The sequence below is a fragment of the Callithrix jacchus genome, chromosome 2, assembly GCF_049354715.1.
Source record: "Callithrix jacchus isolate 240 chromosome 2, calJac240_pri, whole genome shotgun sequence".
Taxonomy (NCBI): Eukaryota; Metazoa; Chordata; class Mammalia; order Primates; family Cebidae; genus Callithrix; species Callithrix jacchus.
The window spans coordinates 47,597,484-47,667,398 of NC_133503.1; the positions used below are offsets into that span (position 1 = coordinate 47,597,484).

A 69,915-nucleotide genomic window follows, 5' to 3' on the forward strand; every position below is an offset into this window, starting at 1 on the left:
ATGATTTCCTAATCCAGAGAAAAGGCTTCTGCAATACAGAGAGAAAAGGGATTGAGATCCCAGGGGGAAGTTACTAGAACAACCAGAAAGGAAGGATTTCTATTGGAAGCAAGGATTTCTGGACAGAAGACTTTCGGTTCTGAAATCAAGGAAAGTCTTGCGTAAATTGGCATCATTGGAAGGGACCTTAGAGATCATTGCCAAACCCCCTCTTTCATAAATACAGTCCTGGAGAGGGCTCACGTTCACACAGCGCCTGTGGTAAGGCTACACCTGGAGCCCAGGCCGCCACCTCCACCTGCAGGGCCCTTTCCCCTGGTGGTGCTTTCTTTCAGTACTGTCAGGATGTTTGCCTTCTTCATTTCCATAACTACAACTACTTTCTTGGTACTACCCAAAACAGGAAGGTTTCCAACATCGAAGTGCTAGATGGGCAGGATGGCAATGTCCCCCACAGTCCTGTTTCCAGGGACAGGAGAGGAGTCCAGATGAGAAGAGCGCTAAGGGAGCCATCACTCACCCCACAAGTCCCTGCTGCCCTGCGCGAGGTAGGCTGTACCTCCCAACTCGTTGACTTGCTCTCTGGCAGCCTCCACAGTCTCTTTTCTGAGTAACAGAAGGCTCTCACCCAAGCCTGAGCCAGTGAGTTTGCCTCTCTCTTTCCCTTGGGCCACAAATAGATACAAAGACCCAAAATGAATAAAATTATTTTTCTGTGCCACCCTTAGCACAACAGGGTGAGAGGGGAGAGAGCAAATACTTAAGTGGAAAAACTCAGAGACAAATCGTCCGGAGCTCCTCCATCCACCTGCAGATGGCACCTCTAGTTTTCCTTTCATCTCACTCCTTAGAGGACCGAGTAGTGAAGTCAGCAAGAGATTTCTGACCCAGCCCTCCTGGAATCAGTGGTCGGAGAGTGCGAGGTCCTGGCATCAGGAGTCCACAGGCGTCTGGGGTGCGTGCTTCCCAAAGGACGATAAGAGCAGGGTGATGGACGGACAGCTACACCTTCACAGACTTAGAATCCAAGAGCACAGAAAATGAGCAACTTCTCCTGCCTCTCCTAAGCCCCAGGCTATCTGTTTACAAAGCTTCTCTCCTCTCTCTTCTCATGCCTGAATCTGTTCAGGAATGTCACATTCCAGCCTTTCTGGGACGACTACATGTCACAGTGGCGGCCATTGTAATGCCTCACATCCCGGAATGTGGCATCCCTGAATGAGTCAGGAAGGAGTGCCAGCTGTGAGAGACGAAAATCTGCCTCGTGCTGCTTCATCCTGGGATCATGGGGCTCAGGCCATTAGGTGGTGCATTTTAAGATTCCTGAAGCAACATGCAAGGTACTGTCCAGTTAGGTAGAGAAAAACAGAGAAGCGGGACTGCAACAATAACAATTTCACTCTCATCACCTTTGATTTATAAAGTCCTTTCATAGCTAGGGTCTCAACTGATTGGTACAATAAGTATCCTTGTGTGGAAAGCAAGGCTGGTAGAGCTGAGGCTGGAAATGCCTCAGGCCTTGTGCCTGGAAAAGAGCAGACAGGACCAGCAGCTGAGACGTTGGCGTCATACAGACTTCAGGGCTCTTCCCACTGCACTGTCCATGTCCCTCCTTCAGAAGCAGGCATGCTGCTTAGTCTGTAATGTAGACAGGCAAATACACAGGGGCTTTTCCAAAAGGCTGAGATAGAGACATTGCACACAGCAGTCAGAGGCACCGGGGTGGGGGTCGAGTAGCCCCCAGCTGAGTCCTGGCTCGGCCCTCATTGACTTTGACCAAATGATGCTACTTAAACTCTGAGCCTCAATATCTAGTTTTAAAATGGATACAGTCATGCCTACATCATAGATTTTTACATTAAGCAAAATATGGTCTTGGAGACAGTAGAGCATTGTGGCTAAGAGCTATAGCGCTGGTGTGAGTAGACCTGGATTCAAACCCCAGGTTTGCCTCTTGCTAGCAATAAGTCACATCACCTTTCTGAGTTTCAGTTTCCTCATCTGTAACATGGAGATAAAACCTCTACCTGTTTCACAGGATTGTGAGGACTAAGGGTGAGAGTTTATGCAAAATAGCTTATCTCAGTGCTTGGCACAAAATAGGCACTTGATAAATATTTGCTGAATGATGAACTGAAATGACTGGCAAGGCTGGGATATAAAACAAAGACTGAATAACTCCAGAGCTGGGGCTCTTAACTTTTATGGAATGCTGATTCTCAAACATGCCAAGCACCTCCCACCAGATAATTGGGGTGAGAAGCATTCTTGCAATAGCTGGGTAATTATCCTCAAAGACCCTTCCAATCCTCAAGCATCCATGAGCTCACCTACTCTCTTGGATACATCCCAAAGGGCTTCAGAGAAGAGGAACTTGGGGAAGGAATGTACCTTCCATAAGAGCTATGTCACCACACAAGGGGAAAATTGGGCCAGCACACACACTCACACACACACAAGGTAGATGTGGCCCCATTCTACAATTAAGATGAGAGGTTTCTGTCTTCGAGACCATAGAGAGGTGCTGCCCTATGAGAACACCAAGGCCCTGAGAGGCGAAGCCATTTGCTTAAAGCTGCACAGCCAGAGAATGGCAAAGCCAGAACTGGAATTCAAACCTCCTGACTTCCATCCCCAGTTTCCCTGCCACCGCCTCCTTATTTACACAGGCTTTCAAAATCATTAGGGCACAGAATTAGCTCAGCACTAAGCTTTCGAAATCCACATGATCCCTCCCACTGGTCCTCCTGAGGACAAAATCACTCAGGGAGAAATATGTATTAAGTCTTTTGAAATGGCAGAGAAGGGTGTTCCCTCAGATAAGAGCTCCTAAGAACACTAGAGCTGAAATACTGATTGGATCAGCAGATCATCTGGGCCCCACCTCTTGTGCAATTTTTGTCTTTTTTGGTATTCAGATGGTCCAAGGGTCAGGCTTCTGAGCCGATGTTCTCTGACAAATGCATTTCACATGCCTGTGCAGCCCTGACCGAGGAGTGACAGTCCTGGATCAGCCCTCCCCAGAGGTTCGGAGAAATAGGTTAATCCAGTCCGCAATCAAATCTATTAGGAAGGGCCCCACCAAACAAGTCTGTGAATTCCAAACAGCAGCTCCCTTCACACTGCCCTCCCCACGTAGGTCACTGGCCTGGCTGGATGACAGATACTGGAACCCCAGAATGTCAGTGCTGGGCGGCGGCTCGGACATGTTCTGATGAAACTCCATACCTCTCAGCTGTGGGAACTGAGGCCCAGGAAGAAGAAGGGACTTGTCCGAGGTCACACTGTGGTCTCAAAAGGTAAGGGTTTTGTTCCTTTGGCCCACAATCTCTTTGATCATAAAGTAGTAGCCTGAGGATTTCAGATAACAGAGCATGTGACAAAGAAGCCAGAGGTCCAGGGCAGAGAGGAAAGAGAAGAGGCACCAAGCAGCCTCTTAGTGACTGAGCTTCTAGGAGCACCTGGCACCCAGAAGTCTCTGTCCCCTGACTGTGCAGCAATCCTAGTGCCTACAGCCAGATGCTTACATAACATGAAACCACGCCTACATCAAACACTCACCCACCAAAACCGGAAGTGAGCTTTTCTCTTCTTCACACCTCTCAGCATCTGAAGCTGGATCTCCTGCCCAGATATGTCAGCTGGAGAAAGAACATTTCAATTTGCAATTGGAGACATGTAGGTTTGCTGCAAGGAAAGACAGTCCCAAGTTTTGGAGCTGAGTGATATTACTAAGGAATTTCCTTCTTTTGAGAGTAATTTAATTTAAATACTGGGTATGGGTCTCCAAGAACATATAGTTCTGTAATGGAATAATCTATAAAGTTTGCTTGAACTGAGTCATTTGCTTCTGTTGAGATTTGAATTGGAGTCAGATAATTTTTTTATTTTGGTTGCCAGGAGTGGAGACTCACCCTAATATGTAGTCCTTGGAAAGACCCAGTTAGACAGACACAAACAACAGCCACCACCCCTCCCCCCCCAAAAAAATTAATACTTGGATGTGGGTCAAAACTGAGCACAGAATAACAGAACAAGTGCTGTTTCCTAAAGTCACCTTGAGGAGCTGCTGGTAGAGGAAAGCTTTTTGTTTCAAAGACAAAGATAGCACAAGAACCTCCGTAAATCAGGCTCCAGAAGCTACTACCCATCCCCTCAAGCTTCAAGGTACAAAACCTTCAGATTTTTGTGAGAAAATGTTTTAAAACAAATCTTTGAAGTTTAAAAAGATAAAGAAAGGTGTGCTTTCCAGAGGATTATGTAACGTTCTAAACTACAGTCAGCAGGAAAGTTTTGTCCTCCCAGAACACTAACCTGAGCAAGCTCATTCTTCCTATCGTAGACTCCCCGTGACAGGTAAAGAACCAAGCAGGGACTACCAGGAAAGAGCTGGATACACAGAAATCACTCAGCAAATGTTTGTGTTACAAATAAGGGCAAGAACTTAACTTTTTATGCAATTTAAACTAAAAATTCATCCTGTTCAAAGCTTTGGAGAGGTGTAGGAGAAATAAATGCCTGATTTAAATTGACTTTCAACAGAGACTGAAAGTGGCTGCTACCGATCCTAAGGGCCATAATGCAACTAACATTTATTGAGTGCCTCCTGTATGCCAGGCACTATGCTAAGTGCTTCATCTTGGTTACCTCATTAAATCCTCAGGATAACTCTGTGAGCAGGTAATTGTCATTGGCTCCATAGTACTGGAGAGGGAATTAAGGATTAGGGAACTTGAATAACTTGCCTAGTAAGTAGCAGAGCTGCTACTCTGGGATCAGAACCTATGCCTTCCAACTTCAGAGCCTGTGTTTTTTAAACCATTATGTTCGACTCCCTGCCAATTTGAAGAGCTTCTTATAATCTAGTGAATTAGGGCACTGGGAAGAAAGGGTTTTTTTACTTTCACAAACTAGCGGGAACTAGCTTTAAACTCATTGTATGTTGCTGAGTGATGAAATTTGGCTCTGAATCTGATTCAAGGAGTGCTGGCCTTCATTCTGCAAACAGGTTCATTCATTCAAATGCATATTAGCACCCAGAATATGACAGGATCTGTACTAAATATAGGAAATATGGAAAGAAAAGACAAAGGGGATGCCCTCAGGGTTTCCCAGTCTAGTAGAGGAAACTGACTTGTTAATCAGTTACCACCATTCCATTGGGTAGTTGTGGTTGCAGGCGTGTGTGCAAGGTCCTTTGAGGATCAGAGCCAAAGGAACAATTTAGCATGGCAGTTATTTAAGTTCATGGATTATACAGAGTATCAGGCCTGAGAGCAAATCCAGGTGACTTCATTTAACCAGCTGGGCAAGCTGAACAAGTTCCTTAATGTTTCAAGCTTCAGTTTTTATCACTTTTTAAATGCTGACAGCATATACCTCACCTGACAGTTACAGGAAGCCATCAAGGAAGACCAGTCTGGGAAATCAGAAATGGGTCTACACAAAACTTGGGCAGGAAAGTAAGTAGGAAGTGATCATTTCAGGAGGAAAACCTTTGGACAGAAGCAAGAAGGGGTGGATGTGCATCTGTGTCCGCGTGCTCAGGGAAAAGAGAAGTTTGCTATTTCAGAAAAGATCCAAGACAGAAGCTGAAGATGCAAGAAATGTCAGAAAAGAAAACCAAATGGAGGAGAGAGAGATTATTGGTATCCAGTAGTTTGAGCACAGGTATGCAAAGATGTAGGTGCAAGGAATTGATTGCAGTGTTGTTTGTAACAGAAATGAATGAACACATGATTGAATACATAAATAAGTAGGAACAACCTCAACATCCAGAGGAGAGTGGCTAAATAAACTATGATATAACCACATCATAGGATAAGCCTATTTAGACATTTGAAAAAAATGAGATATGTATGTCTACATAGATTTACATGGAAAGACATTTGCAGCATAGTGTTAAGTAAAAATTCCAGTTACAAAAGGGCATATTAAAATAATCTCAAAATTTTAACTGTGTAAGCAATGGTGCAGAAACAATTTTACCTAACTATTTAGAGTGGTTACCGCTGGGGATTGGCATCAAGGCAAAAGGGTATTGGCGATTTTTCACTTTCTACTCTGTACACGTCTCCAATGTTTGAATCATGTATAACAAGAGCTATTTTTATATTATGTTTATAATAAAATTTTTATTAAATGTTAAAGCCTCAAAGATGTGGAATGGGATATTTTTTAAAAGAGGCTATTGGGAGGTCTTCGGCTACTTATCAAAAAGCAGAGTCAGTAACAGAGTGGTAGCTCTGAGAAGAGAAACACAGGAGGGAGGTGACAGTGGAGTTGGCAAGTGGCCGCTTGCTATACCCAAATGTCAGATGAAAGAGAGGGAGCCAGGGAAGATAAGAAATTGAGGGGTGCTGCAAAAGCCCTTGTAGGTAGGTCCAGGGAAGAGGAAGGGAAAGATAAAATCAATCCAGTGGAAGGGACACATTTAGTAGTAAAGGAAGGAAGGCAGGGAGATGGTGGTTGACAGTCTGAGAATTCTGAGAGATTGATGGGTGGCCTCAGACTTATCAGTAAAGTGGACATGAGGTTGTTTCCTGAGATTAGTTGATGGGGAGTGGGATGGTGGTAGACTTGGGCTGGAGGCTGGAGGAGGTTAGAGTGCTTGACTTCTGATTGTGCTTAGTAAGGGTGGGAGCACAATCCTCAATAGCCCCCAGCCAAGGCTCTTCCCACTTGCAGAACTGGGTGGTCCTCTCATTCCTGTACTCCACAGTCCAGCTTTCCAGACCTCCTTGTGCCCACCACCTTTAGCTCCCTCCAGGCACAGCTCTTTGTTTTCCACAGCATCCCTGGGGATGTGAAGGTGAGCCAGGGCAAGAGGGTGGGTGGCCCTTGGCTGCTGCTGCTAACAATGCTGCTTCCGAGTATTTTGTCCCTAGTGGAATAGGACTTTTTGTTAAGGGAGGGAGAATGGGTGAGGCTCGGTAGAGTATGCTAGAAGTGCCTGAAGGTCCTCAGAGCCCGTCTTTCCTCACACCCTGGGTCAGCTGGAGATTATCAGACCACACGTCCTGGGTTTTCTGTCTGAAACTAACCAGTAACTCACCAGTATTGATGATTTTATTGTTGCTGAAATCATCCTCAGGAAATGGCACTTGGAATGTGGAGGGACAGAAGGAGGAAAAGGAGGAAGGGGGAAGAAATGAGAACAGAAAAGGAGGAGGTAAGAAGTCTCCAAAAAATTGGGGGGAGAGAGATTAGCAGTATTCAGTACTGTGAGCATAAATCTCAGAGGGAAGTAAAGAGGAGCAGGTGATAAAACAGAATGTGTGCCCTGGAGCCAGAGGATATAGAGTACAGGGCGAAGCACATTAGTTATTTACTTTAGGCAGTAAGAAGTGGCAGCAGCTGACAGTTTTTACTACTGAGGACCCATCTTCTTCCTGTCATACTTGGAGGCTGGCTCAGGAGAATGACTGACCTGTACCCGGGTCCTCCTTCGCCCTACAAACTTCTAAGGTAGGCTTATGTTTAGGAAGAGCATCCACCCCAGTTTAAAAACTTGAGTCAGGGTATCTCTGCTGAGCCAGACTAAAATGACATCCAGACCAGATGAAATTCAGTCAGAAGCAGACCAGCATCTGGTGATGGCAAGGCTAAACCTTCTCTACTGCTGTGTTGAGATTCAGAAGACTCTGGGCCAGTTCCAACAAGAAGAAAAGATCTAAGATACTAAGAAAAGAAGGCTTGGTGTCTAAGAATACCAGAACTGAAAGAATTTTTTTTTTTTTTTTAGACAAAGCCTCACTTATTCTGTTGCCCAAGCTGGAGTGCAGTGACACAATCTCTGCTCACTGCAACCTCCGCCTCCCAGGTTCAAGCGATTCTCCTGCCTCAGCCTCCCAAGTCGCTGGGATTACAGGCTCCTGCCACCACACCCAGCAGGAGTGGTGTATTTTGTATTTTTAGTGGAGACCGGATTTCACCATGCTGGTCAGGCCAGTCTCAAACTCCTAACCTCAAGCGATCTTCCGCCTTAGCCTCCCCAAGTGCTAGAACTATAGGGGTGAGCCACTGTGCCTGGCAAAAGGAATCTTAAAGATTGTTAAGACACAATTTATTTCTTTCTCCTCTGACTCTGTGGCACTTTTTGCAGAGAGCATGTTGTATTGTAATTTATTGTCATGCATCTATCAAAAAACGTATTTTCTCCACTGTTGCATTGTCAAAGCATGGCATCTAGCACAGAACACGTTTAATGAATGTTTGTGTTTGTTACCTCCCATCTTACCCTCTCATTTTACCAAAGAGAAAAAATAGTCCAAAAACCTAAGGGACATTCCAAGCTACTAACTTGCTCAGGCTGACAATACACTGGCCAAAGGCTTAGCTCGGCCTATTGTGTTCAGGTGAAAACACGAAGGTTTTCCACAGTGTCCAGGGAGAAGGAGAGAAATCAGTTCCAACACAGTGTGTCTTCTGCAGAGGCAACTTGGGAGCTACATTTTGGAATGTAAGCTTTTGCTGAATGTTGTAAGCAGAAAAAATTTTCCAGTTTCTGACTAACCCTGTGGTAGAATGTATTATGAGTCACCGGTTTTCATTTTTGCCCTAATTCCCCATCTACTCTCTAAAGGGAGTAATGAACCCTTTGAGCCCTCTCAGATGTGTTCAGAAAGTACCTTGAGTAAGCCTTGGTGCCAGGGCCGAGGTGAGAGGCTGGGTTGTGTATCAGGAACTAAAAAGGATGACTCTGTGGATTAACCCTTTGTATAACAGTCTCTGGGCTTTCCTCAGATGAAGACAGAGAAGGTGAACTCCTTCTGCAACTGTATTTGCCAAAATGTTTCCTCAGAACATTAGTGCCCACATATATTCTTGGAAAGAAAAACATAGCTCTGTGGCCAAGAAAAATGGATGAATGCTGCATTTTAAACTCCCTTTAGGGGACTCACCATGTGCATGAGCACACTAAAGGCACTGAGAAATCCTGCAGCCAGAAAACCAGTTGAACTTCGTTCAACCCAGTATTACACAAAATTATGTCCCTAGGGAACACTTGTTCTGTGTCACACTTAGGACAATAGCTCTCAGGTTTTTTTGCTCACAGTACATAAATCCTGGAAGTTAGGGCAGCATACTTGAAACCAGTGATATGTACAATGTGCATATCACTGTTTAAACAGGTCTGCTGTTTAACAAGGTCTCTCAATGGGACAGTCAGAACTGCCTGGTTTGCTCAGTACTGGCTGAAGGTAGACTGGAACTTGTCTCCTCCCTGGCCATTCTTTCTTGTCTCCTCCCTGGTCATTCTTTCTTATAAACTCCCAAATGGAAGTTGCCACCCATTCCGGAAAACCTCCTCTTCCTCGGAATCCCATGGCATCACAGCACATCTCTCTGAGGTCAGTTGACCCCACTTGTGCGACGTCATACGCCCACTCAGCCCAGAGTTCTCCCCAACAGGAAACACGGCAATGGTGTGATCTGCATCTGAAGCAAAAATAAATTTTACACACACTGAAAAATGTTTGGCAGCATATCCGTAAACAATTTAAATCACACAGGTTGAGAGCACCCCCCCGGAACTGGTATTCCAAGAAGTAAAGTAGGAGAACTGTTGAACATAGGCATTTGTGTGAAGCTAGCTCGGGGCCGGCTTTGCTTCTCAAGAGGCTGGGAGGTTGCAGGAAGGAGGAGTGTAGGGCTGCTGGATCCCTGGAAGTCAGTGTTCAAAGTCCTCTGAAACAGAGATAAAAAGTAGCTTACAAATCTCATTCTCTTGTTTTCAATTATTTAAACACGTTTTATTGAACTAGGAAAATATTTATTTAATTCCATGATTGTTTTTTAACCACTTTATTGGTATGATTGACATACAGAAAGCTGTGCATGTTTAATGTATACAACTTGATGATTTTGGAGATAAGCATCTACCTGTGAAATCATCACCATAATTTATGCCATAAAACTATCCATCACCCCCAAAAGTTTCTTCCCAATCTACTGTGTGTGTATGTGTGTGTTTGACAAGAACACTTAACATAAGCTCTATCCTCAGCAAATTGTGAAATATACAATATAGTATTGTTAACTATAGGCAGTATGTGGAACGATGGACTTCCAGGATTTATTCATGTGTAACTGAAACATTATATGCTTTAACTAACACCGGTCTAGTCCCCCTTCTCTCCTGCCCCTGTAACCACCATTCCACTCTCTGCTTCTATGAATATGAACCTATTTTAGATGCATCATATAAGTGGTATCATGTAGAATTTTTCTTTCTATGCCTAACTTATTTCACTATCTGTCCTCCAAGTTCATCCATTTTGTTGCAAAGAGAAGGATACCTTCCTTTTTTGAGACTGAATAATATTTCATTGTATGTAGATATCAAATTTTATTTGTCTATTTGTTAGTCTATAGCTATTTAGGTTACTTCCGTTTCTTGGCTATTAAGAATAATGCTGCAATGAACATGGGAATGCAGATCTCTTAGAGATCCTGATTTTAAGCCCTTTGGATATGTACTCAGAAGTGGGATTGCTGAATTATGTGGTAATTCTATTTGTAATTTTTTGAAGAACCTCCATACTGTTTTCCATATTGGCTACACCAATTTACATTCTCACCAACAGCGTACAAGAGTTCCCTTTCTTCTATACCCTTGACAACATTTGCTATCTTTTTTTACTAGATATTAAGTGTAGAACTGCTTTAATTTTTTTGATAATAGCCATCTAACAGGTGTGAAATGATTTCTCATTGTGGTTTTGTTTTACATTTCCCATATACCTGTTGGAAATGTGTATGTCGTCACTGGAGAAATATCTATTCAGTGCTGCCTTGGTCTGTTTTGCATTTCTGTAACAAAATATCACAGACTGGGTAATTTATAAAGAAAAGACCCTGTTTTCTTATACTTTTGGAGGGTAGGCAGTCCCAGATCAGGCAGCCTCATCTGGTCAGCTTCTGGTGAGGGTCTCATGTTGAATCACAACATAGTGGAAGGCGTCACTGGGCAAGGGGTGCACTAAGTCAAACTGGCTTTCATAACAGACCCACTCTCATGACAACCCATTAATTCATTAATCCATTGACCTATTAATCTATGAATGGAGTAATCCCTTTATAAGGGAAAATCGCTCATGGTCTATGCACCTATTAAAGGCTCATCTCTTAATATTGTTACATTGAAGATTAAGTTTCAACATGAGTTTCACAGGGGACAAATACTCAAACCATAGAATTCTGCCCCTGGTCCCCTAAACCTCATGTCTTTCTCACGTGCAAATAACATTCATTCCATTCGCATAACCCCTAAGTCTTAACTCACTTCAGCACCAACTCAAAAATCCAAAGTCCAGAGTCTCACCTATTGCCCCTGTGAAATTACAAGTTATCTACTTGCCAGACATAATGGTGGGACAGGCAAAGGGTATACATTCCCATTACAAAAGGAAGAAAGAAGCCAGAAGAAAGGAGTAATAAGCCCTGAGCATGTCTCAAACCCAGCAGGGTTCACATTAAATCTTAAAGCGAGAGAAAAGTATCTTTTGACCTCATATCTAGGATCCTGTGGATACTGGTGAAGGGGTTAAGCCCCTGAGGTGTTGGGCAGCCCTGCCCCTCTGGCTTTGCTGGGTGCAGCCCATGTGGCTGCTCTCCCAGGTTGCAGTCCAGTACCTGTAGCTTTCCCAGGTTGGTGTTGCATGCTGCTGGTGGCTTGACAGTTCAGGGTCACAGGGGCAGCACTACTCCCAAGGCTTCACAAGGCATTACCCTGGTAGATACTCTGTGGTGGCTCTGTGCCTCCAGTGGTTTCTGCTTGGGCTCCCAGGCTTCTCAATACAAACTCTAAAATCTAGTCGGTGGCCCACAGCTCTTGCGTTCTGCATGCTTGCAGAATTAGCACCACACGGACACTGCCAAGACTTATGACTTGCACCCTCTAGAGCAGTGGTGTGAACCACATCATCTGGGACCACCTCAGCTACAGTGTGATGCCAGGGTTTACATCTTAAGCCTTTTGGAGTGGCAACTCTATCTTCACCTGAGACTGCTTGAGCCACAGCTGGAGCTGGCAAGGAGTGGTGCCCTAGGGTGCAAAGAACAGAGCCCCAGTGTGGCCCTGGGCAGACAGGCTATAGAGGGTTGCTGGGGCCATTTTGCAAAACCATTCTGCTGTCTTAGGCCTCTGGGCATAGGATATGGTAACCTGAAAGCAACTTCTGGACCTCCGAAATGGCTGTGTGGTCTTTCTCCCATTGTCCTGATGAAGAGCACCTGGCTCCCTTAGAGGCATACTAATTTTTTAGTAACTGGTAACTCAGCCACACCCTTATTTTGTTCTCCCAAACATGCTTCTTGGTTCCTTTCATGGCCAAGCTGCAAATTTTCCAAATAATTGTTGTCTACTTCCCTTTTAATTATATATTTCTTTTTTTTAATCATTCCTTTCCTCCTGCATCTCACTGTGAGCAACCAAAAGTAACCACACAGCATCTTGAATGATTGGCTGCTAAGATATTTCTTCCACCAGAAATCCTGGTTCATCACTCCCAACCTCCCACAAAGCCCAAAGCATGACATAATGTAGACAGATTCTTTGCTACTTTACAACAAGGATGGCCTTTATTCCAGGATTCAACATCTCGCTTCTCATTTTCATCTGAGATGCATCAGAATGGCCGTTACGGTCTATATTCTGTCGACATTTTTGGTATTCTCTAAGCAGTTCCAGACCTTCTCTAGTCTTCTTGTCTTCTGAGCCCTCACCGAATCACCCTTAACATTCCACTCATGTTAATATAGACTTTTTCCAGGATTCACTTCAAAACTGTTTCAGTCTCTACTCATTACCAGTTCCAAATATTATTCCACATTTTCAGGTATTTGTTGTTAGCAGCAGTGTCACCTCTCAGTACCAATTTTCTGTCTCAGTCCATTTTGCATTGCTGTAACAGAATCTCTGAGACTGGGTAGTTCATAAAGAAGAGAAATTTATTTCTTATAGTTCTGGAGACCAAGAAGGCTAAGATCAGGCAGCCATATCTGGTTGGCTTCTGGTGGGGTCTTGTGCTGTGTCATAACATAACAAAGGCATCACTGGGTGAGAAAGGCATACTGAGAGCCAAATGACTTTTATAACCAACCTACTCTTGTAATACTCCATTCATCCATCCTCTCAATGCTGTTATATTAGACATTAAGTTATATCAGCTCAACATGAGTTCTAGAGGGGACAAACATTCAAACTATAGCAAGTTCCTCTGACCATTTTGAAATCACATTATTTACTTTTTTGCTATTGAGTTCTAGAGATTTCTTGTATATTTTGGATATTAACCTGTTATCAGATACATGATTTTCAAATACTCCCATCCTGTAAGATGCCTTCTCATTTTGTTGGTTGTTTCCTGTGCTGTGCAGAAGTTTTTAGTTTGATGCAGTCTGATTCATCTGTTTCTGCTTTTGTTGCCTATGCTCTTGGTATCATGTCCAAGAAACCATTGCCAAGGCAGTTGTCAATTTTGATGCAATCAGTCAGAAAAATAAGATAACTCTTCATTAATACTAGGAAAATTATAATAAATAAAAGGGCATCAGACAAGAGCAAAGGCCCAGGGACCCTATTACTGGCTCTACTGTTCAATGAGCCCTGAGGCTCAATTTCCTTAGGGGTAAAAAACGAGCTAGAGTCAGTAACCCTCTAGAACCCTTTCAATGCCAGTATTATTCTGATTTCTAAAAGATACAGGAAATAATTTTTAAACTAATACATAAAAGAGTGAGGGATTATGAACAAAATTAATATTTAATAATTATTTATTTACCATTAACGTTTATTAGAAACGCCACAATGTACCAGGCATTTCTCCAAGCACTTTGTATTTAATATCCGTTTAGTCTTACAGCGTCCCTATAAGTGTGGTGTTATTATTACCTTGTTTTATAGATAAGGACACTGAGGTTTAGAAAGATTAAGTGGCTTTGCAATACAACACTGTTAATAAGTAGTGAAGCTGGGATTTTAATCCAGCTGTCTGACTCTAGAGACATTACACCGTTGATTTTCCAAAATACTAAGCTTAAAAATTTTGTGAGAGATGCTGGTGTGGGTATCTTGTTGTGGTGTAAAATGTGTGTGAAATACAAATCTAAGAAAGGAAATATAAACCCCTAAAGGGGCAAGATTTCTAAAGGAGCTGATATAATAGCAAAATTAAGTTGTTCAGCCAGAACCCAGACGGGAATCGATTTCAGGTGTGCCCCAGCAACCTGACATGTAGATCCCTGGATTGGTAAGCTGGCACAGCAAGTTTCCTGAGTTGGGTTCGGGAAGGAATCAGGTAAGCTTCAGGTTCAGTCCCAGAGGGAGGAAACTGGCAGGCATCCAACGGAAGGTGTGAGCCTGACAACGGAAACTTAGAATCCTTGTGTCTCTGAATTACTAAGAAGCCAAGAGGTCATTCCATCAAACCTTTCACCCAAAGCAGACACTCCCTTTATAACACCCTGTGGGTGTTTATCCAGCCTTTTCCTATGCATTCCCAGAGATACAGTTTGCTCTACATATCAGACAGCTTGTTTTATTGCTGGACACCTAAAAATATTAGAAAGCTATGTTTCTTTTAATGAGACAAAATATGCCTTAGGGTGATTTTTACCAAAGGCCCTGGATCTGCCTCCAGAAAACCTGAAAATGTCATTCGACCCCCTTTCCTATGACAGGCATCAAAAACTGGAAGACTCACTGAGTCTTATGACCAACTTAAACTGCCTCATGACAAGTTTTGTCCCGTCACCATCTCAGTCACCATCCTGTTGACATCATCAGACTGGCCAAGGCCTACAACTCACTGACAGCGGTATCCTTTATAGGACGTATCCCAGGGCCTGTCACACAGTTATAGGCACAGTGTAATTATTTTAATTGAACAAAGAAACTGCAAGAGGAAAATAGGGCAAAAATGGTAACCTGGGCCCTTGACAGCATTGCTTAGACAGCATCTAGATCTGCCTCTTGATCTGCGCCCGTTTTCCACATCCTCCGTGGCAGGAGATATTTTCCTCACATGCTAAAGTTGGGGAACATTGATTGCTGCCCAAGACTTGAAAGAGGAGTTTTGGGGATCACCATAATGACATCAGTACCTAGCCAGGGCCTGGCCCACAGTAGCTACCAGATACACCCTGAGCAAATGAACGAGCAAGAGAAGCTGATGGTATACCTACTAAGTTCCAAGTACTTAAGTATGTTCCACATATTACCTTATTTAAACCTTACAACTTCACAATTAAAATATGAACATACCCATTTTACACATGAGGTAACTGAGAATCTCAGAGGTTAAGAAACTTGCCCAAAGTGACTCAGCTCGTAAGTGGAAAAGCCATGATTCAAACCCAGACTTGCCTTTCTCTAAAGCCCTTGCTTTCAAAAGCATCACAATCTCCTGAAGGAAACAAGGAAAAACAGAAAGTACACAGATGGAAAGACAAAGTGACCAGAAGAAGAAAGAGCCTGTATTATAAGACAGCTTTGTGAACTGTGAAATTTTCTGTTGAAGGAAGCATTGAGGCCTGCCTGTGTGGGAGCAGGGCCCTCTAGACCAGTCCCAATGGGCACCCTGGCTTCTTGGCATTCCCTTCTTCCATCCCTGGCATTTCTTCCAGGCCCCTCCCACTTCCACTGTGCCCTTTGAACACTAGTAGGAACACCGTTGTTTGGTTTTATCCCAATGCAGACCGTAATGGTTTTACAGGGCACATGTCCTGTGCCCAGCTTCATGGGTAACACCTACAGTAAATCACAGGTGAATTCCAGTATCCCAGGCATGTGTATGCTAATGGGGACACTGAGCCACAGAGACCATGTCAGACAGGGTAAGGAGCCAGTGTTTACATCAAACCTATGCTCAACAGCCATTCTTTTCAAAGCAGCCAGAGAGATCTTAAAAAACAAATCAAATCTCACCACTTTCTGTCCCGCTTGAAACTCCCATGGCTGTCCCTTGCATATAAGATATAATCTAAACTCCTGTGAGGCCCACCAGACCTCTTGCCCACCTTTCCAGCCTCATTTCACGCCCCTTCGCTCCTGCACTGGCCAGTTTTCAGAGCCTCCATCCTGCCTGCCTTAGGTGCATCCTAGTTCCTCTATCCAAAAATGTATTCTTTCCTGTGCTCCACAGGGACCAACACCTCCTCCTCCTTTAGTCTCCATCTAAACCTCATTACTTCTGTGAAGCCATTCCTTAGCCCCAGGCCAGGTTGTGGGTCCTGGTTATAGGCCCATAAAGTACCTATTCCTTCACTACCCACTTCCAATTTATTTGTTTAAAGTTGATCTTCCCTGATAGAATCCAAACTCCACACAGGGATATCTGACATGCTCACTATTCGCTCCCAAGAGCTGTGGTAATCATGGAGGAAATAGTTGAGGGTTATGTAAGTGGTGTAGTCCAGCCACTTGGTCCAGTTAGCTGTGCGCCTCAAGCAACTCCCTTCTGACCTCTCGGCCTCAGTTTTCCCAGCTGTAAAATAAGACAGCTGGGCTGAATAACCTCTGCGTTCTCTCATGATTCTAATATTATAGGTTTGACAACCTGAGAACACTTATAGTATAGATTCAGCCTAAAGCAAAATAATTTTAGAGCAATGCCACTCAGGAAGGAAGACCCTGGGAATGTAAGTCCCCTCCTTGGTGTGGGCTGTGTTTACATAATAAACCCAAGAAATCATCATAAATCATTCCAAGTGGAGCTGCCTGGGTTGAAGCAACAAGACAAAAATACCTCTGGGCACTGTTCCTCCGGGCCCCTACCCAGCTTAAGAGAAACAGGGCCAGCCAGCACTGTGCCTTCTGAACAATCAGTTGTCAGAATTTTCTTGCTGTACAGGGCTCCTCAATGGAGGCTTCTCTCCCACCCTTTGAACTTCAATTCCTTTCTGTTTTCTAGTGCCTTACAACGAGGAAATGTCCTGAGAAGGCCAGGGACTGAGTTCTAGGTCAGCCCTTGCTAAGATGTGTGTAACTCTCCATAAATATTTCCTACCTTGTGATCCATATTCTCAGCTCTGTTGCATAGGGGTGATAGTTGGCCTCGAATGACATTGAAAAAATACGCAGGGGAAACATATTTAAAACCTTAAAGGGCCATACAAATGCACGGGTTCTTTTGGCCATTATTTCCAACTTGTTCACTGACTAAAGGGATACTCAGAAGACCACCTGGAGTTTCTAAATTTTATCTCTTATTGGAAAATGAAAAGTTTGGTCCCCAGGTCAAAAAGTCTCAGGCATCTGGGGTGCCGGTGATTGAATCACCCTAAACTGGCCCTAAAGGTAGATCTAATTCAAGACTTCTACATGTCCCTGAGTTTGGGTCAGGGACCCTAACTTTAAATGAGACAGTCCCAAAATTTGCTTCCAGGTGCAAGACAGTCTTTTAGGCCCTGTGGCCTAAAAAGATTTAAAGTAGCAATGTAGCTGGGGGTTCAGAGAATGTACTTTGATGCCAGACAGGCCTTGGCTGAGTTTCTCTCTGCCACTTACTAGCTGTGTGAGTTTCTGTTTTCTCTTCCAAGAAATAGAATTCACTGCCCTCAATATTAAAAGTGACGATGCATGTGAAGCATGTAGCTTACTGTGCATGCTACAGGTTAGGCGTTCAGAAAGTCATGTTACTGCTATTGTCCGTTGTATACCAGACCTAGAAGCCATACCCTCCACCTAACCTAGCCTTGTTCAAATTCCCTGGGCATTCTTTCCACTTCTTGCCTTGTCTAACCCTTGCCTTTCCCGTCTTGTTTTCCTCTCTCTAACAATGCTACAAGGCAGATACTTCCACATTTACCTTATAATTTGCCTTATTTTACTTAATGTTACTCAGGACATACCTTTGCAAGCAAAAGTTCTGGAAAAAGAAGTCTTTTGTTCAACAGGTATGTTAAATTCAAGTGCCATTACAGAGACAACTGGGCATCTAAGCAATAGAGGCTAAAGAAACAGATGCCTGGACCATTGGAGGCTGAGATTTTTTGAGACCTGGCTTTGCCATCGATGACAATTGCCAAGATATTTAACATTCCTCAGCCTTTAGTCTTCCTAGCTGTAGAACTGAAGTATCAGTTTTAGAAATGTAAAAGCCTTTTATTCTGGCTAGACAAAACTCTTTCCCTCTAATAAATCTTTGGCAGAAACTCAATATATAGTGATATAAAATAATTAACCAAATTCCATCTGCCACAACTGTAGGAGGCGGGGACAGACTCGTGCCTGATGACTTTTCTCAACTTCTCATGGTCTCACCTCTTCCCCTCATCCCCAGGGCAGCCTGGAAGCTCCCATGCACATCCATAACACTTTATAGTGTTCCATTTACATGAGCTCTTTGTACCTTATTCCTCACCTGTTGAAAGAGGATAATAACTAATTCCAATTCAAAGAAAAATAAAATGAGTTAATATAGATAAAGCCCTTGGCACAGTGCCTGACCTAACATAAGTGCTCAGTAACTGTTAGGTGTCACTGTTATTACTGCTGCCACTTGATTAAGGTGTCTGCCAGCCAGAAGCATTAGGCACTTGTGACCTTTAGAGGCACCATGAAAACATGCAAATGTGTGGAAATTGTAAATTGCCCCCACCACTCACCACCCCGCTCCATCATATTCATGGACACAGTACAAAATATCATGTTACTTCACAAGATGGACAAATTCTGTTTCTACTGAAAGCATGTATAATAAAACAATATTTCTGTCACTCCTTGATATATTTGGCAAACATTTACAGAGCTCTTATTCTGTGTGCCAGGATTGAGGCTAGAATATAAGCTGAGTCTGGAGAACTCATAATAATGATGCCAGGCTACGTTTTGTGGCTGGTGACCCATGCAGTCATTCATCCCACCGACATTGTGCATCGACTGTGAGCCACGCAGTATGCTAAGGATGCAGCCATAGTCAAGAAAAACCAAGCCCCAACCCTGTGGAACTTGCTTTCTAAGGGGCAGAGGTGGAAAGGACCCTGGGAATGACGTGGAAGGGAAGATCCACAGGTGCCAAGGATTAGGAAGATGGAATGGGGGATGAAACGTCAAGACTTCAGCATAGCTGGATTCAAGAGAGGAATAAGGGTGTATCCTCAGGTGAGGTGGGGCTACAGGGAACAGCATGTACAAGTTATTTATCCAAGAGATTTCCAAGAACACCATTGTTTGTTTCCATTAATTTGCTCCTAAGAGGACACATCTACTTTTTTGGGCACCAACTTCTTTAAAAATAAGCTCTTATATAAATAATTATTGAAGGAACATTTGTCATAAGCAAAGCTTAAACATCCTAGAATTAATCTTCTTCTTCTCCTATGATTAATAGACCAGAATCTTATTTCACAGAACTTTCATTCTAGGAAGTTAATTTGAAAAAAAAAAAAGTCGATTTCATTTAAAGGAAACTGAGCATGACTTGAACATGGTACACAGGAAAGAACTAACAATTTTAATAAGAAGACCTGAGTTTGAATGCCAGCTTCTTACTAATTGAACTTCCCCTCTCTGAACCAGTTTCTTCTTTGATAAAACTGGGGAGGGCGGATCTGGCACCCACCACAAAACGGGACTATCCTATGACATAATGGGTGGGAACCTGTAGATGTTATACCATATAGAAGCCATTTGTATTTATTTTAATAACTTCCTTTCTTTGTTCCCGTTTTCCTTGTCCGCATTCATAATGAAATGATAGCAAAGGGATTATTTTCATCGCTCCTGTTTGTTTCCTTTCAAGAAGAAAGGATAAATATCTAACAATGGCGTTACAATTCTTTTGGGGCTCATAGTGTCACCAAGGAATGTCTAGTACAATCTGTCAGCAAAACCCATTCAAACAAAGAGCCTCTTTGGGCTGCCCTAAGATGTGAAATAAGCAGGCTGGGCTCTCTCCTGTTAAACACAGACATTCTGAGCTAGAGTCCAGCCTCCAGACACCTAGGAGTTTTGAGTTTATTCCCATAGACCCCATGATAGAGCCTGGCTCCGTCCTTCCCACTGTCCCCTCCCCCATCCCCACCCCAGCAGCTGTTTCCCAGACCACACTTCTTTCACATCTGAATCCACCACTTATTGCCTGTGTGTCCTTAGTCACATTGCTTAAGGTCTCTGTGCCTTGTTTTTTAAAATTTCTATGGATACAAAATGTTTGGGGTACCTATAATATTTCGGGGTACATATAATATTTTGTTACACGCATATAATGGGAATGATCAAGTCAAGGTATTTAGAACATCCATAACCTCGAGTATTTCTTGTTTCTCTATGTGATGAATATTTCAAATCCTTTCTAGCTATTTTGAAATATACGATACATTGTTGCTAACTATAGTTACCCTACTCTGCTATTGAACATGAGAAGTTATTTCTTCCATCTCTCTGTTTGTATTTGGGATTATTTCAATCCATAAAAAGGACATGATGAAACAATCTACTCCCATAGCGTTGTTTTCAGCAGTAAAGGTTGTTATTCATTTTAAGGACTTCACACAATTTGAGGCAATTATAAATGCTTAGAAGTATTGTTACTATTACCAGTATTTCCTTCCTTCCTCCTCCCTCCCTTCTTTCCTTCTTCCCTTCTTGTCTCTTCCCCTTCTTTTTCCTTGCTCCCTCCCTCCTTCTCTTTCTCCTACCCTCCTTCCTCCCTTCTTTCTTCCTCTTCTCTTTCCCTTCTTCTCTTTCTTTCCTCCCTCCCTATTATTCTCTTTCCCTCCCTCTCTCTTTCTCTCCCTTCCTCCCCACTTGCTTTCCTTCCTCCCTTTTTATCCTTCTCTTCCCATCTAACTCCCTCCTTTCTTCTCTTCCTTCCTTCCTCCTTCCCTCCTGCTCTTCCTTTCTCTCTCTTTCCTTCTCTCTTTCCCTGCCTCTCTCTTTCTCCTCCCCTCATTTCCTCCCTTGCTTCCTTTCTCCCTGTTCTACCATTAACCCTTACTTCCGCCTTGCCTTTCACACTTTCCTCCTTCTGTCTCCCCTCTCTCTCTGCCCTTGCCTTCATGCACCTCAGTCCCTACTTCCCCTTACCCTGACAGCCTCCCCAGCCTTGAGCCCATATGGAGTTGGTTCCCACAGTGGCTCCCCTGCAGGAACAGACTCAGGCCCAGCTGCTGCCAGGGCCAGGATCTGTGAGCCAACCCAGTACTTGACTTTAGGGTACTTCTAGGACTTAAATTGCATTTGTAGAGCTACTAGACATTATTTTTGGGAACTCTAAGAGGCCTAAAGTCTCTGAGGACTTAGAGAAGATAAGCGTTATATTGCCCATCTTTGCTTAAAAGTGAGCAAGATTGATTCTGGTCATTTTAAACAGTTCTTTTAATATCTGGGCAGCACTCCACTAAGTCCTCTCTCAATCTACAACCATGAGGACTCAGCTGAGCCCTGAGGTTCTTCTCATCCTTCTTCTGTCCCTTGTTTCTTTCCCAGTCTGAATTTGGCATCACGCCCTGAGACCCAGAGACTTTTCTCCTCCTCTGCTGAACTCTGAGCTCTCAGGGACACAGACAAGGACATGTTTAGAATCCTCTAATTACCCTGAGTTGCCTTAACTCGGAGCATTTGGATTCAGAAAGACCTAGCTTTAAATACTGCCTTTGCCACTTTGTTCTTGTGACCTTGCACAGGTTATTTAATTTCACTATGTCCATTTGCCTATTTTCTGACTCAACAAATATTCATTGAGCCTCTACTACATTCCAGGTGCTATGCTAATTATTAGATGTGAAGTGGTGAACAAGGCGGGATAGGCTTTGCCCACAAACAGCTCAGAGTGGAGGAGATACCTAACAACTGAAATCACAAGCAAACCAACAAAAACAGTAAGTTGTGATGAATACTATGAATAAAACATTCAGGAGCTAGGCTAAGCAATAACAAAAGTATTGTTATACTTAGAGATACCTTTTTCAATATGCTGCACAGAGATGGCTTAGAGCTGCATTGACTTAGAGACGGCCCAGAGACGGTCCACGTTTTGCCTAATACTTACTCATTGGAGTAGAGAGGGGCTGTCTTGTGCATTGCATGACATTTAGCAGCATCCCTGGCATCTGCCCACCAAATGCCTGTAGCCATTCCCATCCCTCATTGTGACAACCCAAAATGTCTCCAAGACATTGTTAATGTCCCTGGGAGAGCATGAGAGGGCCAATCACCCCCAGTTGGGAAGCTCTGGCATAAAGTATTGTTTTTACAGTTGCATAGATTTGGGTTTCAGTCTCCTCTCATTTATTTACTTGCCATGGTGACTTTTAACAGGTAACTAAGCTCTTTGAGCCTCATAGGTGAAATGGGAATATTATCAACATCATCTTGTAGTGTCATTAGAGAGATGAGATCACATAATGAGATCACAACTAGTCCATAGTAAGTTCTCAATAATATGGTGATTATTGCTGACACTATTATCATCACATATGTCTCTCCAACTGTCCACTCGCCTCCTGGGGACAGAAACTGGCCCATAATCACATGCTATCATTTAGATATTTGACCTCTCCAAACCTCTGTTTGCATTTTGATCCTCGGAGTTGGAGGTGGGGCCTCATGAGAGGGTGAGAGGTGTCTGGGTCAAGGGAGCAGATTCCTCATGAAGGACTTTGGCTGTCCTGAGGTAATGAGTGAGTTCTCACTCTATAGTTCAGGTAAGAGCTGGTTGTTTAAAAGAGCATGACACCTCTCCCTTCTCTCTCTCTTCTTCCATCTCTTATCACGTGACATCCTGGCTTCCCTTCATTTTCTTCTATGATTGGAAGCTTCCTGAGGCCTCACCAGGAGCAGATGCTGATGCCCTGTTTCTTGTAAAATCTATAGAACCTTAAGCCAAATAGACCTCTTCTCTTTACAAATTATCTGACCTCAGGTATTCTTTTATAGCAACACAAATCAAAAAACATCAGATGTATACCCTCAGCTCACAGCACAGAAGCTAAGATGCCTTACAAACCCAGTAAACCTCTGCAGTGAAATCTAAGAAGTTCCCGCAGATACTGGATGGACAGAGAAGACAACCAATGCCAAGTAAATGACTGTGGCTTTGATTTGACCCCAGGCAATTCCAGTCTCTGTGCTGCCCTGCTAAGAGAAAGAAGAAGGCTGCATGAATGCTTACTCCCCACAGGGAGTGGCTGATGAAAGATTATATTGCCACTGGTCTTCCTCTTCTCCTTTGAACAATTGCAGGGGCCTTTCCTCTTCCCCTTTGGCTGGTTTGAAACCCCTGATTCTCTTTTGCATACCAAATCTCACCTCTGTACAGCCTTTGTGGCCCAGCCACTGGACCAAGGGGCATTTATTTCCAAATTTCCTTGCTGATATAGGGTGAGCAGGTTGACACTTTGTTACCTCTATGATTCTTTCTGGGCACTCGGGGGAAGTAGGATAGTTCCTATCCCCACAGAAATGAGTTTAAGCAGAGAGACTGTACCCAACTTTCTCCAGCCCCTTTGTTATTCTTCCTCCCTGTCTGTCCCCACCTCATCACCCTTAAAGTTTTTACAGCTCCAACAGTCCAGGGTTCATTTATCTTGATAGAGCCCTGAGTGATTCCCCTATGGGAGAGATAAAAGCAAATCAGAAGGCATTGACCTTAGCAATTTTATTTCCTAGGAAATTATTTCAAATACTTTCCCAAGACCTTGCTTGCCCCGTGCCTGACAATACCTATGCAAGTCTCCTACCGCCTCTAGATCCTGTGTTGAAGCAATTTTGGCATGGGAAGATTGGCTCCGATTTTAAAAAGAATACTTCCTGAGAAACGATAACGTACCAGATTCTGTTCTGGGCGCTGTGATGGCTACAAAAACACTAGGCCCACTGCTCGTAAGTTCCTGTAGCCCCTGCATAAAAGTGATCAATATGTTTGCTGAATAAGGACATGGCCCTAAAAGGAGAGATGAGAAGACCAGCATCTGTTGAACACCTGTCACATACCAGGACCTTATTAGGCACCTAGGTACAAAGGTGAGCAAGATACAATCCTGTAAAAAAAAACTGAGACCTGGTGGAGACAAGTCTGTTCACAAAAAAATGTAATATCACTTGGTAAGTGCTGAGAGAATGCTGTGTGTACGCAGCAGGGTGGTACTCAGCCCAGCCTGGGATTTAGGGAAACCTTCCTAGAAGAAATGATGTCTGCACTGAGTCATGAAAAATAGGAATGAGTTAGCAGAAAGGATATCCTAGACAACAACGAGAGGCATGAAAAGGCATGTAATTTCCTGGGAACTGCAGGCAACTGGGCATGACTAAAATGTCAAGGAAAAGGTAGGAAGAGGCAGAGGATGAGGCAGCAGACACAGTCAGGGCTGGGCACTGGAGGAAGCCACCAGGATCCTGCTGCCCTGCTGCGTCTCCTTCAGGGTCTGTGTCTGCTGCAGGGAGTTCCTGGCCTGGCCTGAGTCCCCTACAGCCACTGAGGGAGGCAGTGCCCTGAGGACATGGCCATTTTGCCCCTCTGTGGGTGACACTGAAGGACAATACTCACTCCTCACTGGGTTGTCTGGGGGTTTGTCGGGCCTGCTTCAACTTCTTCATCTGTCCAGTTCTGTGTCCTCCCCAATCCATTCACAGGTATTGATTTGTATAAACATTTTTCACCCAAGCCCCATCTTCATATCCACTTCCGTGCACCAGCCTTGGATGCCAACCCAGGGGTTGGGATGTGTTTTGTCACTAACAATGTTCACTTATTATTCCTTTGCAACACAGGCACTCCAGATGTGGTTTGCCTAGATTCTAACATTCTTCAGTATATAGTGGTTACCTAGGCCATGGACTGGGAATAATTTCCAGGAAACTGGCTATAACCAGTTATACAGAATATTCTTCTACTCCTTTCCCACTTTTAGGTGAGAATTTGTCTTCCTCATTACCCATATCTCTAAGTGGAAGAATTTCATCTAGAAAACATTTGTCACATCTCTTCCAATAGCCCTCCTCACAGGAGGAAGAGGGAGTTATCCAACTAATCAGTTTAGAAGAAGAGATTTGAGGTTCCGGATACCCTCTCTTCTCTCAGGATGGCCTCCCAAAAGAAATGAGACCACCATTTGGTCTGTGCTGAGAGCCATGCAGAAAGCTTATTGGGGCCAACGCTGTCCCCTCCAGGAAGACATTGGTGAACTTGCTTTCCAGGACTGGATGGGGAACATTTCCAAGCCCATTCAGCCCAACAGCTAAGCAACATCCCCCAATCTAGGTTGAATCAGCAAGAATGATGACATTTTGATCTTTGTTGATCTGACTTCACTATCTTACCTGACACTCAATTTGTTCTGAACTTGGCCAGGGAAGAGACATGTCATTTTTCAGGGCCTCTGAAATAACCTAACACTCGCAGTCCAAATGCTTACCATGTCTTAATGCATCAATTTCTCAGTACTCAAGAATGTCAGTAACTGCTATTGCATACATAAATGGTTGAATAAATTCATATTGCCCTATCTAAAAGATATATTCTCATCAATAAGAATTAGGTCTATATAATTCTATGAAGGGCTTCACTCAAGCTCATCAGGAACAACGGGCAGGAGCCATGGGCACGAGACCAGGGACAGAGTGACTTAAAAACTGCTTTAAACTGCATGAAAGAATATTGCCTTCACAGTAAGCCAGAACATGTTTATACAAGGGAGAAGCCAATGAACTTAACCTTGGAGTATTTTGCATTAGGAATGCAGCTGAACATTTTGAGTGTGAGGACTACAAGACATTTCTGAAAAGATAAAAGGGTCCTTTCCTCTATAAAAGACAAACATCTTTCTTGGATCATATACCAGAAGTTAAACAAAGTGGCAGTGTGTCATGGTTTGAAGGGCCATAGACCTTGTTCCTGACCTGATTCACCAATACCAACTGGCTAAACGACCGTGCTCCCATCATTTTAACATTCTCAGCTTCAGTTTCCACATCTGTCAAATGGCTACAATAACTTACATGCTGTCACAAGGGGTCTTAGGAAAACCAAGCATGATGTATCATTATAGATCATGCTAAGTGATATCATTGACTGGTGCTGTGCCCTGAAAACATTGCTAAGTACTTTTTTCATACTTGATCTTTCACCTTATGCTGCTGATACCATTTTTCCTGCTTAACAGATGAGAAAACTGAGGTGCCAAGAGTTTAAGTAATTATCCCAAGTTCTCACAACTAGTAAGGGTGAGCTAGATCTTGAGCCCAGATCCCTGTTTATCTGACCCCAAGGCTGTGCTTTTAACCACTCCGCTCTATGCCTTATATAATAAAAACAATATTGTAGAGTGGGAGGAATGCTGAGCATGACATATATTCCTAGCTCTGCCTCAAGTGAGTCATTGACACTCTCTGGGATGCCATGTGTGGAAGATAAAATAATGGCCTCCAAAGATATTCACACCCTGATCTCTGGAGCCTATAAATATGCTATGATATACATGCCAAAGCAGAATTTAGTTTGTAGATGGATTAGGGCTGCTAGTCAGCTGACTTTAAGATAGAGTATCCTAGTTTATCCCGGTAGGTCCACCTTAATCAAAAGGGTCCTTAAAACCAGAGGAGGGCAGCAGAAGAGGACATCACAGTGATGTGATATGAGACAGACTCATCCTGCATTGTTCACTTTGAAAATGGAAAAAGGGGCCATGAGCCAAGGAATGCAGGCAGCCTCTAGAAAGAAAGGCAGCCCTGCTAGCATCTTGATTTTAGTCCAATGAGACCCATATTGGACTTCTGACATACAGAGGTACAAGATAATAAATTTGTGTTGCTTCAAGCCATTAGTTTATAGTAATATGTTGCAACAGTGATAGAAAGCCAATACACCATGCACCTGTTTGTCAAATGAAGGAATTGGGGTTGAAGTTGATTTCTACGGCTTTTGTACCTATGACATCCTTTGAGCCTGTACTCTTTACTAATAAATGGTTCCTTTTGAAGCATGGGAAAGAGCAGAGAAATAAATGACAAGCAATATTTCCTAAAATATAATGGGGCACACAGCCAGAATCTCAGCCCATGCCTACCTCCACCCAAACAAAATGGCTTCTGCTACTCGAGACCTCTCTCCAGGCCTGGAGTCTGTAGCAGACTGGCAGGCTTTGAGCCTAACACCTTTTACTGTTGCAAAGCTGCCTTGTTCATGCTGTTTGATGTTGTCCAAAGTGGCTAGTTATTTTTAAAAATATGAGAAATGGAAAGAAACATGAAGCACCAAGAGCAAGAGTCAGGGTTCTCTCTCTCTCTCTCTCTCTCTCTCTCTCTCTCTCTCGCTCTCGCTCTCGCTCTCGCTCTCTCTGTCTCAAACACACACACACATGCACACGCACGCACACGCACATGCACACGCACACATGCGCTCTCTCTCTTTCACCGAACCTTATCCCACAGCTGATCCACATTCTGGCTGTATTCCAAAACACATGAGCCTCTTCTGTCCAAAGCATGGTCTCATTTCATATTTTCAGGAGCCATGAGATACTTAGGGAAAAGGAATCAGCCAGGTGTGAAGGCTGGTGGTGACAAGCAAAAGGTCATCACCTAGGGACAACAGTATTCAATCATCCTTTTTGTTGCTTCCCTCCCCCCACCCAACATCTTGAGATAGACACTAGAGGGTGGGGTATAAGAAGAGAAACCGAGAATGGAAGGTTCTAAGCACAAAAAGGGAGGAGCTATGAGGTCAGCATCCCTCCAGGCTGGACCTCCTGGAAAGCTCAGGCAGCAATTCCTGGCAGCAGTGCGTGGTCTGAAGATCTCTGCAGGGTGATTTCTACAGCCTATGTCACCGACTCTGACAGTGTAATAGGAGGACAGTAAGACAGACCTTTCCGGCTGCCCATTTTCACACCCCCTTTATGATTTTTGCAGTGAGCATGTACCCTCTCTACCATTCTTTATCTTAATTTTTTCTTTAAATGACATTTTGCTTTAAGAACTTTTTTCTTTAAAGGAAATTTTAATCATTATCTGTGATTAAAATGCCTAGTTTTAGATTAGATTCCTTCCCAGCGGCTCACCCTCTTTAGTCCTCTTGTCTCTCTAGGCATTTGGGAGGATAATTTCCTGTACCTCCTGCCTCCTCCATGAACTCTGTCTAGAGTTAAGTGGCACCTCATGATGATTCTGGCTGGGAAGGAGAGATGTGTGTCACTTCCCAGCCAGCCAGAGCAATTAATTACTACTGGGGATCTTTCCAGTGCTGCTGCTTCTGACAAGGAGACTGCGTGTTCCAGGTGGAGATGCTGGATTCACCTTGACCCTGAATTGCTAAGTCACCAGCTGAGAGCAGTTACTGTAGAGCTGTGGTTTTTCAAAGTGTGATTCCCAAATCAGCAGCATCAGCATTACCTGGAAACTTGTTACAGATGCAAATTCTCTGACCCCACCCAAGAGCTACTGAATCAGGAACTCTGGGTGGGAAGGGGTAGCAATCTGTGTTTGGGACAGAGGATTCTGGTGAAAGCAATGGCCTGGGTTTTCTAAGGCCTATAGGGTTATGTGGCCCCACAACAGACTTCGTATGAGCAAGAAAAAAACTTTGTTGTATTAAGCCATTGAGATAGTTAGATTGTTTGTCACCAGGTTATAACCTAGCTTATCCTGACTGATACACTATCAGAAATGAAAAACAAGTATACTTTGCCAAAAATAGAAGGTAACTGTAAAGTACAAACATCATCACAATAGTTCTGTTGAATTTGACAGTCATCACCTGCTAAAGGCTTTCAGCCTGAGGTCTCCTCAAATTTCGATAAAAGAGGAGATCAGCACATTTTAAAATGTGGTTGAGGAGATGTTAGCATTAACCTAAGACTTTTTCCTTGAAGAAGAACTGACTCAGAATTGAAAAAGGAATGCTGACTCCGCAAATCAGTGCTATTCAATGACTCACCATTTTACTGCCTGAAATCATCTCAGATATCACTAGTGTTATTTGAGCTACCCTTTTGGGAAAATTGATCTGATCAACCTCTTTGCCTTGTGTTTGTGGAAAGCTGTGGTCCAGAACTGTGAATGTCCTTGTCCATGGTTACACAGCAAATTGGAAGTAGAACTCAGACAAGAACTCAGGTCTCCCACAAGCCCTTCTTTTCCCAACACCTGACAACCTTCAGTCTTTCAGCAGCCACACAACATACATCCCCAATTCAGCTCATGGTATTACTGCAGGAACCCAGGCCCCTAATATGATACGGAGGGGGTTGCTGAAAGGAATGTTCAGGCATAGGATCCTCAGATCAGGAAACACAAAGGCAAATCTAAAACCCACCCTGATCTCATTTGTGCAGAGAACCATGGAAGTGGGTAATTAAAGAAAACATTAAGAAAAAGCTAGTATAGTGAAGGAGAAACCAGGAGGCAGAGAATGAATTAGTTTCCTGTGGCTGCTGTAACAAATTCCCAGAAACTTGGCGGCTTATTCTCTTACCATCTTAGAAATCTGAAATTACCACCACTTGGCCCAGTGATGTTGGCAGGACCAGCTCAAGGGGAGAAACTTTTCCTTGCATCTTCCAGCTTCTGGTGGCTGTGGGCATTCCTTGACTGTGGCTGCTTCACTCCACTCTCTGCTTCTGTAATCTCTAACTGCATCTATTTTTCAAGGATCCTGGGATAGCATATAAGGCCTGCCCAGACAATCTAAAATAACTTCCTAATTCTCAAATTCTTGGGAATTTGATGTCAGCAAAGACCATTTTTCCAGAAAAGGTAACATTTACAGGTTACAGAGACTAGGACATGGCTATCTTGGTGGGTGGGGTGGGATGTGTGCATTCTTCAGCCTACCATGGAGACTCTAGTTCAAGGTCTACCGCCAACTCGGGCTGACCTCCTAGGCAACTCCATTACCCTCTTTGAGCCCAGGTTTTCCTCTGGTAAAATGAGAAGGTCTGCACCAGATGATGCCAGAGGGCTCTTCCAAGTTTGGCAGTAGGAGTTGTAGGTCTCATCTATGCCTCTAAAGGGCACATATAACCCAAAGTAAGAGGTTCTCAAGGATTACTTCATGGCAGACACTGGAGCAGAGCCCACATCTTTTGGCTGGTAATTCCTCGATACACTCACCACCCTCCTCCTCTCCTTATACCTGCCTCCACCCTCTCCTCCTTATGCTGTCCACTCTCTGGTGGCCAGTGAAAAACTACTGTGACCAGCTTCAAGAGATTTGAGATGCCACATCACAATGAAGACTTCAGAGAACGTGCTGAAGTCTTGAAGTGTGCCAAGGATCCCCAGTCCTCACCTTCTCCAAGGCCCTGGGCCATTATGAAAATAAACGGAGATCTTCTAATTCATAAATCCTTTGGGGACAAAGATAGGCTGAGACAAAAGGAACTGGTGAGACCTCCAGAGCCCCTAGAGTTGGGTTTTTGAAAAAAGTTTCTAAAGCCCTGTTTGACTCTTTCCTAGAACTGGAATAGAGTAATGTGAGCGCCCCCAGAGCCTTGACCTGTCTGGATGACTGGCTGGGTGGAGGGTGAGATAAGTGTAGATGCCAATCATATTAGCAAAAATGAACACATTTGTTAATATTGAGTGCTGGCAAAGGTTGGAAAATGGGTACACCCATTAAATGCTGTGGGAATGTACATTTGTACAACCACTTTAAAGAGCAATTTGGCAGCATGTACTAATATTACAAGGTATATGATCCTGTGATTCAGTAATCTCACTGCTGGCATTGTCTGTGCTAGAAAAACACAAACAATTGTACCAAGATATATTCATAAAGCTATTTGTTGCCACATTCCTGTCAAATGCACTCCCTTCTCTGTTCATTGCTGGGAACTATATTCCCAGGATTTCTTGCCCTCTGGCTTCTGGGCAGATTTGGCCAATGGGAGGCAGTAGTGAAAAACTAGAGGGAGAAAAAGAGAAATTAAGGTGTTTCTTCCCTTCTCTCCCAAGGCATCTTTCACAGTCCTAGCTCCCACCACAGGGCCTGCTCTGACTTCTATGCTCTGCCAACACCACTTCCTCCTAGGAGTGCCCTCCAGCTGTAGGATGGTCACATCTTCCTGTTGTTCCTCATCTCTAAATAGCCTCACCTTCCTACTTGGCTTCTCAAGCCTCTTATCCCCTTGGTGACCAATTCCCTGCATTAAATCCCCTCTGTTTGAAGTGCCTAAGGAGGTTTTCTGTTTTCCTGATTAGATCCTAACATATAACAGTGTTTGTTTCAGCATTATTGGTAATAGCAAAAAGTTAGAACTATCTCAGATGTTTACCATTTGAGAAACACTAAAGGATATTCTGCAGCAATGTTTAAAATTAACATAAATCTGCAACATGGAATATGTACTGATGGAAAAAAGGAAGTTGCCGAACAATATATCCTGAACTGTTTGATTAATGTCTATTCTTTAAAAGTAAAACAATTGCATATGTTTTCTACAGTTTTATATAGTCTTTAGATTTATATATGAATCGATGCATTTATAGAAATATCTGGAAGGATGCATGGCAAACTAATTGCATTATTTCCTTTGTGAGGTACCTGAAATAGAAGTGGAAGAGAACCTTAAATTTACCATATTGTTTAAAGGTTTTATAAGGATAGTATATTTACGTATTACTTGTGTAAGTAAAAAATCAATTTCAAGGCAGACAGCAAAAAAAAAAAAAAAAGAAAGAAAAGAAAAAAGGAAATAGAATGGGAAAGTTATGTTGGAACTACATTTCGAGGTATCTGATGTGCCAAGATAAGAGTTTGCGCTTAATTCTATGGGCAGCAAGAAGGTATAAAGGGTGAATTGTCATGACATGACCCAGTCTAGGCTATGATAGTGCCTCTTCCTACAGTTGTCATGAAGATTGGGTAAGTAAACATGAATGAACCACCCAGACAGCATTGGACATACAGTGAGTACTGACTTTGTAAGTGTTAGCTACTGCTACTGTTTCCTTCCCTTTGCTACAGCCATATGAGTCTTTTTTATCTCATGAATATCCCAAGTTCCTTAAGGCCTCAAAGTTTTCATACATACTCTTCCTTGGTATTTCTTTTTTCCCTCTCTTTCTCATCCTTCAGTGTTCAACTTAAATATTACCAGCTCGATGAGCCTCTCCCTTACCCGCACTTCTAACTTGTTGCCCTGATCTACTGTATGTGTCTGTGCAAAGCATCCTGTTGGCTTTTACAGAACACGTATTGCAATCTATAATAAAGGCTGTGGAAAGTAAGAATTGCTACTATTTATTGAGCACTTACTATGTGCTAATATGTTTTTATGTGCTTTATATATACTAATTCACTCAAATATCCTCATAACCCTTTTAAGAAGGCATTAGTATTATTCTTATTTTACAGATAAAGAAATTTAGGAATAAGAAAGATAGAAATTTGACCAAGATCACAGCCAGTAAGTGTCAGAGCTTGCATTCCACCCATTAGAAAACCATAATATTTACTGAGTGATGAATAAATTATTAATACAAAGCTGGTTTATAGTATCCTGATGTCTTCATAATGAATTAATTCCATAAATAGTGTAAGTTGTTTCAGAATAAATGGGAGGGATTAGCCTAACTGATAGAGTCCCTACAGGTAGGTCATATCCCTTGGGAGGAAGAGGCAGCTATTTTCTATAGAGAGGCAGTAAATTGAGCTTTGTGAAGCAGGGCTGATGGCAGAGTTGCAAAAGAGGAGCAGAGTGTGCTGGCAGAGATGTAGGAAACTCACCAGGCTCCAGACCACATTACCTGGTTCTTCAGAGACCGCTCCCTGCCAAGCCCAGTCACAGCCAGAGCTCCAAGAAAGGAGTTCTGGGAGCAGTGAGAACTGGCTGCCCTGAGAGGGATGCCAAGGAAGTAAGAAAAAAACAGCCCCTGACTCAGGCCAAGGAGATTTCTGTTCAGTCCTGGTCTTTAGAAGCAAGACCTCCCACAAAGCCACGCCTCTTCCTGAGCCCTTGTTAGGTGACTCCCAACAGCAGCCAGCCGTGACTCTGTGTTCGCAGATGTCAGGAGGAAAAATCATCATCATATAAAGGCAGCTCCATTCGCCGTATTCTCATCACATGCCTGGCACCTTGTGGAGCTTTACATAAATTATCTCCTTTAATTCTATTAACAACTCTGGAGATTCCCTCAACATTCATTTGGTCAATAAATATTTATCAAGCACATGCTGTGTTGATGAAGTGAGTACTATTTTTAACTGTTTCACAGAGGAGGAAAAAGAGATTTAGAGGGACTAAGTAACTTGCTCAAGTTAGACATTGGCAGTTAGAACTTGAACTCAAGTCTTCCTGATGCCAACCCCCTTCCTTCCCTCTACTCTGAATTACCTTCTAAACTTGAAACCAGAATTTATTTCTATTTATGTATCAGGTACTGTATTCTAGTAATAGTAATTGGGAATTATTCAATGAAATAATGGTTCCTTGCTGATAATAAGTATTCAGTAAAGATTAGTTTGTGTTATTCTACATATTATATATTTATACATTGTGATGGTTAATCTAGGTGCCAGCTTGTCTAGGCCACAGCTCTCAGATATTTGGTCGAACATATCTGGATGTTGCAGTGAAAGGATTCTTTAGATGAGACCAACATTTAAATCTGTAGACTCTTTTGAGTGAAGCAAATTGCCTTTAGTCTTATAGAAGGGCCTCATCTAATCAGCTAAGGACCTAAGGATGAGGTCTCCCAAGAAAGAGGGAATTCTGCCAGCAGACCACCTTCAGATTCCACTGCAATATCAGCTCTTCGTGGATCTCTAGCATGCCCGTTTACCTTCAAGATTTTGGGTTTGCCAACTCCATAATCAAGTGACCAAATTCCCTAAAATCTCTCTCTGAGTATATATAGATAGAGATAAAGATAGAGACAGATAGAGATATCTGTAGTCTGTAGATATACATCCTGCTGGTTCTGTTGTCAGAAGTTTGACTACTACAAATATGTATTCATAATAATAATTGTAAATGGATGAGTAGATAAAAGGAATTTCTATATTAAAGGCAAAGAATGTATATCACCTGAATTCTTCTAGAAATCCACCTTCTAATGAAAAATATGGCCTACAATATTGTCTACAACTGTCAAACAGGTCCCCTTGCATGAAAAGAGCTGATTTTTCTAATACAGTTAGAAGATCTATGTTCTTTTTTTTTTTTTTTTTTTTTTGGACAGAGTCTTGGTGTTGCCCAGATTAGAGTACAGTAGTGCAAACACAGCTCACTGCAGCCTCAAACTCCTGGGTTCAAGTGATCTTCTCACCTCATCCTCTAAAGTAGCTGGGCTTATAGGCATGTGTCACCATTTCTCTTCTCCCTCCACTGTTTTCTGGAGCACAAATTGAAGACCTCAGGACATTTGCATGACAAATGCAGGAATGAAGGAGGAGTGCACTCTCAGTCTGAGGAGGATGGCTGGTGACCTTGCAGGTAGCTGCAGAAGAGCACCCGTCTAAAAGGCAGGATCTCAGCATTACCACCCACCAGCTGGATAACCTAGGGCAGATCTCTTTCATGGTCTAAACTTTAGTTTCCTATGTACTAAAAGAGCAATGATAATCATTATTCTGAGGCTTATGGTAAAAATCTAAATACAATCCCACATGGTATAGTATTTTCTGAGTGGCAGTGGCTCAAAGAAAGAGCCGGCCAAGCTGATGAGTGAATATAAGAAGTTTCTGGGCTCAAGTCAGAGCAGGGTCAGCCCTGGCAGAGCTCCGGGGTCAGTGCAGATGGTTCACAGCCACAGCTCCTGCACTCACGCTGCTGAACAGGAGGGCACTGAACTGATCACAACACCTTTGACGGCACTGCTTTCAGCTTCTGAAATACCCAGTCTCATTCTCTCTTTATCATAGCCCTGCAAGGGAGGCAACCCAGGGAAAGGGGGTTCCTCATGTCTACACTACAAGTTGGAGGCACAGCAGAGCCTATGAGACTCAGAGTCCAGGGTCTGTTGTCCTCACCAGCAGGTAAGGGCGCTGACGTCCTGATTGAGGGGCCAGCAGAGCAAAAAGACATCAGCCACAAACTGTCTCCCCAAAGCTGAGTCTCTCCCCATGGCAGGGGAACTGGGAGACAGATAAAGACTGGAAAGAGAAATTAATTTGAAAGAACAGGAAAACATCAGAAAGATCCTAATCAGAGGATCAGGCAGCTGGCAGAACTGCAAGTCATTCATCAAATGCCTCCTGAAACTCAAACTTAATGTGTCACTTTTCCCCTTATCTTAGGATTTGGGGGGGAAATGAAATACATTTTTATATTACAAATTCAGCCACTAATTTATTCTGTAGCATTGAGCAAGTCATGGAGCCTCTCTGAATGTCTGTTTCTCTTCCTTAAAATAACAAAGTTATACAAAATCAGAATTTCCCAAGCTTCAGGTATGGGATTTCTAGGATCATAATTTGCCAAATATAAGCACCACAGCTGCCGTTTGTGACCTAATACTGCTTTTTGTAGGTATTTATTGCCGGTATTTATCTATCACCCCATAAAAGTAAAAGTGTAACCTTTGGGGTTCATAATTTATTATAATGAACACATAGTTACTGGAATTGGAAAAACTCTGACGTGCCAGGCTCCTACAAGCGTCTCTCAGACTCTCATTGGGAAACTCTTGGCCTAGATGATCCCTGAAGGCCCTCCAGCCCTGGCACATCACTGTGCAAAGCCAGGATCCCTGGCAGCCCGGCCAACTCCTGGGAAAGCCTTCTGATACCATGCATGAGACTGGCTCCCTCTGCATGTTCCCATCAAGGCATGCGTTGTCCTTTTCTGTAACCCTAGTGAAGTCTGTCATCCCTGGTAAAGGCAGTGGCTGAGCGTACTGCCTGTCACTGGGCTCGAGTAACAGTGCTGGCACTGTGAGCTACTTAACAATGTTACGTCCCATCTCCAAGACTCGGTTCTTTTGTCTACAAAATGAGGTTAATTGTTCTTCAGTAAATGGAATCTCAAAACCCAAAAAAAAAATGTCAAAAGTCACTTGGGTGGGGAAGGAAGGGTAGCCCAGAAGTGTTGGAGTCGAGGGAGGAATTGCCAACTGGAGGAGAGGAGCATGTTCAAAAGCAAAAGGAAAGAAGCCGCTCCACTCATGGCACGCAGTAGGATTATAATGACTCCAGCTGATATGGATTTACTGGCTACTATTGTGTGAAGTGCTTCTTAAACTTGATTTTATTTAGACCTCTAAGTCATTATTATTCCCACTTTACACAAGAGGAAATTACAGTTCATTGAGATGATGTGTCTTGTCCAAGAACACAATTAAAAAGTGGCAGAGCAGGGACTTGAACTCAAGTCTGTCTGACTTAGGAACCATATTCTCATCCCTGATGGCAGGAGGTTCCTGAAACAGGTTAATATGATCACCACTCCTGCAGGTCCCGAACTAGCTGCCCAGTCTGCTCCACAGGCTCTATCGCTTGTCCTGTGACCAACTGAATAAGGTTCCCGATAAGACACTCGCAGCACAGGCCTTACCTCCCTCAGCTGGCAACTTCCTTTTGAGTCATCTTCCTTCCTAACATTTTCTTCTGATCCTTCATGAAAGCATCAATACATTGATGCACCCTGACCACAGTCTTCATTTTGTTGCAGGAAGCCAATACCACTTCTCCTGCCAAGGAGTGGCAGTGGCTCTGGGTGACCTATGCCCAAAGCAAACTTGGTGACTTCTTAATGGAGTTCCACAGTGGGGCTTCAAGGAGAGAACCAGGTCAAGAGAGGGAGTCTGCTTCATCTTTATTATATAATCGGTAACACAGAAAAGACCAGCTTGTCTTACAGCTCTAGCAGAGATTGAAGGAGCGAGAGTTAATAATATTCATGAACACATGTGAAGTATACATGAAGTGTACATGTCAACAAAATTCATATGTACAACGAAGAATTACATTAACAGCAATGCTTCTCTCTAGCATTTCTAACTACTACCTCTTCTCCGTTCTCTTCTATGGGTCCTTGTTTCCATTATTACTGATCTGTTTCTGTCATTTTTATTTTGTCTTCCAAGTCCCCCTGAATTCTTTCTCCTTCTTCTCCACCAATGCAAATTATAGGGTATCTTTAGGCCCTAAATCCAGTTGATTGTTCCTCTGATCCAACAGGTCGGGCCAGTGATTTGGCATGACTTGGAGTAGGCACCAGAGTAAAGTGATAGGTGTTTACTTACCTTGCCTTGGTCAAAACCGTGTCCTCATGACCTCTCTCTCTCTCTCCCAGAGATCTCTGGCCATCCTGGGACAAGCAAAAGCTGAATGGGTCAGCATCTCCATGGTTAGTCCTCTCTGTTCACAAGCCTCTTACCAGGCAGCCACATCAGGGTGGCCATAGCTCTAAGGACCATTGCCCTCAGTCAGGTCTGCCCTGGGCCAGCCTGCATCTGCCCCACAAATGGGAAAATGATAGATGAGCTGGGAGACTGGAGCAGCAGGTCAAGGAGATAAGGATTCTGAATGAACTATTCCTTGCCAAAGGCCAAGACTCTTCCATGATGCAAGATATCTCCACCTGAGGCCTTTTGTAACCCAGAATGAGGGGGATCACAGTGCTTCCAACCCAACAGATGGTTGTCCTTGGCAGGAGCCATGGGATTGGAACCTCCTCGACAATGGCAAATTCAAAGACATTGGACTTTTAGCTGCATTTGGGGGACACTAGGCCAGGGCTCACCTGTCCCAGGTGGGCAGTGATTATAAATCTGACAATAAATAAATGCTTTATCCTGAAGGAGCTTAACTCTGAGCTTTGAAATGTAATTCTTTGTGCCTCTGCAACAGATCTTCTCCTCTCCCCTCTCTAGAAATCAAGGCTGTAGATCTTCAACAAAGCTGGATTCCAGGTGTTTTCAATTCATTATTTAATTAATCACTCCTCAAAGTGTATAGTTAGGTACACCCATCATTTAGGAAAATTAACACCGAAGAACCAAAGAACTATGCTTTGGTATTGAAATTCACATACAAATAGGGCCTCTTTAAAGTGAGAGCCCTAAGTATACTCAGGATAAGATTTAAATTATAAAATATTTTTTGCTTAGCCACAACTCTTTTGGAATACACATAGAGCACACAATGAAGACCGGTTCAAAGCTTAAGTGTCACAGATTCTTTCTACAAAAAGATCTGGGGAAACGGTTCCCAGACCTTAGTGTATACCAAAGTCACCTAGAGAACTCATTAACATGCAGATTCCTGGGCCCTCCTCCAGTGCTGCCTTATCGTTTTCTCTGGGGGTGGAACCCAGCAATCTCTCTACTTAAGTAACTCTCCATGTGACTGGAGGCAGACAGTCCAAGAGCCACACCTGTGCTAAATCTTAAAGTCGCAGTACACCTATGCCTGGAAAAAAGCTGCCCCACAGCTCCTGGCCCATTGCTCAGTGTGAGGCCATCCATATGGAAGTCCCCTTTCACTAAAGAGTTGGACCCCAGGGTTCTTTGACACCAGCTGCAAATGCCACACACCAGCAACCCCAGATAGCTAAGGTACAAGTCCCTCCTAATCAAAACCTCAGGCTTGAACTTCATGCACAGTTACACAGATGGCAAAGCAGAAGGCCACAGGGGAGATGGGATTCACCCAGCAGCAGTGGGCAAGCCAGAGAGGCATGTGGGGCACAAGGCCTGCTCTTCTGGTCCCTCTGCCAGGCTTGCACAGCCTCCGGGTTTCTGCTACATGGCTCTTCCTCTAAGGATGAACTTGAGAATAAATCAGGTGTTCCTGTTATTACCTGTCCCAGACATTGCCTTTCTCTTTTCACACTATCACAGTTGGTAGCTATGTAGTTCTTTTTCTTTTTTCTTTCTTTTTTTTTTTTGAGACAGAGTCTCATCCTGTTGCCCAGGCTGGAGTGCAGTGGCACAATCTCAGCTCATTGCAACCTCTGACTTCAGAGTTCAAGCAATTCTCCAGCCTCAGCCTCTAGAGTAGCTGGGACTATAGGTGCCCGCCACCACAACTGGCTAATTGTTTTGTAATTTTAATAGAGACACGGTTTCAACATGTTGGCCAGGCTGGTCTCGAACTCCTGACCTCAGATGATCTACCCGTCTTGGTCTCCCAGGGCACTGGGATTACAGGTGTAAGGCACTGCACCTGGCCTATGTAGTCTTTTTTTGACATTTGTCTTTCCAACTAGATGATGGACTTAGTGAGACAGGGGCCAATTTTGTACACCAGAGCGTCTAGCACCTAACACCGTGCCCAGCGCATAGTAGAAAGTCAATAAATATGAACGAACAGAAGTTACAATGATAACTTCTACCTAATTGAAAATAGAAACATTGAAAAAAAAAAGGGAGAGGTTTTCATAGCTAGAAACAAGTCCATGCCATGAAGCCAGTGGAGGCAGAGGGAACTCACTCTGCTTCGGGCCCCAGGGTCCAGGATTGCATTAAACAGGCTCTATCAAGCCTTCCAACTCATAACAGTCTATAGACTTTAGAAAATGGATTGAATAGAAAATGACTGAACATTAGACTTCCAACCTCTCTGCGGGGGTTTGGGTCCTACAGGCCACCCGGCTTTATGGCTTCACAGCTCTCTCTAGTGGCCAGGCCCATGTTACACTATAATTTCGTGGTCTTTGCTTATCAAATTGAGCTGCAATAAGTTATTTAGCTGAGTTAATAACTGAGTGTTATTAACTGAGCTTAAGTTAGTTTAGAGGTCTGGCTTGTGGAGAATATTAAACCCATTGAGATCGTCGTTTATTAATTCAGCAACTCATGGCCCAGTGCCTAATCTATACCTGGGGCAAAGCAAAATGAAAGGAGATAGCAATGAGCATGTCAGACATCGCCTCTGCCCAAGGTGCTTATATCCTAGGGAGGGAATAGGACATTCAGAAGTTATGCAAAAGTGAGGTGGACACCACTGTGATGAGAATTAGGAAGGAAATATGTAGAGCATTCATGTAAAATACAAGTGGTGGGCCCTCTTCAGGAAGGCTTCTCTGGAGAAACAACGATTCAGGTTGAGTTTGAGAGGTGAGGAATAATTAGCAAGAAAAAAGTGAGAAGGGGGATGGGAAGGAAGGAAAAGGCAAAAAACTCTAGACAAGAAAGAACCCTGTGAGCTTGAGGTAGTGAGAGCAGGCCAGGGTTGCCTCGGTAATGAGCAGGAGACAAGGCTGTAGAAGTAGGTGGTGTTATTACTCCCATGTGGAAATTAAGGCCCGGAGATGTGACATGAGCTGGTCATAGTGATGCAGCTTCTGGGTAGTGATAGAGAAAAGGAGGCCTGGGGCAGCCAGGGTGGATACTGCAGAATGGGAAGAGCTGGGCCAGGCAGGCAGAGGCACAGCATGGTTTATGGGAGGGAGGGAAGCACTCAGTTCCCAGAGCCTGACGAGGGCTCAGACAGCAGCACTGAGAGGGACTCAACAGTCATCTAGGCCTCCTTGTCCATTTGACAGGGGAGAAAGCAGTAAAGAGCAAATCTCCTTCACCCACAGCCCCAGTCCCAGGCCTGCCGCAGCTGGATCCGCCTCACTGCTTTCCAGAGACACTCCCACCAGGCTCCCGCAGCCTCATGCAAAGCATCCCATGAGCACCTCTACCTCTAATCCAAACTGTCCTCTCTCAGCCCTTGGACACTTCAGTCCCAGGCTCTGTTGCCATCACCCTCAAGGGCAGTCCTTAGGGATGAGCTGTGCATCACAGGACCCTGCCCTCCCTGCCGCCACCCACAACCCCCTGCTGCCACTGTGAACTCATGTCTCTCCCTTTGAGGTCTGCTCACGGACTCTTCTCCTCCCTCAAACCACATTTCTCCATTTCCTAGCCTGGCTCATCCTCCAGATCTTGGCTTAGCATCCCTTCTTCCAGGAACAGCACCACTCTCCCTGAAGCTCCTCTTCTGAAACCTCTTGGAGCACTGATCACACTGCATGTTGGTCGCCTATTTCCTTGTCTACCTCCCCAGCTAGACTTGAGCACCCCCAGGTCAAAAACTATGTCTATCTCATTTTCTCCTATATCTCCAGCAGTGAACATGGTCCCTGGCACTTAGAAAGTGCCCAGAACTATTTTTTAAATAAATAAATGAATTAAAATAAATGATCTAAGCTGAGCCACCTGCTTTTCTTACCACCATGCATTGTGTTTCTCATCTCCATCTGCCCATGAGACAGGGCAGAAAAGTCTGGAAAGTATTTTGGTTGATGCAGCATGTCTAAGGCAGTCTTTGCCGAATCCGCACCCTTGATACATTTCTTTCCAAGTAATTTTGGTAGTAACTGGGCATATGACCAAAATTTGAAAACAGTTCCAAATTACGGATTTGGAAGACTTGCCTCTGATTGAGATAAGCATAAATCATTATTTCTTCTGGAAGGAGGCAGAGCCAGACAGGAGGTGTTCTGGAAACAAACACGAGCTGTTGATCAAATGCTAATCAATTTCATAATAGAAGTTGGAGCTGAGTATAGTGACATAAAAGGAAAGACAGAGACGTGACCTCTCCAGAACTAGAATAGGCTGGGACATTAAACACTGGCAAAAGAGGACCCTGGGAGAGGGAATCTGATGGTTGAGTGTGATAATTGGAAAACAGACCCAACCAGGATGAGACAGCGGCCAGGAGCGACGGGCTGAGTCACCACTGAGGAAATATCGAGCCACATGTAGCTTTTCCTAACTGCCTAGTGAAAACCGTTTGCTCAAATCCTGTTCTATTTCAGGAAGCGTCAACTGCATCATAGGAAGTTCTGCTCTTTCCACATTAGGAACAAGAGTCACTTCTCTTTGCTTTTGGGTGTTCACAGGGCACCAGCTCTGGAGGGCACAGGGTTATTCTGCCACTCAGATAAGGTAGATTGGTACAGCCTAAACTGGGCAGTTAAGCCAGTTGCCTTCTCTCAGAGAAAAGCAGATCTTGAGTTACCGCTGTAAAGCATGGGTTTCAGTCCCTCTGAGCAGCCCTAAAGTGTTCCTGTGTCAGGTTCAAAGGAAAGAGGAAAAAGGTGGCCAGATTTCATTCACTGTCATCTTCTCCTCTTTCTCCCTTCTGGCCTGGGAGAGGAACGTGAAAACGCTGGTCTCACCTTCCCGGAGTGGAAATTATGCTCAAAGACTCCAGAATGTGCCTCCTGAACCTTCTATGTGTTCTCATAGCCAATTATTTCCCGGGGACATTGCTGAAAGCTGCCTTCTGAGGGGGATCGGGGCAGGCAAATTGCAGGTGACATCAGTGGGTGAGAGAAGTTTCTCCTTGTTTATCTCCAGGCCTGATACAAAGAGTTACAGCGAATATGTGGTGAGGTTCACCAAGTATTGGATGCACGCACTGAGGATTTTATAGGACAAAGAGTTCTTGTCGGGTGGGGCTGGGGATTTTGTTCTGCCTCAATTCCATATTACAGCAGGTTATTGAAGGATTATATTTAAATTTTGGAGTGTTTGAGAGTTTCCACAAAACTTTCTGGGTTTTATTTGAAATCTCAGCCTACCTTGGTCCAGTAGCTGCCTGTCTCTGGGTTTTAGGGTTGGATTAGATCATGATTTCCTAAATGCCATGACTGTTTACTACAACATTAAAACAATTAAATCATAGAAAGTTGTGCCTGATGGAATTCTTTATCTTCTTGATATAAAGGAAAGAAGAAGGTCCCAGTATAGAGCTAAAATATCTTCAACACCCTTTTAACACTTCCTGAGCTTACATTTTTACAAAATGAGAACAGGCTTCAGATTCAGTCCTCCTTGGATGACAAATGTCTTTCTAGATGATAATTTAATCATACCATTTTGTCTTTGTTTTATTTATTTCTCTGGTTACCTTTTATTTTAGACAAATGATTCTAGTTTTCCATTTACAGCAGTGATACAGGATTTTCTCTTAAAATAGACACATTTCTGTAGATGAGAACACTTGAAGATGTATATGAAAGTGTTATTGGCATATGACAAAAACTGTGGGGTTGGTACCTGAATGGCTGGACTTTGGGAAATCCTCGTCTAGGTGACCTTGAAATGTTTTCCTGGCCTGTAAATATGAATGGCCCCGTTTCAGCACAGAGCATACATTGCTGGCCTCCATGCTGTCTTAAATGTAAGCTTTGTGTGGACAGCGATTGGATGTGGCTTTTTGGCCACTGTATCCCAAATGTCCGGTTCAGTGGGTGGCATGTGGCTGGACTTCAACAAATGATTCTGAAGGAATAAATGCCTGACTCAGGTGAAAATGAGATATGACATCCCTTTTATGTTTGGGAGCAAAAGAGAAGAAAATCCCTGCATTTCAGATCCTGTTGGGCCTAAAACAAGAGTGTGGTCTCAGCAGGTACAGGTAGGCATGCACGGTACACCCACATACATAGCAGAGGACTTGGGGCAGTCCTTATTCTACCATTCACTGCTATGTGACTTTGACAAGGGCCTTAACCTCTCTGACCTTCAGTTTTTCTCATCTGTTAGAACACACATGCACACATTCACATACACATGCACATATACACGCGTGCGCACACACACACACACACACTTTGTGTTTTACATGTTTACCCAAATTGAATTTTTGTGATATCATTTAAATTTACAGAGCATATCTAATACTGTTTTATTAAAAAAAATAATTTAGCCTTTGACATCTTAGATTCTCTTTGAAAAAAGGCAATGTTTAATAACAAATGATTGAGTACATAAATTGATATATTTCCCTTTTATTTTTATTTTCAGTTTTCCTTGTTTTCAAATCTCATTGGCTCTAAGCTTGGAGTATTTTTAAAATGACTGGCTGTTTTGTTCAAATGATGTTTTAAGCAAGCTTTGGCGCGAGCCGCAGACCTATTGTGATTGCTGGGTTGAAGTTTGGGTGTGCCACCAAACTGCCTTGGCTAAATGACAGTTTAAACACAGCCAAACAGCTGGTCCTGCCGGGAGACTCATCGGTGGGAAGATTCCACAGAAACAACGCCCTGGCTCAAACATTCCTGCCCCTGCAGGGGGAGCTGAGGGACCAGGCAGTCTCCTGGGGTCCAAGGGAGATTGCCAGACTCAGGGGGAGCCATCACTGACCCTCATTCAAGTGAACCTGTGTTCTCTTTCCTTCTTCCCCTGGGGCCCTAGGAGGCTCTGATTTCCAGCAGTGGTTGGAAGCTGCTGCTTCTGAAACTGGAGTTGGTGAAACACAGACAGAAACTGGACTTTCTCATCAGCCTCACTTCATATTTCAGGGGAAGGCTTGTCCTTGGATGGGGGCAGGAGAAGTGGTTTAAGACCATCTTTCAGACTGAGACCATCTCTCAGTCACCCCTGCTTCCTCGCTCCAACTCCAGCCTTTTGGTTGAATTTATTGGCCTCTTCTGAGGGCAAAGGACAAAGTAAACAAAAACGAAAGCAGAATTCTGTGCAGTGCAATGAAAAACTTTCCAGTGATTCAATTATTACAGAAAGAGGAAAGTGACAGGGTCATTGTGCTGATGAATCAAGACAATGTGAGTAAAGCATTGGAAGCTGTGTCCCACCTGTAGGAGACACTCCATGAACAATAAAAACTATTGTTATTTAACCCCTCACATGGTAACTTATAGGGTCCAGCCCTACAGGGTTCTGTGAGCCCCTCCCAGCTGGTGTGGAGATGAGAAATTGTAGAAATAAAAGACACAAGACACAGAGATAGAGAAAAGTTTGGGCCCAGGGGTCCCCTGTTACCCAAATAGTGGAGACCAGCAGTGGCCCTGAATGCTGGGACGCTCTCACTTTTATTGAGTAGCAAATCTGGGGGCAGGGTAGGTAGGGTGTGGCCTTGGTGGTTGGTGACTAAGCGCAGGATAGAAAGGCATGGCAGTGATAGGGTCAAGTACATCATGCGTTATTCAGGTAGGGGCTCAGGTATTTCTGGCACCGGAAGTGAGGTAAGGAGCATAATGCATCAGCATCTTTTCCAAAACATTAAGATTTATATTACTATTACTGATTATCTTTTCTAAGACAAAGGAACCAGGTGCAGAAGCAGAACATGAGAGGAGACATGGAATGTGACCACTGAAGCACAGCATCACATAGAGACAGTTAAGCCCCCGGATGTCTGTGGGCCTCCCTGACAGCCATCAGGCCTTACCACAAGAGCTTGGAAAAGTGGAATTTTCTCCAAACTTCCCCAGGAAGGAGATGTCTCAGCCATTTTGGACATCTCCTTCCCTAGCTGGTTAAACAGTGGGTGCTTTCACAGCACTGGGGCTGCCAGACAGCCAAGACACCCTCCAGCAGCCCTTATGCGGGCAAGGGCTTAAAGCATCTTGCCTTAGTGTCATTCATTTCACAATGTCACCCCAGGTTCACACTTCTGACCTGACAGGCATTAGTAAAAGAATTAAGATCACCTTGAGTAACTAAGCTCACATATGAATAACTAATAACTACTACGGTTATATTTCTAATTACTTTCTTCTTCATTATTTATATGGAAATAGGCTGAGGTCTTTTGCTCCTGCCTCAGCACTTATGGGATCTCCCCCTTACAGTAACTGGCTTCTAGTGAGTCTTAGTGTATGTTTGTTGAAGAGCTAATGATGGGAGTGGCTGCCTTTGGGGGAGGAAGCTAGAGATGTCCAAGCTGAAGATGAGCATTGTTGAATTATGGTATTGATACTCCCATCTAACATCACAATAGAGATGGAAATAAGCTCAGAGACAATGCTGTAACTCTGCCCCCATCAGCCCAGCTGGTCCTTTAGGGCAGGGTGGCATTGACTGGCCAGACAACAGCCAACTGACTTTCCATTTGTCCTCCCCTTTCTGCATAATTGATTTTGAAGTTAGACTATGCCTCAGGCTAAGCAAACATGCCTTCAGATCCCAGATATTTGCAGCAGCCCTTTAATAGGGCCATAGTTGGAAATGGTGAAGCAAGAGACTGCCCCCCTATTTAGCATGCATTTTTTGAGTTTTTGAGGTTTGGCATGAGCATCCAAGGAGACTTCTCCTGACCTAGTGGAATATTAAGACAAAATATAAGGTCTCTGAGGCTGTGTTGCCTTTCTTTTCTCTCCTGAACTAAGAGTGTGTGTGAAGCTAAACTGCCAGAACCCAATACTTTACTCAGTCTAATGAACCTGGAGGGGGACAGCACTTAGGATATTGGAAAAGGGAAGTGAGTACATTCACTTGAATCCTGAATCCTGAACCCATGTGTGAGAGCAGATGAAATGCTCAGGATGGACTGATTACACAGCCCTCGTTCCTGGGCCAGTTTGCCTGGCAACTTCTGGTGCCTGCTTCAAGTTTGTTTTATGCCCTCTCTTCCTTCTTGCGAGTTGTTCCATGCCCTCTAGTAAATTTCCTTTTAGGTAGAGACCTTGAGTGTTCTCAAGTTCAGATCCATCTGACTCAAAGTCTGTGAACTTAACCGTTATGTAATGTTGGAGCCTCTCTGCTTTCTCCCGGGCCTGACGTTCTAAGAGGCTCTGATTCTGAGAGTCCGAGAATGCACAGTTCTAAAACAATATGATTAATTACTTTTCTATTATTTTAGAGCTGGTCAGTGTTCACAGCTGCAAATCTCCTTCTCAAATGAGCTGTCACTGCCTGAGCTGTCAGCTGAGGGTATGTGAGAGCTTTTAGACTTTGAGCTCAGCTGATAGAACACAGCTCTCCCTGCAGGCTCCCTATTGTTTGACCACTGCTAGCTTAGTCTGCTCACTTGTCCATAAAACTCTTTGGTGTTTACCATCCCTTAAGAGACATCTACAAACCACATGGGAGAAAGATGAATTTGAACAATGAAGTGAAGGAAACAGGAGCTTAGGCACTTATTTAAGAGGTTTTGCCCTGTTGACAGTCCTCTGGAGGTGGCCCCAAGATCTATGCCGTAAGCAAGTGATGAGCAGGGCCTCATGACATCTCTGAGAAATACTTCACTGTCTAAATTCAGAATGAAAGATTCGAAATTAACCCGCACATCACCACTGGAAAAAAGGAAACAGACATTTGTACTTAAGCATATAAAAAGTAATAATACTTCCTTGATGTTATTCTTGTATTTGACAAAGTTGATAATTTAAATTGTGGGAACAGACGTACCTAATGTGAGACTCAATAAGCTACTTTTTATTGTAAACAAAAATGTAGCACAATACTTTCCAAATTGCCCTCTGCCCAAATTATTGCTCACCTCCAGCTGTCCTATGGGCTTCTTCAGTAAGGGAGCTCACGTTGCTGCATCTGCACCTGGTCACAGTGGCTAACCTAGAAGTTTTAACTTTTTTAGTGATGGAATAATGTTTTCAAACATAGTTTCATGGAGGACTCTGGTGTACAAAACAGATCCCATGGAGCTGCCCTGTTGAAGTCACCTCTGATCTTCAGCAATCCCCTTAGCCTTCCTACCGGGGTCCCTGAAAAATCTGGAAAATCGCAAGATTTGAGGGGCCATTAGAAAACTACTGGCTCAACACTTCATTTGAACAGAGTTTGATTAAGTGGGTCTGGGATGAACATCATTTGTCGATGGAAGTTTGCACTGTTTTTTTTTTCCTCTCTCCCTTTCTTTCTCTCATCCCTCCCTTTCCCCCACCCCCAAATATAGCTGATGGCAGTAAAAGAGTGGTTTTTAGTGATCTTCAGAGATGAGGGGAGAGGGAATCTTTGTGACCCAAATAGGTGGCATCTAGGTAGATGTCTTTACTAGCAAGTTACATATGTGGGTGTAGAGTCCCTGGTAAGATGACCAGACATCAAGCTAGCTCCTTGAAAAACGGGAAGCCTGGTGCAGGGTGGTCCCAGTGGAGCTGCAGGTCTGAAGGTGGAGCATGTCCAGAGTCATCGAAAAGGCAGGTCAGTGCAACCTTTGAAGTGGAGGATATAGGCAAATAGGGCAGGAGGCAGGAAGGTGCAGAGCTGAACCAAGTGAGGGAGAAGCTCAAGGCAAATACTGAGGATGCTGTAGAATTCTGAAAACTGGAGGGAGGGGCAAAGAAGTCAGTGAACAGGTGAGAACACAGGCTGAAAGAGAGCCAAGGACAGAATGTCACAAGCTGAGCTGTCTGCAGCCCAGGGCCTTTCAGTGGCACCTGGCTTCCTCAGAGCAGTGTTGGAAACAGCTTAAGGGCCTTTGTACCAGGAGGAAATCTGGCTGGGAGTCCTTTTGCTTTGTGTCTGTTCTGTTTGTCATGCTTCTGGGGTTTTTGGATCTCTCTAAAGAATATACTCATTATTGGAGGATTTGAGTTCGTGTTTGGGGTTGGGGAAGCCAGAAACCAATCCAGTTGATGTCTGTGTGGTTTCATGGCTTAAGTTCCTTTCATATGATCTCATTGGTTCTCTGAAGCATGGCAGGAGGGTCCATATGATGAATATTACATAGGATCTGATGTCAGAGGGCACTGATTACGCCAACACTGCTTATAGAAAGCAGAGGACTAGTGAAGCAGGGAGAAAATGATGATTCAGACTTGGAGTGGCTGTGCACGTGCAGCTCATTGCAGTGGTGCATGTGAATGGCCTCCCATATACGCCCGGCCACTGGGCAGAACAGCAGCAGTTACGCATTCCATTAGCAATAGGTCAGACTGGCGTTCGGCTAAGTTTCCTGGATCATGCCACTCAAATGTGTCATATGTTCTCGGTTGTCATAGCACATTGCTCAGGAAGGGTTGTCTAGGCCAGAGGCCACACAATGGCTGCCCCCAAACTGTGCTATCCCCAAGATGTTATTTTTTTTCAGTTAGCTCTGTACCAGGTTTAAAATTTTGAATTGGTTGCCAATATTTAAAAATGAGAAGATGCTCTCAATATTTGCATTTCTGGTTTACTTAAAATACTGGAGGGTCTGATTACATTGGTTTTTGCAACTGCCTCCTTTCCATGAGTCATATGTTCTCGGCATGCCACAGTCCCCAGCCAGCCTGCTTTACTTCTTTACCTCTCTAGCCCCATAAGCTGTAGAGTTTAAGTCCTTTGGCTTAGGTTGTTGTCTTATGTAACTTGCCATGTAGACCCGGTTGGCAAACTGCTGTCTGTGTACCATATATGGCCCTTCACCTGTTTCTATAAATAAAGTTTTATTGGAATGCAGCCACACTCATTTGTTGACACATTGTCATTGTTTACACTTCCCAGAGTAGAGTAGTTGTGGCAGGGGCCATATTGCCTGAAAATTCTAAAATATTTGTTATGTGACCCTTTAGAGAAATGTTTGCTGAGCTCAGATCTAGACTATGGCCAGAGGGCTGATTTTTCACTACAGAATGACCCACAGGGTGTTTTCTAAATAAAAGTTTTCTGCTTTCAGAGGAATCCTATCACTGTTCTTAAACTAATTTCATTACGTTCTTTCCAGGCTTTATTTATAATCCACCAAAATGAGAGGGGAAGTTGGTGATCTATTGTTTTCCAGGCCTGGGTTATTATGCGGCCATACAATGTCACTTTTAGTGTCAGGGCCATGAGGCAGTTGGTTTCCTTTTATTTTTCCCTTGCCTGCTATATCCATGGGGAATGAACAGGACAATCCATAGGGAAAGAACAGAATTACAACAATAATTCAACCTAGAATTATTGGCATCCTGCATTTCTATTTTTTTTTTTTTTTTTTTTTTTTTTTTTTTGAGACGGAGTCTCGCTCTGTCACCAGGCTGGAGTGCAATCTCTGCCTCCTGGGTTCAAGCAATTCTTCTGCCTCGGCCTCCCAAGTAACCGGGATTACAGGCACATGTCACCACGCCCAGCTAATTTTTTTTGTATTTTAGCAGAGACGAGTGTCCTGCATTTCTACAGACTCTACCTCTAACCTACAGGAAGAAGCATTGCTAATGATATGATTATTTCTGAGAACAATATCTTACATAGGTGCAGTGGAAGTAGTTAACTCTTTCGCAGTGCTTCTGCACTTTATCCCACATTTCCTTCTAAAGACTATCTTGCAAAGCATGCCAACTGTCTACTCAACTACTCATCTTCCTCCAGTCTTCTTTGCTGTGGAGCCCAACTCTACGCCATGACAGAAATGCCAGAATATTGCTTGGCTAGCCTTCTACAGGGGCTGGAGGTGCTGATGTTCTGGCTAATGACAGAACAAGGGAGTCTTCAGCCAGGCTCCTAGGAAATGGTTTCTCTTTCGTAAGACAGTGATAGGTGCAAGAGAGACTCCCTATCCCTTACTTTCTGTTTCTAGGTGTTGCTTTGTGACATTTGGATGTGATATTTGGCTTTGCAGTGGTGGGATGTGATATTTGGAGCTGTGGCAGCCATTTAAGGACAGAATGGAAGATGATTTGTGGAAGACGGTCAAAGGAAGGATGAGGAATGAGAAGACATTCCTGGGACATCCCTGAGCCTGGAACCATCTTCCTTTGGACAGTGCTCATTATACTAATAAAAGCTTTCTGATGAAACCATGTTGGATCAGATATTCTGTTACTTTGCAGCCAAAAGCATCTTCATTCAAAGAGTTGAGTACTATTACCTCTAGTTTACATAATTTTTAAACATTTAGCAAAAATGCGTACAGTTCTTACTATGTGTTAGGTGCTGTTCTGGGGGCATTCTGTGTATTAACTCATTTAGCTCTCATAAATATAATATGAGACAGGTATTATTATGCCCATTTTACAGAAGAGGAAGCTAACACCCAGCATGCTAAGTACTATATGAAGTCACACAGCTGGTAAGAGGCAAAGCTAGGGTTTTATCCTGGGGAGTCTGGCTTCAGACACCATGGGCTGAATTGCTATCCTCTAGCAGACAGGAAATGGTTTACCTCAGGTCACATGACGCAGGTATTCTTCCAGCACCTGGTGCCACCCTTCACCTGGTGCAAACACTGGAACTGTCTCTAGACCCACCCATCCATCTCCTCACCAGACAGTGCACTCTCCACAGCTGTCTTTCTTTATCACCCTTAAGCTCGTTGTAGTCCTGGATCTGAGTGGGTGATAAAGCCAAGGACTAGATTTGAAGCCACTTTTCTGCCCACCTGCTGCTCTTTTGTCCTCCCTCCTAGCTGCAGGCATCAAACTGTTGCTGGCCAGGTTAGCACAGGAGGAGGATACAGGAGGGCAGCTCCCCTGTGCTCTGTGTCCCACCAAAGGGGTATTGTGTGGTGGCCGTGTGCCCTGGGTTTGGAGCCAGGAAAAGTTAAGTTCTGCAACTTCCAGCTGTGTTAACATGGGAAAGTCCCTTCTCCTCCCTGAACCTCAGTGTCCTCTTCTGTACAATGGGATAACAATGACCTAACCAATAATATTGTTTGACTATTAGGTGAGGAATACCATATAAAATGTTTAACAAAGTACCTGGCACCCAGAAATCAGCCAGTAAGTGAAACATATTGTTATGAGGGACATTACTTTTTAAATTCTCATGATCACAATGTTTGAAGTAGTTTGTGAGCTAAAATATCTAGAGACCACCTGCTCTGTGTTAAGTGGAGGAAATCTTGGGGCATCTGGAGCGGGAGAGAGGTGCTGACAGCCCAGCTGTGAGATGTCATTGGCTAGAAAGGATGTGTGTTGCCTGAGACGATCCCCAAGTGCCTTTCCAAGCTGGAACAGACCACACTGTGATATGCACCAAAGAGATGGCCTGCATTCTCTCTAGGAGGCTACATGGCCCAGGTGCAGCTACCATCATTGAGGGGCCTGATTCAGTGGTTTCTCCAAAACTGGCCAATGTTGCCAGTGGGTTTCTGTCCCATTGGTACACACACAATGCATGACCAGCATGACCAGTGCCTCATGCCTGGCAGGAGGTGAATGGTTAATAACCCTGAGATGGATGAATGAATGAACTCAAGCATGTGAGGGAGTTGTGCCTGTGACCCCTGCAGGTTGAGCAGGTTTGGTTTCTTTTAGTAAAATATTTAGAACATGACCATAATTACAGTTTTTGGCAAGAGTGAATCACTTACTCATGGTCATGGCCTTGAACCTAACCAAACCGCGAGCCAGCACCAGAATAAACTGCACAGAACCGCTGGCCTCAGCCAAGAGGAAACTGACGTTTTATTGACCCATGAGACAGCTCGGGTGTTTTTTTTTTTAATTTTACAAACAATACAATGTCTAGTAAATCTGACCAAAGCAGATACTTCTATTTATTTTTTTTTCTAAAACCTTGACTGGAACAAAATTAGACCCCACATAATCCTTATTTATAATATTACTCAATATGTGCAAATAGTAATGCTGTTAACTACCATTCGTAGGGCAATGCTATGTGCATTATCTCATGTATTCCTCAAACACACCTATGAAGTATGTGCTATTTTAATTCCCATTTTACAAGTGAGGAAAATCTGACAGCTAAGTAACTTTTGCCAAGGTCACGTGGCCATTAGAAGGCAAAATGAGCAGTTGAATCATTTGAATCCAGGTCCATTGAGTCCCAAGCTAGTGCTATCAGCTCTCCGGCTCTCCTGTGTCCTCAGCATCAGTGACAGCTGCAGTTCATTGCGCATACATTGTGAGGCAGTCACAGGGCTGAGCATTCTTCACACATGAGCTTGGTCAGTCCCTCCACAGTACTATCAGAAGTGCTAACTATTGTTAGCTCCATTTTAGAGATGAGGAAACAGGGCTTTCATGAGATTATGTAACCTGCCTGCCATCTGTGGATGGCGGTGCTACGCTCTTCTTGCAGATTGACAGAGTTCAGCAAGCTCTGGGCAATAAAGAGTGGGGGACGTTTCCAGTGTCACACAGTGAGTCAGTGGTTGAGCTGGAACAGAACTTCACTGAAGACTTTTCATTCACTGATAGGAGAGTGTTGTAGTTAACAGTGGGAGGGGGACCTCTGTTAAGGTCAATCTGCTGTGTCACTTGCCCCAGTGAGAGGAAGGAGTTTAGCGGATTAGAGCATATACTTTGGATCATACATATCTGTGCTCAGGTGACCACGGGAAAGAGCCTTCCTCTCCCTGAGTCTCTGTCTCTTCTTCTGCAGAATGGAATAACTGTAAGCCTGCCTCTTGGGTTTGCTGATGAAGTAAATAAGAGAACACACAGCAAATGTCTGGCACAATGATTGCGACGCACTTAACATGGAACAGCTGTTGTTAATTAAAATGATCTATGATCCAAAAGAGGCTTGGAAACACTGCACCATATGGAGAAGGCTTGAAATTCACTTCGCAATGACTGACTTGTGACAGGAAGGAAGCGTAAAGGCTGAAGAGTGTCTATAAGAGGTACACATGCGCTTGGGACACACAAACACATGCACACATGTACTTGTGGCATATGTACACTCAGAGACACGTGCACACATGTACACACAATATACTTGTACACACATGCTTGCATACATGCACCTGCATATGCTCTCACATGGGCACACACATACATGCACAGTATACTCATGGCGTTTGTGTTTTCATACATGCATCTGCAACTTGCACACATATGCACTTGTAGCATACACATGTACACACAATATACTTATGGCATACATCTGATCTTACACATGCACACACATGCATCACACATGATACACTTGTAGCATACACATGCACACATGCACACACATGCATGTGCACACACCTGCATGCACTCACACATGCATGTGCACACGCACATTGCATCTGCACACACTCCCTCCCTTCCTTTGCCCGGTGAGCACCTACACATCTTTTAGCTCTCAGCCCAAAGGTCACAGCTTTTTTTTTTTTTTTTTTTTGAGATGGAGTTTCACTCTTATTATCCAGGTTGTAGTGCAATGGCATGATCTCGGCTCACCGCAACCTCTGCCTCCTGGGTTCAGGCAATTCTCCTGCCTCAGCTTCCTGAGTAGCTGGGATTACAGGCATGCGCCACCGTGTCCGGCTAATTTTTTTTCTTTTTTTGTATTTTTAGTAGAGACGGGGTTTCAGCATGTTGACCCAGGATGGTCTTGATCTCTTGACCTTGTGATCCACCCGCCTTGGCCTCCCAAAGTGCTGGGATTACAGGCGTGAGCCATCGCGCCCGGCCCAAAGCTTTAAGGCAGCCACTTTGACCCAGACCAGGACACTCAGGTGGAGCTATCTTGTCACCTAGCACCTCCACCTCTCATCCAAACTGCCCTCTCTCAGCCCATGGCCACTTCCGTCTCAGGCTCTGTTGCCATCACTCTAGAGGGTCAGGGTCCCCAGGGACCCTCCTCAGCTTGCATCTCATTGCACGTCATTGAACAATTACAATAAGTTGCTTAATTCTGCAATTCCTGCTAGAATGCCAGTTCTGTGAAAGGCAGGGATAAAGCTGACTCTTCTCCATGGATCAGAATCACTTGACACAGACCGGCACATAGTCTGTCTTCAATACATAGATGCCATTGACTGAACGGAACCACCAGGATCTCTTTTACAGGCAAGCTGAAGAGTACGCTTAGTCATATTGGGGTTACCCCGCACAAGATATCTCGTATGGGCTTTTTAGCCATGGGATCTCTAATGATTTGTAGGCTTACCCAGAGGAAGCCAAGCCTCAGAATGCTGTAGAAATGGGGTAAAAAAAGCTCATTTTCAGATGCATTTCTAGTTACCAGGAAAACAAACTTTGGGGGGAAAGAATGTCTTATCAAGTCTGAAATCTAGACAGCTCCTTGTCACTTCTGACTGCACTTTCTCCTGGAGGTTAGGGGACACCAGCAGCTGCCATGAGTAAGACTGACTAGTCACCGTCTGGGCTGGGGCATACTGGTTTGTTTTTTTTTTTTTTAAATCTTACAGCAGTAGGCAAGCCCCTGTTAGACATAAACAGGGCAGAGGCTGATGGGCAGATCAACATTTAGGGAGTCCTATGAACCAGGCACTGCACTTGGGGTACAGACAAAAAAGTATTCCTGGTCCCTGATGCCCCCATCATCTGCCAGTGTGGAAAAGACTGCAACAGAGTTATCTCAAAGCACGGGGATTCTCAGAGTTAGGTGTGACCTGACTTCTGCCTACCTCTCCAGCGCACTCACAGCATCCTCGCTGTCCTCACTCTGCTTGGTCCCACTGCCCTTTATTCTGCTTCTGGTTGCCCTGCTCTTCCCTCTGCTTGGAACAATCTTTTCTCATCACTCCACTTGGCCAGCTCTTTCTCATCAGTCAGTCTCAGTTTATGCATCCTCCTCAAACAGGTCTTCCCCAAACATCTTATACCCTGTAGCTTCTCCACATGCACCCCAGCAGTCTCTATCACATAATCTTTGTTTTCTCCCTGAAAGCAATCTTCCAGTGTTTGACACTACCTGGTTTACTTATTTGTATTTTGCATATTGCCTATTGCCTTATTCTCCAAAACAAAATGGAGTCTCTACAGGGGCAGGAATTTTGAACCTGTGTTTATCACTATGTCCTTGATACCTCGAATAGGCTTGGCACACATTAGATGTGCCAACAACAAATACTTGATGATTGAATGAATGAATTCTTTCCATCAGAAAATTGGGAAAGAATTCATAAGGATGTGACTTTAGGAGGTAGCCAGATGAGCAGTTATACAGGTGAGCATCTCCCATTGAAGGGTATGATGCTTTAGGGGAATAGCAGCAGGTACTGCAGGGCATGCAAGTGATCCCTGCTGAAAAATCAGGCAGGGCCCCCATGGCGATGGTCTATGGATGTCAATCTCAGGAGTTATTTTTTTTTTCCCATTAGTGCAGTGACAAGGTCACTCATCAACTAAAACTGAAGGAGGCAGCTAACCATATTTCACAGGGAGTCTTCACCCATACAAGTGTGAGACCAGGGGCTCATGCTGTGAAATTGCCCAGGCTCTAGGCCAGCACCCCTAATAATACTATCATGATCACTTACTAAAACTCACCATGTGTCAAGCACTTCACTGGCATTATCTTGTTTAATCCTCACAACAACTTAGAAGAGATCTCATCTTACCCACTTGGCAGATGAAGATGAAAAGAGGAAAAGTGATTTGCTTAGAATCTGCTAAGTAGAAGAGCTGGGATTTGAACCCAGACATTCAGACACAAGAGTTTATACCTTACCAGCTTCTATTCCTTGGGATTAGATAACCTGCTGCAATATGGAATTCAGGAAGAACAAAATGGCTTTCTGATTTTGCATGAAAGGGGGCCCAAGATGGAACATTCTAGATATCTTGCTGTCCTCATTTTCAGGCACTGACCTGAGTATTCATGATATAAATCATCCACCATCCTGCCTGTTTGGAATGTCGGCATTTTGCCTTCAATGCCCTGCTGCCTACATTCTTTGGACATTCACTGAGGGTGGCATGTGTGGCCAGAGCCTTGACTGAGTTTCTCAGCTCGGATTTAATTTCTTTGGGTCTCACTCCACTTAAGACCTAATTCCTGTCTTCAAGCATGTCCCAGGGAAGTGGAGACTAAGGCAAGGATTAAAAAAACAGACTAAGATTAGTGCTAAAGGGGGGTTCTGTGCAAAACATCCATCTTCGAGCCCCTCCATTGGCTGGAAAGCACTCTTAGGGTAAAAACAAAAGTTCTTGTCAGGGCCCTCCCTGGTCAGCCTTCAAATCCCAGCTCAGTAGCTTCAAGGAAGCCTTCTCTTCTATGTCAAACCCCCTTCAATTAGGCTCTCAAAGCAACACCACCTCTTTTCCTTGGCTCTTATCACAGAGGCACTGTTGTATTTATACGGATAGCTATTTGTTTAACATAGGTCTTCCCCACTAGAATGCCCACTCCATGAAGGCAAGAACATGCCTGCTTTTCCCCAGTATTCTCTCCCCAGGGCCTAGCACAGGGCCCCTTCATTCTGGCTGCTCAATAAATATAGGTCAATTAAGTGAACTCAGAGTGGAAGGCAGTTACTGCATGAGTGATTGAGAACATTACTTAATCTCTTTAATTTTCTAATTTACAATTTGGATAATATCTGCTCTATGTCCTTTTGAAAGCCATGAAATAAAATTAAGTGCTTAACAAATTATTAAGTTCTGTACAGATTATTTCTGTTAAGGAACTACAGACTGAGTCTATCCCCAGGATTTGGAGCACTTTCAGGAATGTCAGCATCAAAAACTGGAGCTGAGAGAACAGTCAATGGAGGCACAACATGCTTTCTCTTTGTTTAAATGGAGATGGCCACAGAGGCTTGTAAACTCAGTCATCATTGTGTCACCTGAGGCCAAGTGGGAATCTGGGCATCTCCTCCAGAAGCCATGCCTGGAATAGCACAAGGTGTTGTGGTCTTTGCAATTGAACTCGGATGGGTCTGAGGTCATGGTTGTTGTCAGGACAGGCTGTGTGAGCATGTGGTCTAGAAGAGAAAAAGAAGAGACCAAAAGACTTGCCTGTGTGTCTCTAGCATAGTCTGAGGAAGAAGAAGCTTTGATGGGTAAAGCTCCAATACAAATATCCTTGGAGTTGGAGACATGAAATCATCATACTTCCGAGGAAACTGCCAGCAAACGGCCCCCATATTCAATTATTGCTAAATATTTTCATTCCTAACCTCATCCTCCAGCTGAGCTGACCCCTAATTTCTACTAACCTTGGGAGAGAGAGCCCCATCTTTGGAGGCTGAAAACCTAGACTCAAGTCCTAGAAAATAAACAAATGACCAAATACTGAGTCCCTGTTGTGTGCCAGATGCTGTGCCAAGCTCAGGATGTGCTTTACTTAATTTGCTTTCCCCAGCAATCCTCTAATGCAGGCAGAAGTACCCCCAACCCAATGCAGGGAGAAGTATCCCAACCCCATTTTACAGACAACAGAATGAGCCGAGCCTAGCCTCCTGTCCAACATCACACAGCTCAAACATAAGCTTTCTAATGCTCAGTTCCCTGGTTCACATAATGAGACAAAGCAAGTTGCAACAGAATAATCATAAAGATCAAGTGGACTGATGGCATGAGTGTCACATGAGGCTTGGGTCTTGGGACCAGCAGTATCAACATCACCTTGAAGCTTGTTACAAATGCAGAATTTGGGATCCCATTCCAAACTACTAACCCAAAGTCTGCATGTTAACATGATTCAAAGGTGATATATATGCACTTTAAATTTTTGAAAAGCTTCTGTGTAAGGTTATTTGCCCTTATTATAAATTCTTGAGCTAGCATCTGACTCATTCTTGTCCTCTCAATTTGGTTAGTGAGAGTCTATCACTCTACCTTGATTACTTCTAGGACAGTTTAACGTGAATACAAATCAATGGGGGCTGTTGATAAATGCAGATTCTCATAAGAGGGTCTGAGGTGAGCCCCTGGAGTCTGCATTTCTCACATGCTCCCAGGCAATGCCACAGAGGACTGTGAACTACACTCTCAGTAATGAGGGGTGAGAGAAACTGGTACATCAAATATCTGCATCTGCAAAGTAGAAACCAGACCTTGCACTTGGATAACTTTCATCAAGGGAAGGCACCTCTACCAGGGCATACGTGTTAGAGGGAAGGGAGCCTCTCCAGTCTTCCTTGCATTCTCAGCACCTAGCTGAAAGAAAGGTCATCACTCTCCTGCTTAACGCTGTCCAGTGGTTTCCTATGCACACGAAACCCCACACTGCTCACCAGAGCTCACAGAGCCTGACCCAACCTTGCCCCACTGGCCTCCCTGAAGCTTCCCTCTCCTCCTCCACTGAAGCCCCACCACAACAGACTTTTTTCTGTTTCTAAAACACACGAAGCTTTTTCCTCCCTTAGGGTCTTGGCACCTACTCTCCCCTCGACCTGGAATGCCCTCCCTCCAGCTCTTTCCATAGATGATTCATGCCTCAGCTCAAATTTCACCTCCTCAGTGAGGCCGTCCCTGACTGACCTGCCTAACCTGGTGTACCCATACACCACCCCAAAACTCTCAAACATGAGATTTATTTTTTTGGCTTAGCCCTTATCAGCCTGAAAATATTTCATTTATTTACTTACTTATTGGTAGTTGTTTTTTTGTCTCTGATTCTTGTGAAAGCAGGGACTTTGTGCATAACCTCTGGTGCATAGTAGGTGCTCATAAATAGTTGTGGAGTGAATGGATTAATGGATTAACACATCTCCAGGAACCCATAATTTGCTCCTGTCCATACAACAAACGAAGGGAAAATGGAGTGCTATGGGAGGCCAGAAGAGGAGTGAGCATTCCTCCTGGATGAGGATGAGGTGGGGCCCAGGGAAAGGGGCGATAATCAGGGCTGGATCCCTGAAAAAAGTGGTGTTTAAACTTCACCTGGAAGGGTGGAAAGGATTTTGATAGGTAGAAACAGTCACCCCAGGCAGAGAGAACAGCTTGTACAGAGGCACAGAAGCTGGCAAGTTCAGAGGGCTTAAGGAACGGTGCACACAACTGACGGGTGGAGGCTGAGAATTTGCCCCGTTCCTGCCCAACCCATGGCTCCAGGCAGAGACAGCCCTCCCTGCAGCAGTGACAGAGTCTGGCAGGAGTCCTGCAGCTGAGCAGCTGAGGTCAGAGCTTTTCCTCACCAGGCCTCAGTCACACCCATAGCTTAGATGACAGAAAGGCATTAGAAGACGATAGGTGGGTCTGGGGGTCGGGACCCACCTCCATCCTACTCCCCACCTCACTCTAGCAGGCAGCTCTGAGGCACACCTGGCTCCTGCCCTCTTGATTCTCCATGGTTCCTTTAGTCCAAGGGTCAGTAAACTTTCTGTTAAAGGCCAAGTGGAAAATATTTTAGGACTGTGGGCCAGAGAGTCCCTGCTGCAACTACTCAGCTCTGTTGTTGTGGTGTGAATCCTGCCATAGACAAGCAAATGGGGGTTCCAATAAGACTTTATTTACTAAGACAACTGGGAGGCCTCTGTTTTGATTTATGGATCTCCTGCCACTTTTGAGACCCCAAATGCCCTGTGCCCTCTGGCCTAGTCCCACCTCTACAGTGTACAGCCTCCTCTCATTGCCCTCTTGGTTCTTCCCACCCAGCCACCTGGATCTTTAAGGGTTTCTGCAAACATGTGGTTCTCTCTGTTTCTCTCTGTGTGTGTCTCTCTCTCCCCCTTTCTAGCTCACTCTTTCTCATCTGTGCCCCTTCACACCTGGCTTCTTGCTCCGTGCGGAACTCCTTTTCTCTGTCCAGTTGTGCCTTAGAAACACCCTGACCCCTCTTCACTTAACAGTCACATCAGTCTCTCAAGAGAATCTTTCAGATGCTCTAGGTGAGGTTCCAGGCCCTCTCAGGCGCCTATATATTCCCTCTTTACAGAGCTTGGCACATTGCAATTATTTCATAAACTACTTGTGATTATTTGTTTCAGGTCCGTGCTCAGAGATAAGTCCATATTGGAAGAAACCACATTGACCAGCCTTTTCTATTCCATTCCCAGAGCCAAGGACAGGGAGCCTGACACATAAAACATCCTCAATAAACATTTGTTGACTGTGCCTAGGTTATGGCTCATAAGACTTGTTCATTCATTCACCACTGTTGCTAAAGTACCTACTATGTGCCAGCTGGTGTGCTACATAGTGAGGATACAGGAGTGACACACGCACAGAAGGTCTCTGTCCTCTTGAGGAGCTCACATTGTGTTGGGGGTAACACATTCTAAAAACTGGATTCTATTAGTCTCAGTGTGTGGTCTTAGCAAGGCACTTAATTGTCTGAGCTGCCTAGAAAATAGAAAGGGACAGACTGAATTGTCCAATTTAAAGTTTTCAACTACATTTTGAGGAGTCCTAGGGTTCTATAGTGCTTCCTAGGTTCAGCAAACAGTGATGTGCTTCTTTCCAGGAAGATGCCAATGGCCTAAATAAGCTATTTGATGTTGTTGTTGTTGTTGTTGTTGTCATTGTTGCTGCTGCTGCTGTTTTGTTGTTGCCATTTTCTGTTACAGAGTTCCACTGAAAAGTTCACATGTAAAGTAGGTTCCCCTGCTCAAGAAAGAGTTGGAAGCCACTTGTTAAGTCTGACCATCTTATGGGCCAGAGTGGAGGAAGGCAGAAACTCACAATGCCTTTAAGATGGGGTCAGGAGAAGCCAGCCAGATGTGCATGGGGGAATGACATTCTGGGAAACAGAAGACTATGTCCAAGGAAATGCACAGATGGAGTGCCAGCCAGAGAGAGAGAGCAGTTCAACAGAGACCCAGCAAGATGAGATAGAGCCGGGCACTCCCTGGGTCTTGGGCACATGGAATGGCATGCCTAGTCATTGACAATGGGGAGAAGCCTGAGCAAGAAAGATGAAGCTTCTGGGAGTTCTGAGAGCAATAGGCCCAGAGCCTAAGGGAGAGATAGGGGTGAAAGGTAAGCCAGGTTCCAGTCTCAGAGAAGCTGAGACTTAAATACAAAGAGGCAAGACTTAAATCAGAACTGAAGCCCATGGTGGGGGCCTGGTTGGTTTCTAAGAGGGGTACCGTGACAGAGCAGCAAGCAGATTTATGCTTCTTATCAAGCTTCCTGACCAGAAATCTATAAGTCTCCCACTACTCCTTGCCCACAGTCAGCCGGGAGGTAAGAAGCAGAAACACAGCTCCCTTTACCTGATCCCTTGAGCCGTGTTTTCCCACTACCTAACCCATGCGATGCAAACTGGGCTACGTTCCAGATCCAAATAGGATTATCTATGCCTGCATTAGACAATGAGTTGTTTATTGAGTGCTTAGTGAAAGGGAGAAGATAATTTACTCTTAACTGAGTTCTGGTTCATGTCCTCAGGAACCAGACTGACATTTATGTTTTAGCACCAGCCCATTAGGGGAACTAGAATGGCCTTTTCTGCTTCTAGCTGAGCAGAGTCTCTGAGGTGGTCTTAATGGTAATCTTAAAGTTCCGTCTACATAATACCAAAGCTACAGGTCAGTTGAGGCAGAAAATAAATAAAAAATCAAGACTATTAATAGTAAGCTAGTGAGAGCACTCTGCTCACTTTGCACTTCATCCTACTTGCTCCTAAAGATCACAGATCTTGGGGAGGAAGCAGAGGACCAGGCTAACGTGCCCCCTCTTAGTTCCCTCTGCTACACCAACCCTGTGGTACTCTTCACAGCACTTAACACTCTTTAGACCAATAGTCTATTTCTAAATTCTTTCCTGACTAGAATATAAGCCCCACAAGACAGAGAATGTGTCTTTCTTGGGTAGGGCTTTAGCTCCGGGGCCTAAAATCGGATAAATTCTTGGGAAATAGCTATTGTATGTTCCAGTGATGTCAATGATGAATTTGGGGTGAGAAAAGGGTGAAAATATGTGTGAGAATATTACTATCATTCGAGTGTCCCATGAATGAGATAAAGAGGGAGAACTAGCAGAATATTTTAAATATCTCTTGCTGTCCTCACCTTCTGGGATCTAATCCATGGCGAGGCTCTACTTAATTTGGCTTAAAGCACATGCTGTATCAAATACATCCTGTTAAAAGCATTTTGAGTACTACATTTTTTTGTTACTTTTCTTCATTTTTTTTTTTTTTGCAAATTGCCATTTACCATTTTTAATACCCATTCCTTTTAAAAAGCTCCCACTTTGTCTCTCTGAAGAGGGCCGCCTGGGTGTCATGAATACAGCAATGGCCTGAGATATGGTAATGGAGGGAACACACCAGGTTCTGAGTAATAAAAATTACTCTGGAAACAGGATTCCAGTATTAATTTTTTATATTTCTGTAGTTAAAATTTTAAAACATTGAGATACCATCTCACTACTATTAAACACACAAAGACAACATTGGTAACTGGCTGTGTTGGGGAGGGCCTGAAGAAAAAGGCACTCTCAGCATTGTAGGAGAATACATTGACACGACCACATGAAGGGCAATTCAGCATCTATCAAAACAACAAATGCATGTGCCCTTAGAATTCTACTATTTTACTTTTGTAGAATTTTTCCTACATATGTAATCACAAACATATGAAACTGCATGTGTTTAAAGTTACTGATTGCAGCATTGTTTATAGTAGCAAAGTATCAAAAATAACCAAATCGACACCACTAGAGGACCTGCTAAATAAACTGTTATTTCCATCCTGTAAGGAAATATTTTACAGCTGTAAAAATGAATGAGGATACTGCTTGTATAGTCACATGAAAGATTTTCCAAGATAAACATTTTCAAATAAGCAAGGGGCAAAGCAGAGTGTATAGTATGCTAAAATATTTAAAATGGTGGGAGAGTATATTACTGAATTGTTTTTATACACACAAAATATCCCTGGAAGAATACACAAAAAAACTAACTTTTTAAATGTGGCCTATGGTAGGGAAATGGGAGCATGCATGTTTAATTTTTGATTTTGGAATCATGAGAATTCATTATTTGTTTTTGGGGATTCACTCAGGGTGGTGGCAAAAATATTAAGAGAACAATATTAGAGAAAGTTATAGAATATAGCCTCAAACCCTTTTGGAAGGCCTAAGGGTTTTTTCTTTAGTTCTTGGCTGAAAGCAGCCAGAGTCCCTTTGCAGGAGCCAGAGAGATCAGGGTGCAAATACAATGGAATGTGAGTAGTTTACCTAGCTAGCTTGTTTACTCATGTGATCTTAAAACTAACCTTTGAGCAGGACAGCCTTCTTGGCAGGGAGGTCGACCAGGGATATTACCCACTAATGATGTTTGCTTTGGGCATAGGAAACTGTCCTTTAATCTTTAACCTCTAGTGGAATTGACTCAAGCCTTTGTCTATTAAACTTTACTGAATAAAGTCTCACTGACTGATGAGGGTTGGCGGCTGCAACTGTTTACAGCACTTTCCAGAGAGTCTGTCAGCCACCCAGACACACTCAGTCAAACTGACAAAGCATAGCATCTGTGTGCCAGTGTACTTTATTTATCCATCATTGAGTTAGGGTCTGCAGGACAGACCCCCACAGGTGGTGACACCAACATTTGTTCATATAGATTACTTAAAATACTTTTAAAATAAAACTGAGCTGTTTTAACACCAGTGGACCCTGTGAAAGATCACTTTAGGAGACTGAAACAGCAGAGGCATCATACCTGCAAGTAGAAGATGTTGGTTCTAGGCCCAGCTCTGACACTGACATTGGCATTGACATTGATGCTGATGTCAGGTTCAGTCGTTCCCTTTCCTGGGCCTTAGTGTCCCATGTATGGGATAAAGAGGGAAAATTAGTAGAATGTTTTAAATATCTCTTGCTGTTCTCACCTTCTGGCATCTAATCCATGGCTAGGCTTTACTTAATTTGGCTTAAAGCACATGCTGTATAAAATATGTCCTGTTAAAAGCATTTTGAGTACTGTATTTTTTGTTACATTTCTTCATTTTTTTTTTTTCAAATTGCCATTTACCATTTTTAGTACAAATTCCTTTTGAAAAGCTCCCACTTTGTCTCTCTGAAGAGGGGCACTGGGTGTCATGAGTACACCTGTGGCCTGAGATATAGTAATGGAGGGAACAGACCAGGTTCTGAGTGGATGAAAACAGCTCAAAATAAGATAGCAAGGAGCACCAAGAAAAAATGTACTGGGAGTAGAAGCATCCTTAGATCCATCCTGAACCCTTGAACTTAGTTTATCCAGGTGGAGGTCCCAAGAAACCAAATGCAGCTCCCTTTTTTACAGTTCTGCATATGTGGGGCTGAATTGCATATTGGTTTCATCTTGCTGAAGTGCACATTCCCCTTCCAGTAACAGTAATCTAGTTTCCTATTTTGGGGTTTCCTTCCCCCTCCCAATGGCCCCTATTTGTGTTCTCTATCCCTGAATTCAGATGTCCCAGGCCGATCAAACAATGGTATTCTATTTCCCAGTCACAATGTCCATCATGTCCAGAGCTTTTGTCCAGAGTGCTGGGGAATAAGATGCTCTTTTTTCTGTTCCAGTCAAACCCAGGGGAGAGGGAAGGTAAGATGTAAGCCGCTGATCACCACCCTGAAACTGCATCAAGCTTAGGAATGAACAAGGAAGGCACAACCAAGAGATGGTGACACCTTTGAGGTACTATCAACCTGCTCCTGGAACCAGCATGGTTTTTAAGCCACTTGAACCAATACATTTTTTTTTAATTACTTAAGCCAATTTGAGTTTCACCTTCTGTTTCTAAAAGTGAAAAGAACCTGCAAACAGCTTCTTGTACATGGATATTGATATCTCTTCCCAGATTTGGGATGTTTTCAGCTATTATTTCTTTAGCTAGGCTTTGTGTCCCTTTATCTCTCTCTTCTCTTTCTGAAATTGCATTATAAAAATATTAGTTCTCTTGATGGTTTCCCATAGATCACACAGACTTCTTTTATTCTTTTTCCTTTTTGTTCCTTCAACTGGATAATTTCAAATGTCCTGTCTTTGAGTTCACTCATTATTTCTTCTGCTTAATCGAACCTACTGTTGAAGCTTTCTATTGAATTTTTCAGTTTATTCATTATACTTTATAAATATATACAATTATCATTTATCAATTAAAAGTAAATTTTAAAAGGAAAAAATGCCATATAAATACCAACTCCACTTGACTTATAGTGACTTACTAAAGAACTATATTGGGAAAAACCTTGGGGCCTTGTCTGGGCTGATGACTCCTGAGGAAGATATGCAGGAAGAGGGAAAAGGTGAAAATTGAGCATTCCTTGACTAAGTCGAAACCCCTGACTCAGTCTTCCGCCTCACTCTGGACTAGGCAATGCTTCATATACCTCCAGGCCTTGGGCTTTCAGGTTGGCATATAGGAAGGAATTTGTCAGCATGTATTCCTGAAGGGTAAATGTCCTCTTTTGCTTAGATGTTTAGTGGGTGTTCCAGCCCTCAAAGAGCTGTGCTTGGTGCCATAAATAAATTTGTTCCCAGTATCTGACCTAAGAGAACTTGTACTCGAAAGGAGAAATCTGTTTCCTGCTTCACCTTGAAGGGTATGTACTCCACTCACTTCCTTGACCTCAAACAATTTGTAATCTGCAAATAGTCAAAGTGAGCAACGATGTCAAAAAGCATAATGGATTATAGAGGTACCATTTACAAAGTGCATAAAACAGGACAGGAAGTGAATCCTAGGGATCGAAGCAATGGAAGCCTACTCTCACTATTTCTAATCTACTTTTCATGGTTCCACCAACCTGAGCAAGGTGATCTGGTTAACTGAGACTCTTCTTGATAGAACTTTTATTGGTTCTGACTCCACTTGACATCCTCAGAAAATAAACACCGAATAAGACTGAGCTACTTTTCTGGAAAAAAGAAACTATTCACTCAAAGCACTTAAAATTGAAACATATCCAAAAATATATTACTACCTTTTTTAGGGTGCCCTGTTATGAAGGTATAATTTATATATAATACATTTAATTTTTTTTTTTAGTTGCAGAGTTCTATGAGTTTTGGCAAATGCATTCAGTTGTGTCACCACTACCACAATCAAGATACAGAACAGCTCCACCACTTCAAACAATTTCCTTGTGTCTTTTATCATCAATTCTTCCTCCAACTCACAGCACAGATCTGTTTGCTAATCCTATAGTTTTTAAAATGCCTCTGGATGATATGCAGTATGTAGCATTTTGAGTCTGACTTCCTCTAATTAGCATAATGCATTCAATATAACTCCAAGTTGTTGCATGTATTGAGAGTTCATTTATTTTTGTTACTGAGTAGCATTCCGTTGTGTGAATACATCATAGTTTGTTTATTCATTTCCCAGTTGGAGGACATTGCGAGTTCCAATTTTTGACAACTATGAATAAATCAACTCTAAACATTTGTGTATAGATTTTTGTGTACATAAGTTTTCATTTCTTTGGTATAAATACCTAGGAGTAGGAATTTTGGGTTATTCTGTAAGTGTATGTTTAATTTATAAGAAACTGCCAAAGCGTTTTCCAAAACAGCTGTTTCATTTTGCATTCCCAGCAGCAATAGCCACCTTTATTTCTCAATGTGTGGAATGTCATTTTATATAGATTTGGCACATTGTCATATCTCCATTAGGGCTCAAAAGACTTCATGTCAGTGTTCAGAGCAAAGTAACCTATAGATATAACTTGATCATTTTTCTGACATGAGACTTACAGAGTACCATCTATGGGAGTGATTTTTGAAAAACACATAAATGAATATTGGTGCTTAAAAGGAAATGAGTTCAACATCTTTAAGTATGGCTGTTCTGATCCAATCATAATCAATGGTCACTCACTAAAGCCCTCCTTAATAGCCTTATTTTCCTGCCCATGTGAAGTTGGGTATATTACCTAACTGCCTTAAACCACAGTTTTTTCATCTCTACAGAGTTTTTGTAAGAACAAGAGAAAAAATATATCTGAAATCAGAAAGGAATTAAACATTGTTCTAATTAAAAAACAGACATTGCTAGTGAGTGTTCTTAAAATGTAATAGCATAAATCATGTGATTACTAAATGTTCAAACTAAAAGAACCTTAGAGATCTTCCATTAGATCCCAGCTCTTAATGATAGACTAAGTGAGAAAACGGAGGCCCTGGAAAGCCAACCTCAAAGTTACTAAATGGCAAAGCTAGTTAGAGAATTTAGAACTTCTGACCCTTTGCCTGGTTCTCTCATTATCCTGTGCAGCCCCCTTCCAAGGGTTGGTTTAAACAAAAATCAGACACAACCAGCCTTTAAACAATTACACCACCTCAGTCCTCATCATGATTGATAACCACCCGACTTAAAGTAACCCCACTCACTCCCTATCACATCTCCCTATCTTACTTTTATTATAGCACTCATTTTTCTGCTGTTTCTCTGATCCTTTGTGAGTTAACATCTGCCAGAGTAGCACCTCTACATTGCTTAAAGCATTATAAATTCTTAATAAATGCTTGTTGAATTATCATTTTTAAAGTGAATTTCAATTAGATTATTCATACTTAACAGGTTTGACTATATGACAGATACCTTTTTTGACAAATTATTAAGCCACTTGTTAGGATAACTTGTAGGCACCATAATAAGCCAAATCAGAGCATAAGAATTGCTCAGTCAACCAAATGCGACGAGCCTAAATCCCATTCCCATGCTGTAATCTCCCAGTCCTGTTCTGTCTTGCTCCTCGAAGGGACACATTGTATAAACAGCATCAAGTGTTAACTTGTTAAATCAGTTACACCCAAAAAACGTTGAGATTATTTAACAATGCAATAATATGAGGTCATATCAAGAAATCTAAGGATAGGCAGAGTTTTCAAAGACTCCAGTTCAATGCCAGGGAGCTATTGTTTCTAAATAATTTTTGGAAAACGAAATATTAGTTCCCCAGCTAATGCATTTCATGTTAGCCCATTGTGCTTAGTTCTCTAATTTGAAATTCTTTATTTATATCCATTCTAAAAGCATCTAATTAGTCTCACACTATAGAAGGAATGTGTAAATAAAATGCTTCTAAATTTAATTTTATTTAAATTATATTTTAACTACTATAACCCCTCTGTGGGGAGAGGATTAAAAGCACATTTTTGCCAATTGTCTTTGTTCTGAACAAATATTGGTTCTATTTGTCACTATTGGAAATGTTCAGGAATATTCTCACTGGATTGTAAGTGCCAAGAGGACAAGAACTTCATGAGTTTTGTTCATTGATCTATTGCTAGAGCCTTGGGCAGTTCCAGGCACATAGGAGGAATCTAATAACTATTTATTGAGTATGTAAGTAAACTTGAGGAGATAAGGTGTTGAAGCTCTCCCAGGGCTTATTCAGGAGAGATTACGCTGAGCTTCCAGCTAACAGCTCTATCCCACAGCAGACCTGTGTGATCTTTCCATCTGTAGCCTTGGGCATATTCTATAAGACTCCCACATATTTGGCTGGGTTTCCTACCTATAACATTTTCTGAGAGTCTCACTATATACAAACACTGAAATAACTAAGCACCAGCAATGACTACAGAAACAAGGAGGAACCTTATAACGAGTGCAGTGGAGTGATTCAGTGAAGATCATCAGATTAAGATTTAGAAGAACAAAGTTGTGTGGTCACTCCCCCATCACTTAACAAGGTGGGAAGCTCACCAAGTCACATCTTCACTCTAGGCCTCATTCAATCTGTGTGTGTGTGTGTGTGTGTGTGTGTGTTACAGGTGTTCTAAAGAAACAGAATTTCTCATCTGAAAATCTCCACTCTGTGGTCACACCCAAAGTGAGCTGACCCAAAAGTGAGCCATCTCCACTTGGGCCATTTCTCCAGATGCACAAGGAAGTGCTGAGAATGCTGTTGTGCCTGCCTGTGGCCAGGGACAGAGTCACATCTGCCCACTTGGAGACAGAGAGGGTGATTTGCCTAATGTATTTCTTGCATTTCTTAAGGATGAAACTGGGTTCTTTTGGCTTCACTGGGCAATAAAAACTCTATGCACACATGCTAGAAGTTCAGTGGTGGAGGATTCAAGGGAACAAACTAGATTTTATAAAAAGCAGGTAACAAAGCATCTTTACTCCTTTTCCCATAGACATGAAAATCATTACAAAAATACTACCCCAGATGAGAGTGATAGCTGGTCTTGTAAAGCTGCCTTTGCTATTTAGTCCCCAAGATAGCCCCAAGTGAACCAGGCTTCTCAGTGTTCACCGCATTGAGTAATTTCCTCCTACAACAGCTCTAGGCTGGCCTTGTGTAACCAATAAAATGCACCAGATGTGACACTGTGACTTCTGAGGCCAGGTCATAAGAAGCTTTGCAGCTCCTGGTTTCATCGCTAGCTCTTAGAATGTACTCTCTTGGAACTCAGCCACCATGCTGTAAGAAGGGCCAGCCACATGGAGTGGACATGGCTCATGGCTCCAGTTGATCACAGCCCCAGCTGAGCTCCCAACCAACCACCAGCATCAACTACCAGCCCCGGGAGGAAGCAATCTTCGATGTCCAGCCGAGAGGAGTCTTTGATGACTCCAGCTCTGGCCACCATCGGACTGCAACCACAGTAGAGAACCCAAGCGAGAACTGGTAGCCCAGTCAATCCAACAGACCAAGAGATGATGATAAGCTGTTTTAGGTCAGAAACTTTTGGGGTGGTTTGTTGTTACTTGTTACATCTTATGATTCAAAAACATGATCCTCATAACTTTATTGTTCAAGGGTTATCACTTTGCTTTCTTCTTTGGATTTGAGACAAGCAACCTTTTCTCTCACTCAAAATGTTTCCCTTATTTGGTTCTAGTTGTGCCCTACTGAGCCCAAACATGAGGGAAATGACCA

General features: G+C 43.4%; 1 long non-coding RNA gene across 1 annotated transcript; it reads left to right on the forward strand.

Moving 5' to 3' along the window:
• Positions 1–247: 247 nt before the first annotated feature.
• On the forward strand, positions 248–25,450 carry LOC128930550 (uncharacterized). The gene is made up of 5 exons (XR_008478762.2): positions 248–1,340; positions 3,140–3,299; positions 21,710–21,828; positions 22,886–23,029; positions 23,618–25,450. It is a non-coding gene; the product is annotated as an uncharacterized LOC128930550 (long non-coding RNA).
• Positions 25,451–69,915: the final 44,465 nt, after the last annotated feature.